General features: G+C 35.5%; 1 protein-coding gene and 4 long non-coding RNA genes across 6 annotated transcripts; all 5 read right to left on the bottom strand.

Moving 5' to 3' along the window:
* Nucleotides 1-8,264: 8,264 nt before the first annotated feature.
* On the bottom strand, nucleotides 8,265-10,933 carry LOC125655535 (uncharacterized). Its single transcript, XR_007362776.2, has 2 exons — nucleotides 10,815-10,933; nucleotides 8,265-8,614 (listed from the first exon to the last, which is right to left on the bottom strand). It is a non-coding gene; the product is annotated as an uncharacterized LOC125655535 (long non-coding RNA).
* A 10,971-nt stretch (nucleotides 10,934-21,904) lies between these two features.
* On the bottom strand, nucleotides 21,905-29,193 carry LOC125655517 (cryptic protein-like). Of its 2 annotated transcripts, XM_048885857.2 has the most exons (5): nucleotides 28,907-29,193; nucleotides 28,054-28,100; nucleotides 26,603-26,696; nucleotides 25,939-26,087; nucleotides 21,905-22,380 (listed from the first exon to the last, which is right to left on the bottom strand). In XM_048885857.2, exons 1-5 carry the CDS (start codon nucleotides 28,927-28,929, stop codon nucleotides 22,142-22,144), a joined length of 552 nt encoding a protein of 183 aa, XP_048741814.2. In that variant the 5' UTR covers nucleotides 28,930-29,193; the 3' UTR covers nucleotides 21,905-22,141. The 2 variants fall into 2 exon arrangements, with proteins under 2 accessions (XP_048741814.2, XP_048741812.2); XM_048885855.2 differs by lacking the exon at nucleotides 28,907-29,193 and having other exon boundaries at nucleotides 28,054-28,319.
* An 8,348-nt stretch (nucleotides 29,194-37,541) lies between these two features.
* LOC125655529 (uncharacterized) lies at nucleotides 37,542-39,962 on the bottom strand. The gene is made up of 2 exons (XR_007362770.2): nucleotides 39,435-39,962; nucleotides 37,542-37,819 (listed from the first exon to the last, which is right to left on the bottom strand). It is a non-coding gene; the product is annotated as an uncharacterized LOC125655529 (long non-coding RNA).
* Nucleotides 39,963-44,569: 4,607 nt separating this feature from the next.
* On the bottom strand, nucleotides 44,570-46,082 carry LOC130047906 (uncharacterized). Its single transcript, XR_008796724.1, has 2 exons — nucleotides 46,006-46,082; nucleotides 44,570-44,848 (listed from the first exon to the last, which is right to left on the bottom strand). It is a non-coding gene; the product is annotated as an uncharacterized LOC130047906 (long non-coding RNA).
* Nucleotides 46,083-62,458: 16,376 nt separating this feature from the next.
* Nucleotides 62,459-64,151, bottom strand: LOC125655533 (uncharacterized). The gene is made up of 2 exons (XR_007362774.2): nucleotides 64,073-64,151; nucleotides 62,459-62,731 (listed from the first exon to the last, which is right to left on the bottom strand). It is a non-coding gene; the product is annotated as an uncharacterized LOC125655533 (long non-coding RNA).
* Nucleotides 64,152-72,089: the final 7,938 nt, after the last annotated feature.

The raw sequence follows: 72,089 nt of genomic DNA, 5'->3' as shown, positions 1-72,089 counted from the left end.
AATTATTCGACGTACGACTTATCTTTCTATCTATGATCAGGGGCAAGTAACTCGTGGGTCACCTGCTTTTGAGGGATACCATCTAGTCATAACCTTCTAAAACGCGGAACGAAAAAGTTAACAGAACGGAATTTAAGAAGTAACGCTAACACCAAATATCATGCTGGAGAATATACTTTTTTCAATTTTTTTAGGGGGGGGGGGGTGTTTACAAGCGGTAATAATTTTATCTGAATTAAAATTCTGCATTATGAATTGGTTAAACTAAATTAATGTTTGTATAAACGTTTACAAAGCGATTTACAAGAATCTTTGGTATCTAGGTGCTAGCAAGCAGCGACACCTATATGTAGAAAATGGTAAGAACACACAGGGTTTATATTGTTCCCCCCTCCTGATAAGTCGTCCTTAAACATTTATTTATATATTAGTGTATGTGTGTACTTATAACAAGGAGTGCGCTTTGTATAAACAAGGATAATTCATGATCTTACTACGTCAGCAACTTAAGCATTTTGTGTTGGGTTTATCCTTGTTTAACTAACAGAGACTAATTTAACCGCAGCACTTCAATCCTAAATAGGCGAGAACGTTTGACAGTTTATTTCTAATCTTAATACTGGTATCTTATCTATATTAATAATGAGATGAATATTTAATTCCATTCAAACATGAATTCTATGTTAGCCTTTTCGTTATTCCATATGTTATGAAATAAATCTGCTAATTCCTTTCACTAGGGTCATAAACTTCACCCTAGGTTTCATTGGTTCTGTCTAAATGATTTTTTTTTTTGCTGTATCTCTTCGGTTTCAACACTGATCAGCAGGATCGCGGTACACATGCTTACTTTCACAAACGTTTTGTACACACTAGACTCATCTGACTTAGAATTTCATGTGATTCATAAAATGTATATATTATACTAGGCGTAGAACTAAATTCAAATTCAACTTCAATTCGATTTTTAAAAGGCTTTGTTTTATGGGGGGGGGGTGTTGTTGAAAAAAAAAAATCTTATCTTCATCAATGTTGTTTTCTTGGGTGGGATGGGGGATGAAAAACTTTTATTCATTGGATATAGGCTCATAAAATCTTTTCTTAACATGACAGTCAGAATAAAGTAATAAAATGAAAGGTATTGAATTATTTATCAAATCTTTTTCAGTATAATTATTTTCTTTTTTTATTTGTGAAACATCAAACTGTCACAATCGGGGGAGGGGGGAGGGGGGGGGGCAGAAAATGACAAAGTCGGGAAAGATAGGGGATGATACTCACGGGCGCTTTCTTAATATTATAATGGTTTTCAAATACAAATGCATTAGCTTGAAGTATATGAAACTCTGGATTCTGAGGATGACTTCCCGCTCTCTCTGTAATTTCCTTCTCTTGTTTATAAAAAGCCTTTTGATTTTACAAACTGCTGACCTTCTCATAACATTATTGCATACAATTTTTCCGTTCGTCGTTTTTGCAACGCCCCCGTGCCACGGTATAGGCTTTGGTACGAAAAAGAACTGTCCATAACTCTCATATCAACGGCCGTAAGCCGGCGACATATCTACACCAGTGGAAAAAATTGGAAGGGGGGGGGGACAACAGATAAACAAATATATTGCAGTCTGTTTGAAATATTTGTAAAGAGACGTAAACTTTTAAACGATCAATATTAGATTTATTTTTTACCCTACTTTTTTACATATTTAGGTCACATACGTCATATAGTTTTGAGGTTTAAATGACTCACTATTGTTATCACAACAATGGCAAACAAAACCATCTCCACATCCACCACAATGTCCACAATGCCAATCTCCACAATGACCGCAATCTCCACAATGACCGCAATCACCGCAGTCTCCACAATTTCCGCAGTCTCCACAATCACCGCAATCTCCACAATCACCGCAATCTCCACAGTCACAGCTACCACAATCGATATCAGCCATGGTTACTTGATCAATCGCGGGTCACAGCTGAAAGCAGTCAGTTACTTTTCATTATTTTCTCATATCTAAAAGTATATGCACCGGTATTCCACACGTATTGTATGAGGAATTTTGCGATTAGATTATATTGTTAATTTTGCTTAAAGAAAGTACTAGTATATGTAGTACTATTCCTAACACCTTGGTGCTTTATAACATACTGGGGGTATTAGATACTGGCTCCACTCCGCCTTTCGTGGGTGATCAGTGATGTGTTTTTGTCAGTTTAGTACAAAATATTGTAGATACATAATTCATAAATTACAGGAAAACGTTATCAATTTCTATTAAAATCGTCTCTTTTTTTGTGAATGATGGAGTCTACATACACTGTACATGTGTACTCGTGTACAATGTATGAAGGAATGCAGGAAGGATATTTCATATTTAATTGAAAACTGCAAAATGTATCTTGGAGTGTTCAGGAATTATCTCCCTTACTTTACTCTGAGCACATAATTATACATATGTATATGTAATTGTTTTATTATGAATGTTTGGAAACTCATGGTATATTTTATGCTCAATATTCCCTACCGATAATATAAAAAAAAAACGGTTGTTGTTGGAGAAATAATGAAAAGGTGAAGATAGCAAATAGCAATCTCATAACTCCTATAAGATATACAAAATCAAGAGTTGGACAAACACAGACCTCTGGATATACCAGAGGTGGGATCAGGTGCCTAGGAGGAGTAAGCATCCCCTGTCGACCAGTCACACCGTCCGTAAGCCCTGCATCTTGATCAGGTAATTTAATAAGTTATTGGTAGTCAAAATCAGTGTGTATAGAACGGGCTAACATTTGGTATGAAACACGTCAGACAGCATTCGACCAATTTAATTTGAAGTAAAATCAAGAATTTTCGATGAAACAAACTTCAAAACCTGCACTACACGTGATGTTTCTGACAAATACCAGGGGTGGATCCAGGAATTGTGATTAATAGGGCGCAACTTTATCTGGCAGGGAGTCTGGGGTTAGGGTTAGCTCCTGAATTTTACATATTTTATAGGGCTTCAAATATGCCTCCTATGTAATAATTTGTACTATTTTCTGTCATTTTTGATAGAGGGAAATCAACAAAATGACGCAAATTTTAAGGTGTTCTTTTTTTTTTTTTTAATGTAAGTTCTCCCAATAAAAGTATTTCGACAAATCAAAATATTTTGTCATTTATTGCCCTGAGAGAGGAAGATATTATTGCTTATTTTATCGTTTACATTTTTCTAATCAAGAGACCATGATTTACCATAAATTTGAAAAGTTTAGGGTGGGGGGGGGGGGGCAAATCCGCTACTGAATACATAGTTTATAAATTGTATACTCGCAAAATGTCAGTTAAAGAATACATACCGCATAGATTCATGTACATTTAGCTTGGTGTTCCTTTGGTCGTCATATTACAGCTGTGTAGATATGTCAAGCACTAGACCTAATGATCTTGTTTACGTTGAATATAAGTAGATATTTCCTGGGGAGCGTATTTCTAAATGCCTATCAAAAGATACGGCAATACGATGACAACAGTACCACAGGGTTTTGACAAAATACATATTGTTATGTATAGTATACTATATATACATATTGTGTCACAACCCCGTGATCAGTATTAGCCCGTTCACCGATAGACAAATCCCAGCCGGATACAACATGTACTTTCTGTTTGTGTTTTCAAGTATGAAGTTTTTCAACATTAAATGAATAAAAACGTGATATCCAGTTAAAGCCAGAACAAGTATGCATGTCAATGAAATCTGAACTTATTCTGTTGAATTTTTTTTTTTTTTTTTTTTTTTTTATATCTTTCCACGATATGCGCATTGTTTACATTACGAGTTAATACGAGTTATCTTTTCATAAGAGGCAATGAAAGTTGGTCATAGGGAAAACCCATCTGATTATTTGAGATCTTTGATCCGCTCAGGAAATATTATATCGCTACACTGAAGCGGATCAAATATACGATTTTTAATCAGATGGGAAAAAACGTACTGTTCTAAGGGTTATGTAAGACATTGTTGACATGCATAACAACAACAAATAATTAAATCAATCCATGTAGGTTATTCGGAGGGGTGGGGTCGTTATAATAACCAGAGGTAATTATTTTGAGTTATTTTGGACTTAAGGGGTATGTAAGACATTGTTGATATGCATTAGGGAGATTTTCGACAACAACAAAAAAAATACTTAAATCAACCCATGTAGGTTATTCGGAGGGGGTGGGGTCGTTATATAATAAGCAGTGGTGGTATTTTTATTAGCTGTTTTGGACTTTAGGGGCATGCGAGACATTGTTGACATGCATTCGAGAGATTTTCACCAACGAATAATTAAATCAATTCATGTAGGTTATTCGGCGGGGAGATGTGTCCTGAACCCAGCTAGGGACCCGTGAATTGCACGCCCTATCACCACCCTTTATAATACACTTTATCTCACCCTATATCATATCCAGAGCCGTAAATTACATGGAGGCGGAGGAGGCAGCTGCCTCCTCCAACTTTTGAGCCAAAAAAAATTAAAATTTAAAGTTCATTAGAATTTATGTTGTTTCCAATAACTAAGAACATGATACCTCCCTTAAAAAGCATTCCAAATCTTTCTTTTAGAATGAGTTAGTCAAGTAACATCTTGGAAGGCCCTAGAATCAAGGATTTTGCACGAAACGTGTTCAGTGTGCACAAAATGTGCTCAGCGTCTGGGGGCCGCCCAGGCCCCCAGACCCCCGCCTAATTTCCTGCCTCCTCCAAATTGAAGGTTAATTTACGGCCCTGATCATATCTCTGTAGTATTCCTTCGTAGTACATCGACTTTTTTTTCTTTTGGATACAATGATGAGAAACAGAGATTCAATGAAAAAGGTTTAGGTAACGAGCAGTGGTCTATTTCAAAATCCTATAAAGAATACATGTAAATGAGAGTAGTGATTACACAGGCCTCTTAACACACCGGAAGTGGAGTCAAGTCACTAGAGGTGGCAAATAGTGCCTTGGAGGGGAACTCGATGGCCTTGGAGAAACTGATTTCAAAACCATCCCGTTTGTCATTTATTTTTAAAAGGTACATGTACATTAAAATATATATATATAAAAAAAAAGATATTTTATAGATATCCATGTAATTGAATTGCGAAAATTATTTCAAATATATAATAAAAACAACAATACATGTCAAAGTCTATACCACATCCCATACTAGTATCAACCAGATACTTTGATATTTGTCATTCTTGCATGTCCAGTTCTACGAGCCTCGGGTTGATGCGGTAGTTTTGGGTTGATATTAATGGTGTCTGAGGCTAACTTTGATAAGTGACACTGCTACAAGGAGAGAACACGCCATGCCGCCATCAATAACGTGCGTGTTAGGTATGAACCTCTACATCTGCTAAATAATTTGTAATCAGTCTCTGTTAGGACCATTTCAAAAGTATGATTTAAATATAGGGCTCACGGTGAGTGAAACCGGTCATCAGAGGATGTTTACTCCCCTTAGACCTCTGATACCACCTACGGTGTTTTTAAGGGTCCACATTTGTCCTACTTTAATTTTTTTCAAATTCTTTATAGGATTAATTCGTTATCTTCATTTTTCATTATACATTGTAATGAGTCTCTACTGCTGTAGAAACATGTGCCCTGTAACGAATATTTCAAACCTTCGTTCCATTATTCACAGGGGCATCTTATCCGCTCTGTTCTCTATCACACATATATGTGTGATAGAGAACAGAACGGATAAGATGCCCCTGTGCATTATTGAAGCATCCGTTTATCAGAAGAATGCATAACCTTATCATAAGCAACCTATCTGTCAAGTATGAAACTTCTAATGCCTCCCCATTACATATTATGAACCTCGGGGCGGATCCAGAAATGACTTTTAGGGGGGGGGGGGCGCAACTTTATGAGGCAAGAGCTCTGGGAGCCGCTTTGAGGCCTGCAGTGGATCGAGGGTGAAGTCATGGTGGGGGGGGGGAGCTCCTCGATTTTACAGACTTTATGGGGCTTGAAATATGTCTTTTAATATATTCCGTCATTTTTGATAAGGTGAAATTAATTAAATGACGCAAATTTAAAGGGTTTTTGGGAAAAAAAAATCTTAAGTTCTTCTAATAAAAGTAATTTAATAAATCAAAAGATTTTGTCATTTATTTCTGTGAGAGTGGAAAAAAATTTTATTGCTTATTTTATCGTTTACATTTCTCTAAACAAGAGACCACGATTTACTCTAAATTTGAAAATTTTAGGGAATGGGGGGTGGCGGCTGCGCCCCCTTAAAAATCCGCTACTGGAATTGGACAGTCACTTCTTGACTCATTTTACAGGTGACCTTGGCCTTTAACATTTGAAGTTTTTCCAAAGTTTTGGAATTCAATCATTATACCCAGGCCACAGCTATAGTCGTGGATATTTTCCCGAGGAACTTTGACAACTTAATGTGGTATTATCAAAGTTCGAGGGAAGTGCATTCATCCGAATTTTTTAAATTTTGTTCTTCTGGCTCTACCCATGAATATATTTCTCACCAATTTCGGTCCTAAATAGTCAATTAGGTGCTGAGAAGTTGAAAAGCATCAATTCAGAGTGAAAAAGGAAATACCTTATATTTAGGAGAGAACATTTTCCCAGAAAAGGTCATATTGTTATATCTATTTACATTGGGTTAGTTCTTTGCCATAATATGTTTGAATGTTTGAAATTTACAGCTTAAACCTAAAAGTTATCATGTACAATGCTAACTTTAACCTTCATAATTGACATAAACAACGACTTCCCTAGTTAGCACCGATTTTGGCATGGCTTTTGGCATTAAAGTCCTACAGGGCAAGACCGTCCCTAGATAAAAGTATGACCATTTGATAGGTTGCTAGCTTAAGGGCATTGTTGGGAACACCTCCAAATTTTTTTTATTTTTTTTCAAAAAGTAAGGGAACTGTTTTTCCTGAAAATACAGTGTAGAGCTACTTCGAGATCCCCTTTTGTCATGGCTCTAATCCTTTCTCGCGCCACGCTTTTACTCAGTTTGCCTTTTCACTTTTTATATTTTGTAAAAAAAAAAAAAAGTGTATATTTTCCATCAATAATCTAGTTAAAATGCATGTTCATTCTTCATTTAAAAGACATTTTACTGAAAGCAAATTGTAAATTCCCTGAACACAAATGCAATTAATCAAGTGGAACTATATCTCGAGGTGACAGACGAGGACACGTATTCCATTCATCACGGCGGGTATGACTGGTCGACAGGGGATGCTTACTCCTCCAAGGCACCCGACCCCCACCTCTGGTATATCCAGGGGTCCATGTCTGCGCAACTCTCTATTTTGTATTTCTTATGGGAGTTATGAGATCGATCACTGCTCGTTATCTTCACCTTTCATTAAGTACAAGTGATACGTATAAAAGTATGTCAAGAAAAAAATGCTGTCTTTGCCAATCAAGAACTTCTTTGGAAAATAGTTCTGTTGTCGGAGAAACACTGAAGAACCGGTGTATTTCATTTCTGGAGATAAATATGTGTACTGACGATGTTCTCTGCCAAAACTGCAGTAATGAAGTTTACAAAAATATGAAACATGATTTAGAAATAACGAAATTAAAATGCATAAAAAATACATTAAAAAAATACATATATCGTGTTACATCGTAGTAAGTGAGATATTAATAGTTTCTTATTATATCCTTCTACTAAAGCAATTGCGATGTGTGGAAAACAACTTATATATATATATATATATATGATTTTTTTAAAAACACAATTTGGATATATATATATATATATATATATATATATATATCCAAATTGTGTTTTTAAAAAAATCACAGTGTCCGGTATAAAATATTAAAAGAAATGAATAAACAGTACACAAAGTTAAAAATTTAACGCAAGCGCTTTCATTTTATAATCCTCAGGCGTTACATTTTAAAATAGTTTTATATATATATACTTCATTCATTTGGCCTAAAATCATAAACTAAAGCGAATAATGATTAACCTTTTTGAAAAGACTAAACCCATATCAGGCCCAAAAGTTTTGTTGTTGTTGTTCATTTCATATACCCTGAATTGATTCTTTTCAAACGTAAATGCCGCATGCCGACTGTATTATAGTTACAGAGTTCCAGTAGTGAGCCTATTGGCAAAACATTTGATCTCGTCAATCATGGTATCCCTATTAATTTTACAATTATTTCCTATAGTAGTTAAATGATATCAGTCTTATTTACATGTTCTATATTCCGGAATAGCACATAATTACAACAGACAAGCAGAACTTTTATTTTCGATTCTTGAACTGAACACAATACAACCAAGTAACAATTTGAATCAGCTACAGTGTATTTCTATCTCCCATACATTTCCCAGTCTTATTGTGGTAGGTACATGTATGTCAGCCTCGGACTTTCCAAAAACACTTGCACCTGAATCGTCTTTTTCGCGGACAATATCTTGACCGGGCGCATGCTCCATTTAGGTATCCCTTCCTCCAACATTTTCTGTTACACTTTCTGTGACTGCAGTCATAGCGTTTAACACACTGTCCATATACGGCGAAATCAGCTATCATCAACGAGAAGAGGCACAGCAGAACAAGTAAGGTCCTCGTGTTCATCTAAAACAAAACATTATTCATGTGAATTTTGCATTGTACACACTCATACACGCACGCACACACACATATACACACACGCACGTGCACAGACAAAACCCTTAGGAAATTATCGGCTATGGGTTTATTATATTATTTGTGTGTCCAGGGGTCCGTGTTTGTCCCACTCTATAATTCTGCAGTCTTTGTGAAAATTATGAGATTGATCAATGTTCGTTTTCTCCACCTTTTCATGATGCCATTATGTCTTTGTCGAATTTTCAATAAATAGAATATGTACATCAAGTTGAAAATAAGAATATTTTTTTCTCTCGGTCTAAATGGTTTTGCTTAACAAAGACATCCATGTAAACGAATAAATTACATGTAATTCGCCTTAGTGTATTTTTACACGTACTTACACATAGTGCTACAGTATTTCTAAAGCTTGTAACATTACTTCATTTTTAAACGTCTTATAAATAAACTTTAGCGTAAGAAGTTTTTTTTCATGGAGGTAAGCGTGCATCATTCTATAGTAGCACCAGAACTGTTAATGACTACATTTAATGTCATGGGCATTTCAGAGAAATGTTTATAAATAATATGTGAAATATTTGAATACGGCACACATTTCCTGTAAATAAACAGAGATTTCTGTAAGATATCTATAAAGAAATTTATGTTAAATTTTGAAATTCGTGTTATCGAATGATGGACTAAAACAGATACCAATCAGGGGGTGGGGGGGTGGGGGGGGGGGGTGAGAGGGGAGGGGGGGGGGGTTCTAGCATACCAGTTCCCAATAGCACGCGACTGTGCATGGACAGTTATTCTCATTGCCGTTGCTAAGCGGACTGTAAATACATCGCCATTTGTATTTGAGACGTGCAACTCGCAGATGTTTCGTGTAATAAAATTGATTATAGAAAGCCCAACGGCGTTTGAGTGTAATTAAGTGGTGGCGAGTCTATTATATAGATTTTAGAATATGAAGCAATGATATTGGGGGCTACCCCATTTCAAGCTGATCATGTGAGTCTATAATATAGATTTTTGAAAAAAAATGAAGCAAGGGAGAATTACGGAGAATATTCAGGAGAATTACGTAAGATAAAGCACACGTGGTAATTTCCAAAAGAACGCATTCATCTATTTTGGAACAATAACTGTGGTTTTGCATTCTGTTTTTATTTCGAATTTTGTTTAAAAACTAGTTTTTTAAATTCATTGTAAAAAAGGAATTCAATTTTAGGCTTGATTTTGCGACATGTTGCCGGTTTTAAAGATATATACTAAACCACATTCGACAGCACTTAATTTAGCGGCATATTTAGGTGACCAGTATACTAGAAGTGTTCCCAATTCAGGAACAAGGGATGCTCTATCCCAGGGCTTTCTTTTCACTCTGGGAGATAGTATATCACCCTGTTCATCGGGATATATATATATATATATATATATATATATATATATATATATAATGTACTAAAGCGCCTTTTCCCCAAGGGAAAAATTTAACCTGGCTCCGTTTTTCTGGGGGGAAATTCTATAAGATGTTCTATGCTGCAATACCGGAATCAAGAATAGCAGAGATGTTCTAAGTTTGCTTACTATACCTGCTCTGTATCAAATTTAAGACATTAAATATAAAGTTGTCAATGTTTATTCGCCAATCGCCCGATATCAATTAGAAATAAGGTCTTTCGGATAAAACTAAAACTGGAAGTCCCTTGTCTCCACGTACAACTGCTACTCTCTAAAGTGTAAAACTTATACGGTACCAATTTTGATGCACCAGATGCGCAATTCGACAAATAATGTCTCTTCAGTGATGCTCAACCGAAATGTTTGAAATCCGAAAAAACAATGACGTTTTAGAGCTATTATAGCCAAAAACAGCGTGCCAAAAAAGTGGAATCAAATTCGTCTGAGGATAAGAGCTATGCATGAGGGAGATAATCCTTAATTTTGAAATGAATTTCTAAATTTTATAACAGTATCATACATACCTACAGGTAAAAAAATGTGGTACTTCATCTAAAGGCTGGTGGCATTTTACAGATAAAAAATTATGACATTTCTATAGATATAAATAAGTCACAAAAGAACAAATTAATCGATGCATTGTATTAAAAACTTCTGAATATACCCTGATCGTGATATGGTATGCTGGAGAAAAATGAAATTAAAGATAAAAACACGAGACAATTAAAAAAGTTACCTTTTAAGTCACAATTTTCACTTGCACGATGGCAACGAAAGGCACCACAAAACTACTTTAAGTAATTTGAAGCGTTGATGGGCTTTATATATTTTCAAAACAAATCGATCATTGGATATGAGAACAGGATATTTCATCATGCATCAATATAAATGTGCTTTAGTTTGCCCAGTAGCAATTTCATTTCGTACTGAAAGGTGAAGATAACGAACAGTGATCAATCTCATAACTCCTATAAGCAAAACAAAATGGAGAGCTGGGCAAACAGGGACCCCTGCTATACCAGAGGAGGGGTCAGGTGCCTAGGAGGAGCAAACATCCCCTGACGATCGGTAACATCTTCATCTTGCAATAACCCCATTACTCATTATTTGAGATGAATGATTATGGTGTATTTGATTAATGCAGGTCAGTGACATAACACAGTAAAACAAAGACCACATATATAATTGTAGCAATGACTCTTTTCACAAAATATCTTACAGCTAAGATGAACATATTTCTGCCTTTTCGTCAAATACACACCTTATAGGTAGGTCATAATTAGATATTGGAGATTTATCACGAAGAGATACATTTCATTTACCAATTCCGAAAATAAGCGAGATATAGAGAAATTACAGAGTTACTAAATCATGTTTTGTTTTGTTTTTTGTTTTTTAATTTTTGGTGAAAATACTCGTATCTCTAATAATCCGTGTTGTATAGAAGGATATCTCACGGGCCTTAATTGGCTTCTTAAAACATGGAAATCCTTCAGCATTTTAAGTATTTTAAACTTCCTTCAGTTTTATAACATGATATTTTTAATTCCCGTAATCTGACGTGAGAAAAGACAGGCACACTCTATCGTCTCTTTATGAAAACATGTTTGATGTTATTAAAATGCCTTTGTGAATAAGACTATAGTATCTCTACCAATGACGTATTGAGAGAAATATGGCGTGTGTTGTAGTAGTATCGTTATTCACGAGGGTGCTTATTTACTGAAAGAAATGTATAACAACAAAGTGCTTTTTTTTTCATGAAACTTTTCAAAATCTTGGAAAATTCGAACGTTCATGTACTCGTGTCTTAGAATGCCACCATCTGGTCGACAAAATATGACATACATCAGATAATCGTATGTATAATTTTCATCCAAATAAATTAAACTTAGCTTCAAATATACATGTGCTTGTAGCTTCAATATTTTTGCCGAAGATTTACAAAAATTGTTTACCGCGGTATGAGAATGAATTCAGTTCTACGCATTTCCATATGTTCCTCATTAGCATTAATCCCCTCTGGTAACCCCTAATGATCCATGATATTCAATAACAATAATAGAACTGATGAATGTGTTTAATTCTATGCTTTGACAATGAATGCAACACGTTTTTGTACTAGAAAATACATTTTACGAACATACTGAAGTATGATTACCCGGGGAAATAGATGAAGTGAGCTATTCGAGCTCTTCTGACCAATCTGTCCATCACCTGTTAGCATATACTCTCCCATCCCTTCATAAGTGGAGGAATGCAACCTCTTCAAATGGGAGATAATAAGGAACGGAAAAAAGTTAAAGTCCTTTAACATGTCTAAAATAAGTTCATTAAGAACGTCCGGTTCAAAACGTACGAACGGTATGCTATGTATCATAGTTGGGGTTTCCCTACAATACTCATAGTGCTTTATAGAATGTACCTCAGACTATATAATTATAACGACACAATGTAGCCATCAATCACAGTATTTTGTTTGTTTTAGTATTTAGCGTTTTAAGCTAAAGGTACGAAATCCCCGCCATAAATCTGCTTTGAAGGGAAGTCAATATCTCTGATTTCAAAGAATTTTGGTCACTTTATGCATTCTATGATTCTACTCTTTTATTTCACATCACGGTAACAATCTAGTCCCTGCCAGTGGGGTTGTGATCCCAGAACCCGGTCAACATTTTATTAATCATCCAATGGATCATGAACTTAATTACCTTTGCATACAACAAAACTTAATCTATAAAAACGTAAATGAATCAAGCGATTTTATATTTTGATGTACGAGTCGATCTCGTGTAAATGGCGTTCATCTTTTTAAACAGTTCATATAGTTATTGATATGTATGAAAAATCTCGTTCGGATTAAGGTGGTTCACTACACCCTGAAATAGTTTCTCAAGTCAGTACGAATTGATTAAATCATAAAAGATATGATGATATATAATAAGTATATGTACCAAAAAAGGATTTCTACAATCCAACATAAAATGTTTTATTATTACACAGAATATATTGTATTCTTGTACTCAGTTGAACAACTATGAATCTATCTGTCAACAATGGCCGATATGAATTTTAGTGATAATCATATCATCTTGTCGATTGAAAATCAGATTATTTTTTGTTTTATTTGTTGAACACAGTCTGTCAAATATAGATACTTTTTAATTTAAAGAATAAAGTTCTTGTTTTATTGGATGTTGCAGGATGATCTCCAAAGTCGAACAATGCTGTTTTGAAATATAAAAGTCAAGGTGTTAGCCCAGTCTTTCATCTAATGGTTTTATCATTATCTTTCTTTTTTTTAATCATAGTTCGCTATTTCATCGTTTTCTGAAAACCCTCCATAGTCCATACATGATAGAGAATCAATACACGTAATTTTAAGAAATATTGAATAACGGGGGGGGGGGGGGGGGGGGGGGGGGGGGGGGGGGGGGGGGCATTATATCAGCATATTATGAATCTTTCATTATGCGTACTACATTTCCCGTATTTCGTGTATACGATATATTTTCTATTACTTTTTATTTGGGCTTAATGTAAAATGTAGAGTTCTAATTGGATCTACATGTGTATGACATGTCAATTTTTATGTGAATTTAGATCCATGACCTGTCAATCTTTATGTGATCCCCCAGTATTTCAACCTCTCAAGAACTAAAGTTGGAAAATAGTATCAAGCCTTATGTTTACACAAACCATAGCTGCAATTTAATTGATCCACGATAAGTTTATGTTGACAACAAGTCGTGTAGTAATTCATCTCTCATTTATTGCTAGTCCGTGTGGACCCAGGTTAGAATAACTCCTCTGTACCCCTTGCTTGTCGTAAGAACCAGGATTCCATTATCACCTGCATATGATGTTTATATCTCTCAGCTGATTCGATACGCAAGAGCTTGTTCTGCGTATGATCAGTTTTTTTTAAATCGAGGCAGGCTACTGACAAACAAGATGATGTTACAGGGGTTTCAACAGTCTCGTTTAAAGTCAGCATTTCACAAATTCTATGGTCGTTGTATGTGTAAATATGGGCATTTTGTATGTGATGTGTGACGATTGATGCAATACCGTGAAACAAAAGGTTTTGGCACTGATCACATTCATTGATTGGTTCAGTACATGATAGTATAGAGACACACCGCGTGTAAATTGATTGTATATGTAACGGAAGTATTACTTTCAGAGTTTCATTCAATAAATTAGTATACTTACGGTACACCTAAAAAAACAAATATAAATTCTGGTACAATCGGTATACTTAAATATTGAATAACATTCCGCACTTATATAAGTGAAAGAAATCCGGTAGCAAACACCATGTGTACATTTATTTCTCGTCGATATCTTTGAATACAATTGGTTTTATTCACTGACAGTGTTAGTCCGAAATATCTGACGTTTTCGTGACTTTTTTTATGATTTTAATTTTTACCGTGCCAGGAAAATGTCAGAACCGGTGTCGTTACGTAAACTGGAAATTCGCCGCCTCCAGCTGGAGGCGGCATTCTCGGGCCGATTTTAAATACTTTGGAGTCGAATTCAATGTTAAACTCATAATTAATCAATAAAACGATATCGTCTCTCGGACATTTTGAATGTATTCCACCGTTGTAGATGGAACAAATGAAAAAAATGTTTAGTGTACAACATCTATTTATAGCTAATGGCTTAAAATAGAGAAATGCGTAATATAAAACAATGTTGTAACACCCACATATCTATATCTACACACACACACACACGCACGCACGCACGTACGCACCCCCCTCCCCCATATATATATATATATATATATATATATATATATATATATATATATATAATATCATGTCATGCATTTCCCCCCAGTCTTATAATCTTGGTTGAGGGTAAAGTCTAATGATTTTATCATTTAATCATAAGCGGTGTTCGGTATTTCATCGTTTTCTGAAAATCCTCCATACATGATAAAAAAAATTTAAGAAATATTGAATAAGGGGGGGGGGTAATTTTTTTTAGGGTGAGGGGGGGGGGGGTGCATCATATCATCATATTATGAATCTTTTATTATACGTACTACAATTCCCGTATTTTGTTAATATATATATATCTTGTTAGTTTTTATTTGGGCGTAATGTAAAATGTAGAGTTCTATTGGATATACATGTGTATGACATGCCAATCTTCATGTGACCCCCGACCCCCCCCCCCCCCCCCCCCCCCCCCCCCACCCACCTCAGTAGTTTAACTTCTCAGGAACTAAAGTTGGGAAACATTATCAAGCCCAATGTCTGTACAAATCATAGCTGCAATTTACATGTAATTGATCCATGTTAGGTTTATGTTAACAACAAAGTCGTGTAGTGAGTCATCTCCTATTTATTGCTTGTCTATGGTGTCCGGATAGGGCCATTTGCAAAAGTTCGTGTGGATCCATATTAGAGTAGTACCTCTTGCTTATCGCAAGAGGCGACTAAATGGGGCGGTCCTTCAGATGAGACCGTAAAAACAGAGGTCCGTGTTACAGCAGGTGTGGCACGATAAAGATCCCTCCCTGCTCAAAGGCCGTAGGCGCCGAGTTTGCAGCCCTTCACCGGCAATGGTGACGTCTCCATATAAGTAAAAAATTCTCGAGCGAACTGTCAACCAACTTATTGCTAGATTAGATCACTCATACTATGGGATTGAGTTGCAAACAAATACTCAATTCCTATATAGCAAATAAGTTATCCGTGATCCACTGACACGGTAAAATATGCATAAGTAATTAAGGTCAGATAGTTAGAAAAAAAGAAAGAAAAGAAGAGAAGAGGAATCTGGTCACGTGATGATGCTATACTTCATTCGTTGTAGATAGTCCCTGAGCGTTGTTCTGGCTTATTATGGAAAAGGAGAATACACTGCCTCTGAATCGAATCCGCAGGTCTGCATCTCTTCATCATTTTGTTAACAATTATGTTGTTTTAAAAAAAAATTCTGTTGTACAGTTCACGACCCGGGTTTCACCATGTCTTGAATATTTTGGATTTGTACTAATGAACACACATGAATTTAATTACAGGATTATCAGACCATGGATACATAAAACAGGCCCCAGACTTCATGAAGTCTTATAAATATCATTTAGAATATTTAATGGAATCGTATGATATATCTCATCACCTTCCTGACATGCCACGTGGAATTTTATATCATATTGGCCAACGTCATCATGCATAGTCATCTTACATTGATTTCTCAGATCCCCGACACATTTCATAGAATTTCATGTCAGCTTATCTATAGTAGTTGAATTCTGTACTGTCTGACATCAGATCGCTGACATATTGCACTGAATGTCATGTCAGCTTCTAGGAGTAGGATATTTTACTATTTGACAATTATACGTTTTGTATGATACCCATCTCAGCAGTGTTGAAGAAAGTGTGAGTGGCGACATCTGGCATGTCGGTAGTGGTGTTTTGTGTACGCGGTGTTAACAAAAAGGTGAGTGGGTGGTGGTATGTATGTGATGAATATGGTGGTGGTTCACGTAAAAATGACGATAGGCGGTTGTCAATCTCTAAAATACCTCCCTATGAGGAAATAAATTTCATATAGAAACAAATGCAAAACTACTGATTATCAGCTCTGTATATGTATTGGCGCTACTGTGGGTAGTGCTAATATCTACTCGAGTGGTGGCCACGTCCAGTGTAACATTGGCATGTAGTGTGTAGGTGGTGTTAACAAAAGTGTGGGTGGTGGTATGTAGAAGGTGTTATTGAAATGTGGACGGTGGTGGTATGTAGAAGGTGTTATTAAAATCTGGACGGTGGTGGTATGTAAAAGGTGTTATTGAAATGTGGACAGTGGTGGTATGTAGGAGTTATTGAAATGTGGACGGTGGTGGCATGAAGAAGGTGTTATTAAAATCTGGACGGTGGTGGTATGTAAAAGGTGTTATTGAAATGTGGACGGTGGTGGTATGTAGAAGGTGCTATTAAAATCTGGACGGTGGTGGTATGTAGAAGGTGTTATTGAAATGTGGATGGTGGCGATATGTAGAAGGTGTTATTGAAATGTGGACGGTGGTAGTATGTAGAAGGTGTTATTGAAATGTGGACCGTGGTGGTATGTAGAAGGTGTTATTGAAATGTGGACAGTGATGGTATGTAGAAGGTGTTATTGAAATGTGGACCGTGGTGGTATGTAGAAGGTGTTATTGAAATGTGGACCGTGGTGGTATGTAGAAGGTGTTATTGAAATGTGGACGGTGGTGGTATGTAGAAAGTGTTATTGAAATGTGGACAGTGATGGTATGTAGGTGTTATTGAAATGTGGACGGTGGTGGCATGAAGAAGGTGTTATTAACATCTGGACGGTGGTGGTATGTAAAAGGTGTTATTGAAATGTGGACGGTGGTGGTATGTAGAAGGTGCTATTAAAATCTGGACGGTGGTGGTATGTAGAAGGTGTTATTGAAATGTGGATGGTGGCGATATGTAGAAGGTGTTATTGAAATGTGGACGGTGGTAGTATGTAGAAGGTGTTATTGAAATGTGGACCGTGGTGGTATGTAGAAGGTGTTATTGAAATGTGGACAGTGATGGTATGTAGAAGGTGTTATTGAAATGTGGACCGTGGTGGTATGTAGAAGGTGTTATTGAAATGTGGACAGTGATGGTATGTAGAAGGTGTTATTGAAATGTGGACGGTGGTGGCATGTAAAAGGTGCTGTTGGAATGTGGACAGTGGTGGTATGTAGGAGTTATTGAAATGTGGACGGTGGTGGCATGAAGAAGGTGTTATTAACATCTGGACGGTGGTGGTATGTAAAAGGTGTTATTGAAATGTGGACGGTGGTGGTATGTAGAAGGTGCTATTAAAATCTGGACGGTGGTAGTATGTAGAAGGTGTTATTGAAATGTGGATGGTGGCGATATGTAGAAGGTGTTATTGAAATGTGGACGGTGGTAGTATGTAGAAGGTGTTATTGAAATGTGGACCGTGGTGGTATGTAGAAGGTGTTATTGAAATGTGGACAGTGATGGTATGTAGAAGGTGTTATTGAAATGTGGACCGTGATGGTATGTAGAAGGTGTTATTGAAATGTGGACAGTGATGGTATGTAGAAGGTGTTATTGAAATGTGGACCGTGGTGGTATGTAGAAGGTGTTATTGAAATGTGGACAGTGATGGTATGTAGAAGGTGTTATTGAAATGTGGACCGTGGTGGTATGTAGAAGGTGTTATTGAAATGTGGACCGTGGTGGTATGTAGAAGGTGTTATTGAAATGTGGACGGTGGTGGTATGTAGAAAGTGTTATTGAAATGTGGACAGTGATGGTATGTAGGTGTTATTGAAATGTGGACGGTGGTGGCATGAAGAAGGTGTTATTAACATCTGGACGGTGGTGCTATGTAAAAGGTGTTATTGAAATGTGGACGGTGGTGGTATGTAGAAGGTGCTATTAAAATCTGGACGGTGGTGGTATGTAGAAGGTGTTATTGAAATGTGGATGGTGGCGATATGTAGAAGGTGTTATTGAAATGTGGACGGTGGTAGTATGTAGAAGGTGTTATTGAAATGTGGACCGTGGTGGTATGTAGAAGGTGTTATTGAAATGTGGACGGTGGTGGTATGTAGAAAGTGTTATTGAAATGTGGACAGTGATGGTATGTAGGTGTTATTGAAATGTGGACGGTGGTGGCATGAAGAAGGTGTTATTAACATCTGGACGGTGGTGGTATGTAAAAGGTGTTATTGAAATATGGACGGTGGTGGTATGTAGAAGGTGCTATTAAAATCTGGACGGTGGTGGTATGTAGAAGGTGTTATTGAAATGTGGATGGTGGCGATATGTAGAAGGTGTTATTGAAATGTGGACGGTGGTAGTATGTAGAAGGTGTTATTGAAATGTGGACGGTGGTGGTACACGTAAAGCGTTGCCGATAAATGATTGTCAATCTTTAAGAAAAAACCTTCCTTTGAGGAAGTAAAATTGATATAAAAACAAATCCATTTATCTGAATTATCAGCCCCGAATATTGTAGTGGTGTTCGTCTAAGTAATGATAATGTAAACGTGAGTTGCGGCATCTGGTGTGTAGGTATGGGGGACAATAGGGGAACAAAGTTCACATGGAACTTTACTGGGAAACATCTTCTTTGGATATTCTTCTTCAGATCAGCAGGGTCATGGTTAGTCATTATTAATATGCAGTCATTCTCAAATAGTAGCAGATTTCAGTTTATTCACATCATGCCCCACCCACCCCCGGGGGTAGGGGGTCCACAATAGGGGATCAATTTTACTAGTATACATTGTCATATATTTTGAAATTCTAAATAACAATCCTCTCAAGACCAGCAATGTCATGCTTTGTCATCATTATTTTACAAGTATTCTCACGAACTGTAGTTTCAATTTCCTACAAATCATGGCTTGGGATAGGATGCAGTCTCAATAGGGGATTAAAGTTTTACATTGGAATATATGCAATCTTTGAAAATTATCAAGGACCACTGATTAGGTATTTTAATATGCAAGCATTCCAATATAATGCAGATTTATATTTGCCTAAAATTTGAAAATGACTATATATCTACTTACTAAGACCTACCGTAGCGTCATGATGTGTCATCACCAATTAGCAAGCATCCTCAGTTACTGCAGATTCAATTCCATACAAATACATGTATAACGATCTAGTTTGCCAATACAACCTATCATTGGATCAAATGCTGTCTGACGTGTCTCATACCGATTGTTAGACCGTTCTTGGCATACTGATTTTGACTACAGATAACTCCATTTACCTGATCCGGATAAGGGCTCACGGAGGGTGTGACCGGTCGACAGGGGATGCTTACTCCTCCTAAGCACCTGATTCCACATCTGGTGTGTCCAGGGGTCCATGTTTGCCCAAGTATATATTTTGTATTGCTTATAGGAGTTATGAGATTGATCACTGTTGGTTATCTTCACCTTTTCTATGCAAATGTTCTAAATTCAGTTTTTTTTTAACAGATCCCGGTGTTGTAAGATATTGCGATAATGCATGAATATACGAGGGGTGTCATTAAAACAATCTTCTCCGGAAAAGAGAGCCCATATTAGTCGTATTGATTTTGAAGCATCCTCATGTCGTATGAATTCAAGTTCAGTAAAGTCCCAAACTCATGTGGCTGGGTTGGTGTCACATTTCTCATGGGATTAAAGAGGAAAAAAGATCTTTTAAAAAATCTTCCTCTGAAGAACAGAAGGACCAAGGTGACTCAGGTGAGCGGTGTGACCCAGGGCCTCTTGTTTACTCTATCTTGGGGGCCAAACGTCAGAAAGGACACGGTTTATTTACTATCGTTCTAATATCAGCGTGTCACTTTGCAAGATCAAGCACGCAGATACCAGGAAAGGTGCTTTACATAAAAGATCTGCGTCTCAATGGTTTTAAAGGTCAAATTTACTAACAATACCTCGCCGCCTTTACTTCCCATTGCAGAGCTTTCGAACGTCTGTTCGATGGGGGAATCTTATTCCAGTACCAAATTCTTAAAATATCACATTACTAAGACCGAATAGTGCGCAATATTTCCATAGACCACAAAATCGTATAAGCAAGGAAGTAAATTTTATTTCCCAATGTTGCATTGCGTCAAAAAAAGTCGTTATTTGAAAAGAAATACATCGACACTAAACTTCAAAAATAATTTTATTGTGCTAGTCAATGGGGTATCACTTTAAACACAAAAACGTACACACACAACAATCCGTCTTTTAATTTCAGTCTTGGTACCCTCTAATGTTTTATTTTACAAGAATAAATATCTGCCAAGAGTAATGTTGACATTACCAACTTAAAAGTCAACTGTCATATATTCAATTCACTACAAAATTTCATGAAACAGACTGTCCTGAAACGCAAATTTGAGAACATTGAGGTAACAGATGCCAGAGTCCAATTTTAAAGTTGGTGATGCCAAGATAAAAAAACTATCCACCAAATCACCTTTAAAGCTTTGAAGTTGGCGATATTAAAGTTGGCCTAACAAACCTAAAGTTGGCAAAGCCAAGATGAAAGTCGCAAAGTTTACTTTAACGTTGGCAATTCCAAGATCAGAGTAAGCTAGCTTTAACGTTGGTCAAGGTTAAATGTTGACAAATCCAAGATTATAGTCGATAAAGTCAACTTAAAGCTTGTCAATGTTAATTGTAAAGTTGACAAAGCTGCAATTTTAAAGTCAATTAAAATGAAAACTTACTTAGGGCCTGAATACAATTCCGTAATTTACGATTACGAGCAACATCGATTATCTTACCAATTGTAGAATACATGCTGTATGTACAAAATTTTGTTTCCCACCTCGACACCTTATGTATTATATGCATCCCTAACGTGTTCGAATTGTATTCTTTGTCGATGTTTAGTATGCGATAATATCGGAAATCACCGAATCAAAACCCCGGAGCACCTCATTTAAAGTGGTAGATTTTTGATATACGATAATATCGGAGATTTCCGAATGAAATATTTCTCGTTTTATCCAAACATACCAGCTTCACCATGTTGCTGGTTTATTTTTAATTTTTAGAGGAATTGGATTTATTCTACTTTTAGTATACAATATCACCATGTGTGATAGCATAATCCAAGTCACCTAAAACAATATTCAAAGGACAAACATGATCATGACTATCGTCGGAAAGAATCTGTTCCTGTGTTATAGTACTTGTTTTACCGCGATCATTTAATGGGGTTGTTGTTACCTCTGTTTCACAATGGACAACTGAGTTCATGACTATAGATATACACACAACTATTCACATAATCATTACAACCACAACAGGAGAGAGAAAAAAAACAAAGTAATATAATTTCATTAAATAAATTCGGTATTTACATTCACAATGTCTTAGCATTTCATGTTGAGTAGACAATTTGAAAGCGCTCAGATCGTTTTCAAAGACTATAACACAGTATGTTGACACATACATATGAACAATCGCACCCACACTTACACGTACATTCATACTATTGCTATGTTTGAAGCACCAATAATAAGCCCGCGTGCACTGTACGTCATTGATTACTGCATACGTCATAAAAATCTGATGGACAAGAAACAAATGATGAGAATCAGCGAGACTTGAGGACAACTGGCACTTCCCGCATTCGTGTCGCTGTAATAATAGTCATCGTAATAGAATTCATTTCCACTGCTGGCTGCTGGCGGGGTAGGGATCTGAGGAACATCCGGGTCTGTTGCATATGTGGTAATGATCTTGCCGCTGAATGGATCGACAGGTTTAGTTGGGTCAAGTGGCTCGTCGTCGTCCTCTGTAACGACAATGAATAACTTAGCTAACACATCCGACAACAAACGCATAACATTTTCCACAAATTACGCAAATCACACTGTCCGCCTCCATGCTAGCTTTGTGGGCAGGAGTCGCAGGGTTCGAACTCTAGGGCGCGAGAACTGAAAGTATGGAGGGTCATCGTGTTCAAAAATCCAAGCATGTAAACTTGTTAATCCAAACTTGCAACCGTGTTTATTTTTCAGCTTCAGCTATATATATGTGTAACTCAGGGGGTGTACTTTATGTTTCTCAGAAATGTATACCTCGGTGTTGTACTCTTCTTTGTGTAATCGTTTGATTTCTTATTTTACATTTCTCTTTATAAAAATGCATCATTGTTTCCTAAGTTATACGCGGTCATCCCTACAGTATTGCCGTTTGTAGACTTAGTATTTACATAATTGTACCTTACAACATCGCATCTTACACTTTACAGGTCAACAAATGTCAAGTTTAAATGTTTGTCGAATTTCGATATGACCATATATGAAAAGACAACGGAAATCCACGATTATTACCGAGAACCGAAAGAATTCCCCATCTTTAGGATTGGACTATTGCTCACGCGCCAAAATTGACAACGCATGTGCATCTCGAATTGTTTTTGTATAAAAAGACTGTTCGGCGTGTGTCACAGTATCAACAGTACGCATTACACACAGAAAATGATCTGATTTACACATGTGTTATAACGTATAACACTCATAAGGTTACGAAGAATGAATTTACACCAACGCCTAATGATAAGCACATAATTTCTTGCTGTGCATGTGCACAGACATGTAGGCCTAACGTTTGATATGTATGGATCTAAAATCCTAGTACAAATATTTTGCACTGGTTAAGGTAGCTCATTACACTAAAATTTTATTTAATGGCTCACTAAAACACCTCTTATGAAGTATGATTTCACCATCGAAAGAATGAAACAAGCTCTCAATTATTTTATATCAATTTTTGTGATTTTTTCCGGAATGATAAAAAAAATGTTTTGCTTGCAAATAAAGGATTCTAGAGTCTAAATTTCGCTGTGATTTGGTGCATGATATGAATATCTAATAAAACATGCCTAAATGATTCAGATATAAATATAAACGTTATTTGTTAATATACAATTATGGACTGTTTAGCAGGGAGACATACGAAATTATCAGGTCTTAGTAGGGTTATCACCCGAGGGCGCCTATGCGTATATGTTGTAATAGTAACAGTGCAGAAGTCATGTGATACTGCACTTCACAGGGCCAGTTAAAAGAAAGAATGCTGTGGTAGAAACTGTTAAGGTGTTCCTCTTTATAAATTTTGTGGGAGATGAAGTCTCAAAGAAGTTGTTTGACTGCATGGATAATCACATTTGATATCCTTGATTTCATAGACTCAGGTAAGTAAAACCAGAAAGGGGATATTTCTAATTTTTATAAAATTGATTTCCCGTGATTTTTACGTGCAAAGTTATTTTCATATTCAAACTAAGGTATATTGGATGACATCCCCCCACTACATGTGCATTGTAGTAAATACTAAGCCCCCTCCCCCTCCCTTAGGTTGTTATTTTAGAATAGACAACTTATTTTATGGGGGGCTCTCCCTTTTTTGCTAGATTGTGAAGAATTTTAGACGACTTATCTGCCCCCCCCCCTTTTTTTTAAAAAAAAGAAAAGACACGCTATGTGCAACAAAAATTAAGTTCAGTTAAATTTCTGACAACTTCCTAACATATTGTTAAATATTATAATGAAAAGATATAAACTTAGTTTGATTTATTTTTTAAAATTAGCCCTAGATATCATTGAAGAATAAAATACCTACCAAACTAATGTGTAATTTCAGTCCAGTTGTACCTCATGAAATGTGTGATGTTATTAGATATGTATTTTTTTTTTTTATCTAATAGAGATTAATTTTTCGAGTTTTTAAAATAGAAATATATTGCTTATTGGTGACGTTTCAACCAAGTACGTACAATCTCGCGAGAATACCGCTTGTGTTTTGCCCATGTAACACATTGATTTTCTTTCGGTTCTCGGTAGTATTCGTGAATTTCCGTTGTCTTTCCATATATATATATATATATATATATATATATATATATATATATATATCGAAATTCGACAAACAGTTGTTGACGTGTAAGATGCGATGTTGTAAGGTACAACTATGTCAATACTAAGTCTACAAACGGAAATACTGTAGGGATAACCGCGTATAACTTAGGAAACAATGATGCATTTTTAAAAAGAGAAATGTAAGATAAAAGATCAAACGATTACACAATTGAAGAGTACAGCACTGAGGTATACATTTCTGAGAAACATAACGTACATCTCTTGAGTTACACATATACATAGCTGAAGCTGAAAAATGAACACGGTTGCAAGTTTGGATAACAAGTTTACATGTTTGGATTTTTGAACACGATTACCCTCCATATGAAAGTGGCGGGTCCACCGCTGATGACTTTTCAGTATTTGACATGACTAATAAATGTTACGAGCTTGGAGAAATTGTATTTATTTTTTACACAGATATTGTTTCTTCATGTCGAATAGCAAGTCAGAGAGAGAGAGAGAGAGAGAGAGAGAGAGAGAGAGAGAGAGAGAGAGAGAGAGAGAGAAAGAGATAGAGAGAGAGAGAGCATTCCATACATTCTGGAACTTTTCTATAAAGAAGGTGTAGGCAAACATGCAAGAATTTCTTGTAATCTTGAAACGACTTTTAGATGCTGAATAGTATTTTCTGGCCAAATCAAAAAGAATATTGACATATTGAATATGAAATTAAATTTGTCTTCAGTATGTTTTGCTATCCGAAGTTTACTTTTTTCTGTATTCAGTAGTTTATTTCCAATTCAAAGGATCCTAGTACTTGGTTATTCTATATAAAGTGTGTCAAAAGAAAATAGTCACCCTATTATTTTTGTTTTCCTTCAAATCCATTAGATTCAAAGATGTTACAAACATCAGATCCCCTTTATATCATTTTCCCTAAGGTGTCCTGTTAAAACATGACTTGAGAAACAAAATATAATTATTCTCTTATCACCAACATTGGATGACGAACTTAACTTAAAATTCGAACTTACATAGTTCCTCTTGTGTTCATTTGGAGCCCTCTGGCGTCTTAATTTGTCAACAAGATTTTATTCGGGTAACTAATTCTAACTTCTCATTTCTAATTCTTACCTTCTTATCCCCACTTTCGTATTCATACTTTCGAATTCTAACCTGGATATTCTAAAATTCTAATTATAAGGAAGTTTCTAATTTTAGAATTAAAATCAAGGAATAAAAGGAAATATATTGAAATAAAATTGGGAAAATTAGAAGTAAGAATAATAATAATAAACAAAGAAAGAATGAATATACTAAAATAAAAATGCAAAAACAAGAAGTTAGAACTAAAAATAAGAAATAAAAATAGAAATATTTAAATAGAATTATGGCACTAATATATATATATATATATATATATATATATATATATATATATATATCATTGTTTAGATATGTATTAGCAATATGAAATGATACCTTACCACAACCAAAGTAATATTTAGGGATGCAGGCGACCCTGCCGTCGAAACAACGGCATAGGTTACAATCGGAGCGGATCCAATACCCATGGGGGACGTAGTTACAACTCCTGTATTTTGTTTTATGCGGGCATAACCATCCGTCGAAAAACCTGCAATGAAATCAAAAGTACTAGTGAGCAGTTGATATAAAAAAAATCTATTAGATATTTGAATATTTCTATCTGAAAACTGTCCTTACGCAATAATAAAAATGCGGGAAAAAACAATGCAGTATCAGTCTTAACATACAGTTAAGAAGTTAATGAGTTACAGTAAACATCGTCTGATTGGTTAATGAGCTACAGTAAACATCGTCTGATTGGTTGATGAGTTACAGTAAACATCGTCCGATTGGTTAATGAGTTACAGTAAACATTGTCTAATTGGTAAATAATTATAGAGGTGTGTCTGTTGCAGGTACTCTCCTAGGAAAGAGGGCATTACAAAGTGCACCGAACTTGCGTCTAATCGCAATAGTTTAATCAAATACGTTCAAAACAATACTTTGTATTAGCATGCTGCAATAAAAAACGTGGAAATTTGAAACTCAGATTTAAGTATGTTACAAATTTACAAACCCAAATTCACAATTTTAAACTTTATTTAATGTGATGGTCTGACTTACTTGGGACATATACAAAAACTGCCCAGGATACAGATTCCACCATTTTCACAGCACGACGATTCATTTTTTGAATCTGTTAAAAGGTCTGTGTCATCTGAAATCAAACGATAGTTCAAGTTAGTGAAATAAAACCACCGATTTTGTTCTATGATCTTTCAAAATATATAAACATGAAAGATGCAAAATTGATGTCACAAGAATCGTGATTAAGAATATTTCATTTTCATGTACTTATTTGATAAAACCCTGAGATATCCAATATTTTGGAAGTTTATTGACAAGGGGGGGGGGTATATTTAGTGGGGGAGGGATATAAACAAACTAACACGTAAGGAAAAACCTGAGGGAAAGAGAACCTATCACATAATATATAGTTATTGTTACTAACATTGTTTTCCTTTACATAAAGAATTTTGGTACTGCTTTGTCCATGCAGTAGGACGTATCTTAGATAGAACATCCAGCAAAGCGAACAAATAAAATGCAAAAGGGAAATTTTCGAAATGTCATTTCGATGCGGAATATAATCATTTCAAGACTGAAACAATAAGAATCGTGATTTTGATATTTTTAACTTTTTATTTTTGCGTAATTCCGATGTAATCACGTGTATGCTGAAAGATAAGCTTGTCAGTTCATTTGAAAGTAACACCCCTTTCCTTCCCCATTCATAAATGGACTAGGAAAAAAATATATAGAATGAATGGTATGGTACGAGTGACAGATCATAGCATGAGAAAAAAATGGCGCTTGAGATAAGAAGGCGGGCAGACACGCGAATTGCTTCATTTGCGAAAACTTTTATCATTTGTTTGCAGTTTTCTTTGTTAGCGACGATAGTGTCTATTTGTTTGTCAGTTTTTATCGCTCTCCTCGGGCTGGACGGAGGAAAATTTTTGCCATAACTGACCAAGGTTATTTCCTGTCTTCTCAGTGAGCTTACCATCACCCTGTTTCACCTTATTGTTAATAGAACGATAGATTATCACCTCGAATAAATGGTAGCATAGATTATGATAGAAACCTAGGTATGCTAAAAGTGATAGTGAGGGGCGATAAAGGATTTGTGAATCACTCGATAAAGCCCTTAATGGTGTTCCAGGGATCAATTTGACAAAGAGTTTTAATTGTTTGAATTACCAGGGTCTTTATGTTGAGCTATATCGAAATCCACGGGTAAGCAAAAGCATGGCTCCTGTAGATTTAAGGGTTCTTAAGAAACTGTGAAAAGCATTACTTGGAGATAATCGGCGTTAATTGCTTAAGACCGTTTGGACACCTGCATACATATACCTTGTTGTGTTAAAAACAAGAAAGAATATTTCAAATTATGACGGGCTTCAGAGAGAGAGAGAGAGAGAGAGAGAGAGAGAGAGAGAGAGAGAGAGAGAGAGAGAAACTTATTAATACTTATACTAACAGCACCGAGAGATATGGAGAGAGAAACTTACTAGTACTTGTACTAACAGCGCTGCAAATACTGGTTACGCTGATAATCCTGAATAGAAAAGAAAAAAAAAATGGTTCGTTAATCTTGATGTGCATGTAATGCATAATATTTCATGTATAAATTGTTTGAAGTATTTCAAAAATGACCAGTAACATTTTCATAAAAGCACAATAAAAAACACCGCATTGCCCATCAAAGTATGAAATACATTTAATATCCAACCCTTTTATTGCTAGAAGTGTTGATGTACATGTAGGATGATGATAGGAATACAACCCCCTTCCCCAAACCCAAAGAAATTATTGGACAAAACTACATCATAAACATTACATGATATTGTCAATTCACTGTTCGTTAAATTTCAAAGACTTTTTATGTAAAATACATTGATAGGTTGTTTTTTTTACATTAATATTCAACAAAATGGAGAGAGAGAGAGAGAGAGAGAGAGAGAGAGAGAGAGAGAGAGAGAGAGTACATGGGAAACATTTTTGATTAAACTGCCATTGAAAATAAAAACTCTAACGGTACGTTAAATTTCGAAGACTTTTTATGTAAAATACATTGATAGTTTTTTTTTTTTTTTTTTTTTACATTAATATTCAACAAAATGGAGAGAGAGAGAGAGAGAGAGAGAGAGAGAGAGAGAGAGAGAGAGAGAGAGTACATGGAAAACATTTTTGATTAAACTGCCATTGAAAATAAAAACTCTAACAGTACGTTAAATTTCGAAGACTTTTTACATAAATTTCCTGTTTTATTGCATTCAATATTCAACAAAATGAAGAAGAAAAATAAAATACATGAAAAACATTTTTGATTAAACTGTCATTGAAAATAAGACCTCTACTTACACTATCCAATATAAGAAGTCCATCTTGTGCTGTGTTCAGTGTTGGAGTGAGAAGTTGTGTGATCCGATGTTTGTTTTATCACAAGTCCATCCCCTTTAAACTTGTTTTTACAAAGTGTTGACACTTATGGCTGGGTTATGAACTACTCCAAATTACAATCTTTTCAGTAGATAATTACTAATCAATTAGTCGATGTATTCGTGGTATCACTCTATATTTGGTAAATTGGTGTTATAAATCTGGCGTAGGTATCGTTGATAACAGTTTATTTAACCACGGAGAAAGCTCGACATATTAGTCCTATACTTTCTTACTGGATGCAGTGATTTATGGGAAAATGTGACATGTGACTGTTTATCCATCCTTTTTAAAAGGTGAACCTTATGAATGGCATCCAATATTTGGGAGATCTTGTTCTTGATCAATAGAAGGGGGTGGGGGGGTGGGGGGTGTCAGCGATTTTAAAGAAGGTTTGTAATTTGTCTTTAGGCGTGGGCTCTTCAAAAAACCTGGACATGTACTCAAAATAGGGTTCCTGTGGGGTAACTTATGAACATATTTATCATATAAACATTTGAATAGGTATAATTCATTATATATATTGTTTACTTAGTAAATAGATACCTATAATTTTCATGCAATTTTATGAATACGTTATTGTGCATATATGTACAATATATCGCCTATAGATAGTAGTATACATATATACATGTAAGTACAATATATCGCCTATAAATAGCAGTATACATTTAAGTACAATATATCGCCTATAAATAGTAGTATACATATAAGTACAATATATCGCCTATAGATAGTAGTATACATATATATGTAGAATATATCGCCTATAAATAGTAGTATACACATATATGTACAATATATCGCCTTTAGATAGTAGTATACATATTTCGAGCATTAGACATTCTTTGATATTTACATTTCCAGTGTTTTTGCCTTCAATATTTTTTACCAATTGAAATGATAGTCATTTCCTCATGAATGTGAGCAGTGTACGTATGAATCCTGATGAATATAGTACGGATATTTTAACTATTCCGACAGAAATGAAAGTAAAATAAATTTAAAAAAAAATCATTTTTATAAATAGAACAGCGACGTTTCAGGCTAATGTGAAGCTCTGCACTTCATGCCCTCGTGTATTTTTTCCAAAAATAAGATTTATTTCTTAAATGGTCATGATATGAAATTTACATAAACAATATCAAAATAAGATACGGCGCTAAACCCTGGTAGTCTTAGGGGTAATGCACCACCGACTTAGAGTCCATAACATGCGACTAGCGTCGGACATATGAATAATATACAGGTAGGAGAGAGAGAGAGAGAGAGAGAGAGAGAGAGAGCAGATAAAGTAAAGGTAATATCAATCTTTATTAAAAGCATAGTTTACCATAAATCTATTGTCAGCGTTTTCAAACTCCCATATATATACCTGCAGTTTTTTAACAATAAAAGTTTTTTTAGTTGCTATTCCACCAAGGATAATATTTTTATGCCTCTATACTTAATGTAGTCATATTTGAGAATCCACCAGTATACGCCTATTGCTGTTTTATAATAAACGTTTTAGAAAATCTCTATCTTGCGTATATTTTCCAGAATGTTTTTTCGTTTATCAAAGCCAGTATGTCAATCTCTCTCTCTCTCTCTCTCTCTCTCTCTCTCTCTCTCTCTCTCTCTCTCTCTCTTATGAATTCATACCAGATCTTAACATGAGGGCATTCCATAAAAAGGTTTCGAAGTTCCTCTTGCAAAAAGTGCAGTTTGGGAAAGCAATAATTCCCACTCTAATGAGATAACAATTACATGTACATGGAAATAGTCTTTATTATATACCCATCAATGTATCGTTTTTTGATACTGTGGATTTCACAGCGTGTGATCCAGTTTTCCGGATCACCACACTGTGGTTTTCTAATTCCGTATCAGTATCCTCTGAAACTGATGCCGTCACAATGACGTCACAATGCATCAACGCAACGTTATTTGTGGAAGATGTTGACCGCGTCACAAACGAACCTGCTTATACAAAACATAATTTCATGGTATGTCTGTGTTTTTGATCATTTGGATTACATTTATTATCTTATAAATGTGGATTTAAAATGCACAAGGGGGTATATAATAGATTTATCATTACTACAGTAACTTGATCCGAAGAGTTGGACCACGTCTCGTTGACAGGCGCGGATCATCAGATCAAACTCGACGCTTCGCGTCTCGTGTGATCTGATGATCCGCGCCTGTCAACTCGACGTGTTCCGACTCTTCGGATCAAATTACTGTAGTAATAATATATATTTATCGAAAACTGTATTCAAAGCGATTTAAATTCCCGAGTTGTTATAAGGGGAAGCTCAAAATATTTTTCCACTCTAACACTGAAAATTCTCCTTCTATTTCCTCTCACGTTAATACAGATTTAATTTTGATTATTTTACGACTTTTTAATCGCCATGCAACTTTTTGTTTGTCTTTTAAATATATTGATATAGTAGAAGGAGTAATATATGGCAAGCCCTTTTACTATTTATTCGTAAAATAAGATATCTCTTTAAATAAGAGAGATATCTCTATTGGTTAAAGAGATATCTCTGTAAGTTAGAGAGATATCTTTTTACGCTAGGGAGATATCTCTCTAGCGTAAAGAGGTATCTCTCTATCGATGTAAAACGATATATCTTTAAGTTAGAGAGATATCTCTTTAAATTTTCAAAAAGAGATATCTCTTTAACCTAAAGAGATATCTCTTTAGACCCCCCCCCCCCGGTAATCATAATGACTTCTCCCTGTTGCATTGTCATTGAAATGATGTAACCCTATTTTTTAACCAAGCAAAATAGTTCTAGTGTACAAATGGCGGGAAAGGTTGAAGAGGTGGTTGGGGTAATATTGTCAAGTTGTCAAGAGGCGAAATCTAGTCTAGCTTGCATATTTCATCAATTTATTGTCTTTGTTTTTTGTTACCTGTATACATTTCACATGCGGTAAAAGCAAAATCTTCCCACGGGATTGCAGCCTTCAGGGTGTTGCTAAAACGCGGAACGGAAAACGGAACGGAATTTAAGAATTAGAATGATTAAATAATGTAGATAAGATAACTGTAAAAATCGGGGAGGGGGGATTCATTTTGATTAAAATCAACAATTTGGGTATTGTTTACAAGCGATACGACAACTTTACCTTAAACTTATGCATCATAAATTGAGTAAGCGAATTTGTTTAAAACGTTAATATAAGAATTTACAAGGCATTTTACAAGAATTTTGAAATTTCGGCATTGACAGAGGTGTTAGCGAGCAGTGACACCTATGGGTATAGAATGAAGAGAACACACGTGGTTTATACCCCTCCTCCTCCCCCGTGGCAAAACGTCATTAACGCACATGTACATGTATTTACACATAATACCGTGTATGTGTGTACTTACAACAGGGAGTGTGATATGTATAAAACAATAAATGATAATTCATGATCTTATTTAATCAACAAGTTAAACATCTTGTTTTTGATTTATTATTTTTTTAACTTACAGGAGACTTAGTAACCGCAGCACTCCAATCCTAAATAGGGAACTTCTGGCAGTTAATTTTTAAACTAAATACTTGTATAGCTTAACATTTGGATTAATAATGAAATTCAATTCAAGCATAAATTCTGTGTTAGCTTTTTAGCTATTTCATATATTATGAAAGAAATCTGTTAATTTTTCTTACTATTGGTTGTAAACGTCACCCTAGTTAACATTGGTTTTGTTTCAATCTTTCTTGCCCTGGGTAGGGGTCTTCGATTATTCCGAACCCGATGTTTATTCACCTAGTGTAATTCATTATCCATAAAAATTGGAGGGGCGGATCTCCGTAACTAGGGATAGTAACATCACCATTTCTTCACAATGGTGGGAGAGAACCACTAATACCCTACCCCCAAAATTTCAGTACCCGGGGTAGGGATCTTCGATGATTCCGAACCTGATGTTTATTCACTTGTGTAATGCATTACATTGTATGCATAAACATTGGAGGTGCGGATCTCTGTAACTAGAGCGAGTAACATCACCATTTCTTCATAGTGGTGGGGGAGTACCACTAATACCCTTCCCTCAAAATTTCAGTCCCATGGGTAGGGGTCTTCGATGATTCCGAACCCAATCTTTATTCACTAAGTGTAATGCGTTATTTAATGAAGTTGGAGGAGCGGATCTCTATAATTAGAGTGAGTACCATCACCATTTCTTCACAGTGGTGGGGGAGGACCACTAATACCCTACCCCCAAATATCTAGTCTCCTGAGTAGGGGTCTTTAATGATACCGAACCCGATGTTTATTCACTAAGTGTAATCTGTTATGTTTAAAAATTAGGAGCCGATCTCCGTAACTAGTGGGAGTACCATCACCATTTCTTCACAGTGGTGGGAGAGGACTACTAATACCTTACCCCCAAAATTTCAGTCCTCGGGGTAGGGGTCTTCGATGATTCTGAACCCGATGTTTATTGACTAAGTGTAATGCGTTATTTAAAAACGTTGTTGGAGCGGATCTCCGTAATTAGTGAGAGTACCATCATCATTTCTTCACAGTGGTGAGAGAGGACCACTAATAACCTACCCCCAAAATTTTATCTCCCGGGGTAGGGGGTCTTCGATGATTCCGAACCCGATGTTTATTCACTAAGTGTAATGCATTATGCATAAAAATTGGAGGGGCGGATCCCCGTAACTAGAGAAATTACCATCACTATTTCTTTACAGTGTTTGCGGTTGGTAACTGGCAACCCATCCTTATAATTCCAGTGTGGTGTTGTTTTATGCATACAGAAATTTGAATTGCGAACTGCGTTCTAGAATGCAGTTCACTATTGAATTGCGAATAGTGAACTGTGAACTGCGTTCCAAAATCTAACTGCCCTTAGAAAAGTAGAGCCGATCGTGTATCCACACAGCTATGAAATAGGGCACTTCATGGAGACATGACAGTTTCCGAAACAGACTTCGCCTAAATATTTCTGCTGATAAAAAAGATGAGATGGTGGAGTATATTAGACGTATTTTGAAAAAAAGATATTTCAAATATTTAATTGGATGTTGATAGACTATATAAACTACTTTGAATACACAGTCTAAGAAAACTACACATACGTGGAAGGGGATTAACATATCTGTGTATCGCCATGTTTGTTTACATGTGTATCGATTTCAGAATACACATGCTTTTTTTAAATATTGAATGGCAAATATTATTCAGTCATTTTGTTTTACAACATCAATTGATTAATCTTCATGATTAGGAAATTAGATTACCAGTTATTGTCATATCGACACACCGCGAAGTCCAAGAGAGATGTGTATCAATTTTCTCATAATCAATTATTACATATGAATCGCAAAGTGAAAACTGCAGTGTTCCTTTGATCTTTGCAATAAGCGTGGTGGAATGTAGGTTTAAGGTTCATGTATAGAATGTTAAATTCACCAGTTATGCTTTTGCAGCATTTTCTCTTTTGTGTTGTCATGAATAGCAGGTGCTTGATTTCCTTTATTTTCTATAATATCGTAATATTGTTGAAAGGTATCTAAAACAGATGGCTAATGTAAGTTCATATTTTGCAAGCTTAGTAAACAGGAAAGAGAATCCGACCAAGTGGTGATTACAGACATTTTAAAATTTCTGAAATAGAATTATAGAAATTTAATATTTTGTATTACTTATGGGATTTATGAGATTGAAAAGTTGAAAGCATTTGAAATTACATTGATGAGACACTTTAGAGATGACGAGGACATACAAGAAACATTGAACCACAAGTAATCACGGTGGCTCAGTGGTTAACAAGTTTGTGACAATCTTTTCAAAATCATAACCACGGGATTAGTAGTTCTGGTCCCAGGACAGGTCTCTGTGGTGTATCAACTGAAAACACCTACTTTGTTGTTTTTGACCGTATAGTATGCCGAGAAACTAGATTAAGATCATTTAATCAAACTAACTATTTCATAGAATAATTACCATTACCATGAAAACTTCGACCAAATTATGTGAAATCTGGTTTTTTATTTCGCATTATGCGAAGCGGCTGAATGAAGACTAATATCAAATATTTTGACTATATTTATATACACAGTTTTGAAAAGGGTTTTTTCGGTAGACTGACTATTTCAACGGTTGAGATGAACTTTTCTGAAATCCAAATCGTATCTATAAACTTGGACAACTTTTAAGGACTTTTTGAATATTGAGTCATCTGAAGCGAAACTATCGGATTTCGATGAATTTGGATTTGCTACTGCAGGTGGTACATGCGTGTCCCTGCCTTCTCTGTTAGAGTGTTTATAATTCTCTCAGTTTTGTATTCGTTTTAAGACTTATGAGATTGGTCACTATTTTATTGTCTTCAATGGGCGTTTTCATCGATAAATTGGTATTGTATTTGTTATAACGATCTAGTTTGTCAATATAACCTATCATTGGTTCAAATACTGTCTGACATGTTTCATACCGATTGTTAAACCGTTCTTGGCACCCTGATTTTGACTACGAATAAATCTACCTGATTAAGATATAGGGCTCACGTTGGGTGTGACCGGTCGACAGGGGATGTTTAATCCTCCTAGGCACCTGATCCCACCTCTGGTGTACTCAGGGGACCGTATTTGCCCAATTCTCTATTTGGTATTGCTTATAGGAGTTATGAAATTGATCTCTGTTCATTATCTTCACTTTTTACAGGAGTTATGAGATTGATCATTGTTTGTTATCTTCACCTTTCATTTGGGACTTTGATCTACGTTCTGACATGATTGCACAGATGCCACCTCTACATTTAAAGTGTTCAATGCTATGAGTGATTTTCATGCTCATGTGCTCTAGCAACTGCTTCTTCTTTACGGATATTTTCCATATTATTAAAGATTTTATAACTATTAAACTTCTATTGTAGCATGCAGATATTACTACGCCAATTGTGAAAATAAGGTAATAAATCTTTGACTTCCAAATAATTCATTACAAATTGAAATGTCCTTGGCATGTTTACAAACATGTACTAAGGAAATATTCAGTATCACAAATGCTTGCGCATGCACTTAAAAAGATTTATGTGTTTGTGTCACAATTCAGTGATGGAGATTATCAGTTAAAACTTCGCACAATGGTTGGTGTCGTCCAGAAATTTCAGAATCGAACATCTCTTTTTACCACAAGAACATCCAGTAAGGAAGCACGCATTCATCATAAAAGTCATCAGTTATGTTCAACGTTATGAATACATCCTGCTTACCCTTTAGGTACCGGAATATATCATACCGATAGGAAAATACGTTTTGAAAATATTTAAACTTCATGACTAGTTTTGGATATGCAAACATAAATGGTACATCGAAACAAGGGAAATTATGTGAAGGGAATGAACTTGATACATGAAATACTCATAATTCTATTGTGTTTAATTATAATTCTTGATTTGAACATGCAGAGGATCTAGGATAAGTGGCTGGGAAAATATACAAGCTTCATTGCATTTACAAAAATTACGACACGCAATATCTCGATATCGTTCACATGAAAAGTGAAGGTAATGAACAGTGATTAACTCAACTACTTTAAAGAATACACATATGATATTATAGCAAATTCAAACCCCATGAAGTATCAGATATGCAAACAAGTGCCTCGTAGGAGTAATCATCCCTGCTGAATGAATACAGCCGCCACAAGATCTATATTTGATCAGGTAATCTCTACCCAAAATTTGCATGAATTGAACATTTCTCGTGAAACACGTTAGGCAGCATTCGAGCAAATGACAGGTTGGTTTACCAAATGTAATATTTGTAAAAACCGTAATTTGTGAAATACTGTTTTTAAACGTTAATTCCTACAAAATCAACTTATTTGTCATTAACCCGTGTCGGATTTAAAACTGATCATACACAGACCATCGCTTCAGTTAAGATAATTAAATATCGTATACATGGGTGCAGATAGAGGCTTGGTGGAGAATCAACTTCATCCAGCAATATATCATTCTTTGTGGGATTTTTTTTTCCAGTTTTGGAATCCAGTATAAGTACGACAACTGTTTTATTCACCTCATTAACTGGGATACTAATTGTGTTTAAATCTCAAACGCGGCTTCTTTAAAAGAATTATAAGGATGTACTCTACATCGTCGTAATGACTGACCTCCTTTTAAAACATGAATGGAAATATAGATATCAGCAATATTTGACAATTGATTTCAAATGTTATTGCCTAGCTGAGTAGCTCAGTAGGTTTGCACATCTACATCTTAACAGTAGATCGCGGGTTCGAGACCAACATGGATTTTATTTTTTTTTTTTCAAATTAATATCTACTAAAACTGCATTTTTGACTAAATAAAGTAAATTTGAAAGGTTTCAATTTCAAAATATTGTTTGTACATATCTTTCACTTTTCATCCATAGCAAATTTCTCTGGTGTAGCATTCTTCTTAAGTATAAGTTGGGTTACCAAAAGTGGAATTAAGGTCAACTGAAATGCGTGCAATAATGAACCGTTCAAAGGAATACAATGTTGTTACGACCTTTACCAGCTCAAACAAGGCAGTGATGTATAAAATAACTATAAAGAGATACACATTTTAAACAGTTTATTTCACCCCTTTTACTACTTTTTAATGTTCTAGGTTGTTTTACTTCAACCGAATCTCGAGCACTTGCATCTGTACTTCCTTCTAAATGGGCAAAAAAACGAATATCTGCAATACCCAGTCCTGAATCCCCTGACCCTGCATCGTATTCCGCATCCTGAGCACCCAATACGTGTCTTACAACGACCTAGGCCTTGAACAGAGTAGTCCGCAATCATCAGCGAGAACAGACACACCAGGACAAGCAAAGCTCTGGTGTTCATCTACAGAAGAATGTATATGAATAAAAAAAAACTTCACTGCTCTAGCCATAAGCATCGTGCATAGGTCAAAATTCGTGGCTTGAAGCTGGTGACATCTCAATATGATTGGAAAAAAATCAAACAACATAGAAAATCAGAAAAGACAAAAATAGTAGAGTTAACATTCTGACTCCGATGCTGTAAAAGACAAAACATGCTTGTTAAAGCCATATTAAGTACCATTTCTATTTAAGTAGAAAATGCAAGGTTGGATTAGGGGGAGAAGAAGGGTTTCTGTTACGCGGATCCATATTTCAAATTCTGCATTTTCGTTTTCAAAACCGAAAAAGAAAACACGCTTCGATATTAGATTGTTCTAGCATTTTAGCGAATGTAACATAAATTCCAGCAGATTGTCAGTATTCAATAGAAAATAAACATAGCATTTAAAAAATGCGAATCCAAGTTTTGAAAAGATGCATCAAACTATTTTTACAACTTTGTGAGTTACAAATACCTTATATACAAAAGTGATGCGATTTTCAAATGATCAGGTGCCTATTTTCTCAAGCACTTGTATGCGCGAACAGTAATCAATCTCATTACTCCTATAAGCAATACAAAATAAGGAGTTGTGCAAACACGGACTTCTGGATATACCAGAGGTGGGATCAGATGCTAGGATGAGTAAGCATCCCCTGTCGACCTGTGACACCCGGCATGAGCCCTATATCTTGATCACGTAAACGGAGCCATCCGTAGTCAAAATCAGTGTGGCAAGAACAGCCTAACCATCAGCATGGAACACGTCAGGCAGCATTTGATCCAATGATGGGTTGTATTGGTAAACTAGATCGTCAAAACGACCATAGAATTTGCGAAATGCTGATTTCAAACAAGAATGTTGGAACCCCTGCACAATCAGCTTGTATGTATGAGGCTATTTTAATGCAGTTCACAATCATTTTCATCGTTACCGATATCACAAAATATGAGTTTTTATTTCAAAATCATCGAATTGTCAGTCTAAATACAATTCGTGTAAACATTCTTTTGATAAAAGGTGAAAATAACAAACAGTAACCAATCTCATAAATCTCATAAGTAATACAAAATAGATAGCCGGGCAAACAATTACCTTGGACACACAAGAGGCGGGATCAGGTGCTTAAGAGGAGTACACAGCCCTTGTTGACCGGTCAATGTAATGTACATGTAATCTTATGATACTATAAATATTCATTTTTGTAAGCTTGATCATTTCTAACAATATTTGCATTCTTTCTACGAAGTGACTATTAGATGGTTAGATTCGAATTATACCGAGGAAAAGATTATTTCAGGTGTAGTACTTGCAGAGCATAAGTGTTTCGCCTCGAATACCATCATTCACTGTGGTATATATTAATATGTATATAAAAATTACCATCAAACAAGGAATTAAAATGCTAGTAGTCAAAGTTTTGTGCAATCTCATGAAGCATGGAATTGATACGCACGGACGAACAGACCAACACAACAGGAAAAATGCTGTTTTTCTTAATATGTGAAGACTACAATTCAGATAAATTGCCATATTATACAATGTATTTTAGGCGAACTGAGAATAAAATTGGCAAATAATCGAAATTCTTACCTCTACAATCGGATTTGCAATAGTAGTTGTGGGAATGGAAGATGTTACGAACGTTTATCTGCCAAATATGGCAATGAATTACGAAATATTTATATTGTACGTACAGGTCTCCCATTGGCTATCAAGATAACCATACATTGCTCATTTACAAATGCTTTCTTCAGGCGATCTAAATTCAAGATGAATTAATGCTATTATCATCAATAACTTCAGAACGTTAATTTGTGAACCATTGCTTTTTTGCGTATTTTTTTTTTCAAATCACATTTTTCATTTTATTAAAACATTAACCTTTTACGTATATGCTGTCGATACTTTATCTTATTCGCTTAGAAACTTTGATTGGGTCAAAAGCTGTTTGACTTTGTTTCATACTGATTCTTAGGGCGTTCTTGGCGCACTGATTTGGACTGCGGATATCTCCGTTTACCTGATCAAGATACAGGGCTCACGGTGGGTGTGACCGGTCGACAGGGGAGGCTTACTCCTCCTAGGCACCTTAATCCAAATCTGGTGTATTCAGGGGTCCGTGTTTTCCCAACTTTAATTTTGTGTTGCTTATACAGCCCAGTAGCTAAAACTTTCGTTACTAGCTTGAAAATACGGATGTATATATAATTGCTATGATAAAATTTAGAACTTCATTTCAAAATTAAGGATGATCTCCCTCATGCATAGCTCTTATCCTTAGACGAATTTGACTCCACTTTTTGGCACTCTGTTTTTCCCTAAACTAGCTCTTACAAGTTTATTGTTATTACGGATTTCAAAGATTTCGGTTGAGCATTACTGAAGAGATATTATTTGTCGAAATGCACAGCTGGTGCATCGAAATTGGTACCGTATAAGTTTTATACCATAGGAGTTATGAGTTTGATCATTGTTCGCTATCTTCACCTTTCATATTCTAATTAACACTCAGAAACAAAAATGAATTCCTATAAACTGCTAAACGGACAACCGTATGATAGCACACCCAAAGGAGCTTCAAATATTAGCTGTGGAAAAGAAAACTTTTGAAAAATAGAAAACAGTTTCTCAGACTTTTTTTTACTGTACAACCTGTGATATCATGTTTCACTAAACTAAGTGTACTTAGTATAATATCTTTGATGTCTGTTTTAATACATTGACACCTGAAACCTTTATACATGTGTCCTATATGATATCATTATTTATATGTTTTACAAGTAATATATGTCGGTCAAACGTTTCTGTAAAGGATATAAGACAAAAACTGTTCTTTCTCTCACAGAATCCTACCTAAAACACTACATATTTTGTTATAAGAATGGGCAGGCTCAGGTAAATCCATTGACAATGATAGTTATGAATAAAGCTATTTTGAATAGTCTGACAATATAACCTGTCTTGCGTAAAAGTCTGTTTCTTTTGTCTACTTATTGAACAATGTCAGGTAAGTAATATTGTACTGCAGGATTGATATTCATACACTATGTAGTAATGAGCCATATCAACATATTGTCCTCTGATGGGGTGAGCATTTTCATTGCACACTCAGAATTTTGGGATTTTAATGAAAGTACTGCGAATGTTATCTTAATGAGTGTTATATTCTGGATGTGGAAGGTAAGAAAGTTATAAAGCCAGTTTTGATCCGAAAAGCTCTGTTTTCGAATACGCATCCCCTGTCGATGTGTTGTCCTGTAGACAACCTGTAGACGTATAATAAGTTATTGGGTTTTCCTGGCACTGTCCAATCAGTCGACAATTACTATTCATCATTTTTAAGAACGGACAGTATCTGTTCTTTCTTTAAAATAATGGACAGCAATTGTTGGACACCTACGGGTAACCTTTCCACTATAAGTGGATTTTCTTCTGTATGAAAGCCGTAAAGAACAAAGGATTACGTAACAAAAATGTTTTAATACCCTTCGAACAATACTGCTGACTAAAAGTAAAACTTTATCTATCTATAGTTTAATTGCACCTGTAACACGTGGTGTGATTGGCTGAGCACACTGTAAAATTTTAGTTCATATTGTACCATGTCAGTTGGTATGGGGACACTCCTCCTTGATATATTATTTTACACCATAGCAGCGTTAAGTTGTAGGCATTCTACAAAATCAACGGACCAAAATGTGCACAATGAAATATACCCTTGTTTGACTTTTTTCTTAATGTCAAACATATCTGTATACTTGTAAGCACACAAACTTTAACGGTCAAAACTCGTTACCAACTCTGATACAACTATATTATTTGTAAAATAATGGTATATCAAGTACTTGCAACTCTGTTGTTTCATAATAAAATATGTTTTCACTTTGGGGAATGCTTGATCCACCTATCAATGCATATAATGCGTCATATATTACAAAATATACCAGATGGCATAACGCCAGATTGATTGACAGTCAGATGTGGATCTCATTCTGTGAATTATTTACATTCAATTGTGTCGGATTTAATTGACACAATGTTGCATATGCAATAGTAAATTATAATTTCGTTCAAAACTGTTATAAAGTCAAAAAGCCACAAGTCATGTAGCATTTTCTGATGCATGACGTAGTTTGTGTGATGTCGATTCAATATATCCCAGGATTAGTTTCCTGTAGGTCTGCTTTCTGTCGGAGCGACTCAATAGTCAATGTTGCACTGTGCAGTACACATTAGGCCTACATATGTAGCTTACATATATATTCTGTTATCAAGAGTCGTTGTAAACACCACCTTGCGTTTTCAAATTTGATTAAAAGTACGTGTTCCAATTATGCGAAGAATGAAGATGGCGGTTTTAACAGTTAACGTTTCGTCATTTTTTTTGCTAGGTGAATCATTGTGCGGTGCAAGTGATTTCTATTTCTCAGTGACTGTTTACTTTTTTGTATAAATGAAGACTTGTTCAGTGTAGTTTTGTCTCCTTACATCAACTTACAAGGAATGAAGTTAATTTTGACCTGTGTTATACGATATAATGTAACTTAGTGTATTTTACGCTTCTTATCATCCGCTTCGAAGATTTTGAAGCGTAAACTACACCAATTTACAATATATCGTATAACACAGGTCAACATTAACTGTATTCCTTAAATCTAATGTGCAACAGTTGACACACAGTTCAATATTTCATGCTAACATTTATACATGCCTACATAAAACGTGATCACCATTAAATATGTAGTATGACGTTATCTCAAATATCTAGTTGTCCAAACGCTCTAACAATACTATGCTATATTTTACAGGTTTTAATCAAGAAAGGCTTCTGGCAGACAGGTTGATGTTACATGGGTTTTCGGTGGCTTCGTTTGGGGTTGACGTTTCGCGAAATCTGTGGTTGTTTTGGTGGTCTAGTTTGCTTGTGCAGCCTATCGTTTGGTCGGGTGCTGTTTGACGTGATTTGTGCCGGTTGTTGAGCCGTTCTTGGTATATTTATTTTGACTACGGGTTACTCCGTTAATCTGATCAGGACACAGGGCTCACGGCAGGTGTGACCGATCGACAGAGCATGCTTACTCCTTCTAGCCACCTGATCCCACCTCTGGTATATCGAAGGGTCCGTGTTTGCCAGATTGTCTACTTTGGATTGCTTAAAGGAGTTATGAGATTGATCACTGTTCGTTTTCTTCATCTTTCTCATAACAAATGATAGGATTTCTAATGAAAATGAATATATATAACCAAAATATAAAATGAATAGAAAGGATAACGAAAAACAAATAATTACTGAAGGAATAAGAAAATATAAAGTTATGACATTAACATGCTTCATTACACAATGTAGAATATATAGTATTATAACACTAGCGGGCTTTTATACACCTCTAAGTAGTTATAAAACACTCGGATAGCTATCTATAACTACTAACTATGACAAATATTAAAGCAAAGGAGATATAATTCTATCCCGAAGTAAGTAAATTAACTATACAACTCCGTGGTACTGTTTCCTAACACTACCTTATTTATACCTAATGCATGTTGAAAGCCATTCTCTTTGTAGAAGAAAAGAAGCGAACATTAATTTTTATCTTCTTATGAAGCAGAATTTATTCAAAACATTCTGCGTGCGAAGAAAAAATCATTTGCTGTGGCACTTAAATAAAATCAACGACGTTTTATCTACTACTAATAATTTTCATCCATATGTCGATTCGATATCTGCCTGTGAACTCGAAGTAGACACCACAGAGTCGTCCACTTCTGCTTCATACTTAACTTTTATAATGAAAATAGATATGAATGTCACATTAACAACTCAACTTTATGGCATTTGGGATGAATTTAGCTTCTCCATATTTATGTAGCAATTTTCCATTATCACCTGCATATGGCATGTATATATCTCACCTGATTCGATACACAAGAGCTTGTTCTGCGTAGGGTAAGTTTTTAAATTGAGGCAGGCTACTTACAAACAAGCTGATGGTATAGGGGCCTCAACAGTCTCGTTTAAAGTCAATATTTCGTAAATCATATGATCGTTATAACCATCCAGTTTGCCAATAAAACCTATCATTGGGTCAAATGCTCGCTTAATTGTTTCATACCGATTTTTAGGCAATTTTTAGCAATATGATTTTGACTAGGGATAGCTCCATTTACCTGATCAAGATGTATGACTCACGGTGGATGTAACCGGTCGACAGGCAGGGGTGATTACTCTTCCTAGGCACCTGACCTCACCTATGTTATATCCAGGGTCCCTGTTTATCCAACTTTCTATTTTGGATTGCTTATAAGAGTTATGGGATTGATCACTTTTCGTTATCGTCACCTTTCAAAAACATGCAAACCCTGGCTGAAAGTTTGAAACATATGGTGAGGAACTGTTGTACTAAGTTATTGCTCCAGTGAATGATAGTTGGGCAAAGAGGGACAACTGAACACATCAGAGGTGGGATCAGGTGCTTAGGAGGAGTAGCATGTAATGGATGATATACTCAAAAGGTATGGAGTATTTATCAATTATTTTCTGCGTTCTGTTGATTGCACATTCATATACCGTTACAGAATTATGCATAATCCGTCATGTCAGATTGAGATGTCGTTGAAGAATTTTACATATCTCGTTACCTCAAATTGAAGTATCGCAAAAGAATTTTACATGGGTTGTTACGACATATCGCATTTATATGTCAGTAATATAGTATAATTTGCTATTTTGATATTTGCATTACTTTCAATTTATTTTATGAATTGATACAGGTTTTCTGTTTACATCAGCCAAGTCTCTTCATACATCTGCACTTATATCTCCTTCTTTTTGGGCACGTCCGTGAGCGTCTGCAGGATCCTATCCGGTATCCCATCATCTGGCATCCTGCTCTGCATCCTTTGCACCCAAGAAGTGACCTACAAGCACCTCGTCCTTGGACAGAGTAGTCTGCAATCATCAGAGAGAAGAGACACAGCAGGATAAGGAAGGTTTTCGAGTTCATCTGAAGAAAACCATTGGAAATAAGTTATATGTTTTTGATAATCAATTCAGTTGACCTGAATATGTTTTAAGCATCTTTTTCTTTCACCTGTTTCTATATCCCATCCACACTGCTTTTGTTCTTTTTTGTGACAAATTAGTAATGAAAATGGAATATTGCTACATAGATATGGGAAGATGACGATTAAGAATTTGAAGTCATCGCGTTTATCATGAAATTAAGTTGTTAATTTGCCGTTATTGTTCAGTGGAAAATCCAAATATGAAGCAGATGTAGAAAAAATTGCAGTGTTTTGTACTTCGACTTCACTGGGATATATCCAATCGACTTAAGAAAAGAAACGTAAAATTCTCTTTTGCTTTGGATGCATGTAAGAAACAAAAAAAAAGGACGGAAAACTTCATGAATGTGCGTGGGCGTCGTTCGATATAAAAAAAATTAACTCTTTTAATTCTTATTTCCATTAGCTGAATGTGTAATAAAATAAAAACAAATTTAATAATTATTAAATGATCATTATATGATTCAAAGTTTGAAATGTGAATAAATTATCGTAGAAATGTTAACCTTTTACATATGAAACTTTACCAAAAGAATATATTTTTATTTGCATAAAAATCTAAATTTTCTTATAAACTTTAACTTTGTGTCCTGTGACATTTTGTCCTACTTTCTTAACCTTTTTGGTTGTGGGTTTTTGTCAATGGTCATATTGTCTTTGGCTTTTTGTCCTGTGGCTTTCTGTCCTACATTCTCTACAGAAACTATTGCCACATAAACTTAGCAGACAACCCTGTGACATTGCCTGTGTATATCAAAACAATATACAACAGTGTGATCTATTAACCAGGTAAATAACAATGAGATGCCCCATCAACATCCAGTGATCCGTGAAGAAACAGTACAGTAATTTTGGGGGTCTTTAAGTAAAAAGAAAGGTGAATATAACGAACAATGATCAATCTGATAACTCCTATAAGAAATACAAAATAGAGGGGACCCCTGGGTATACTAGAGATGTGGTCAGGTGCCTAGGAAGAGTAAGCTTCTCCTGTTGATCGATCACACCTGCCGTGAACCCTATATCTTGATCAGGTAAATGGAGTCATCCATGGTCAAAATCAGTGTGCCACGAACGGCCAAAATTATTGTCTTACCTTTAGAAATCAGAATTGCAGGAACAGTACAAGAACGTAACGTTTCTCTGCTTCATGTTTGCAGTAAACTACAGCATATTTATAGTGAATATACAATTCTCTAATTGGCTATTAAGATAATAGATCATAGTTCATTTGTCAATAGGCTGCTGCTGGCGATCCAAATTAATGATATTATCGCCAACTATTTCAGAGAAGCTGACATATAATTTGATGTTTTGTGTTGACTTTTGTTCATGGTCACCACGAATTGATGAAAATGATCAATCTAATAGATCATAAAGAAAGAATACAAGATAGAAAGTAGGGAAAAAACTGATACTTAAATATACCAGAATTGGAATCAGGTGCAGGCTACACAGCTCAATTAAGGCTATCCGAAAAATATCAGTGCTGTTATAAATGTACCTTTGTGCACTTCGCACCATATGACGTCACAACGAAATGGTACGTCACAACGTAGAGGTTCTTATAGTTGTATAGTGGGGAATGTGTCATATTATTTTGTAGTTATTTACCACCGTTATCAAGTGATAAGTTGTATGTACGTGAAAACCTTTCTTGTCAAATGATTATAATGATTATATATCATTCCTTTATGATATCAAATCACTCTCCATTTTTGATATATAGTATGCACAAGTACTCTGAAGTTGAAATAAAAAATATGCTAGAGTTCCTCATTGACAATATCTTCGTGGTCTTTGGTGATAAGGTCTTCCAACAGTCTGTTGGAATTCACATCGGCACAAATTGTGCTCCTTTGTTAGCTGACCTGTTTTTATATTCATATGAAGCAGAATTTATTCAAAAACTTCTACGTGAGAAGAAAAAATCTCTCACTGTGACCTTCAATTCGACTTTTAGATATATCGATGACGTTTTGTCTATTAACAATGATATCTTTCATTCATATGTCGATTTGATATATCCCTGTGAGCTGGAAATAAAGGACACCACAGAGTCGTCCACTTCTGCTTCATACTTAGATATTTTATTGAAAGTAGACATTAACGGCAAACTAACAACTCAACTGTATGACAAACGGGATGATTTCAGCTTCTCCATCGTCAACTTCCCACATTTATGTAGCAATATTCCATTATCACCTGCATATGGTGTTTATATATCTCAACTGATTCGATATGCAAGAGCTTGTTCTGGGTATAATCAGTTTTTAAATCGAGGTAAGCTACTGACAAACAAGTTGATGGTACAGGGATTTCAACAGTCTCGATTGAAGTCAGCATCTCACAAATTCTATGGTCGTTATAACTATTTAGTTCGTCAATACAACCTCGCATTTGGTAAAATGCTGTCTGACGTGTTTCATACCGATTGTTAAGCCGTTTTTGGCACACTGATTTTGACTGCGGATAACTCCGTTTACCTGATCAGGATATGGGGCTCACGGCGGGTGTGACCGGTCAACAGGGTCTGCTTCCTCCTCCTAGGCACCTGATCCCACCTCTGGTGTGTCCAGGGGTCCGTGCTTGCCCAACTATCTATTTTGTATTGCTTGTAGGAGCTATGAGATTGATCACTGTTCGTTATCTTCACCTAGTATTTAACCATCGAGTTTGTATCTCTGCTGGTGGACAGTCTGTCCCCGAGGATACTTGTCGCTCGATATATGTTCCTTCATGAAGATACACGATAACGTAACAATACTGGCTGACACATCGCCCAGTATAAAAAGGTGTCACTCTGTGGAGTCTATAAGGGACACAGGCTCCTACAGATCGGTTGGTGTCCCTCGGATTATCCTTCGAGATATCAAAGATTTGTCGTATGTACAATCGTCAGATTGTCAGCTTTGGTACAGAAACCAAAATTCTTATACCCAAATTAAAGACTGTTATGTTCCTTTAAGAGATATATTTGATAATTCCTTTTCAGACCTCATGTGTTCAACCTCAAAATGTTCTGCAAAAAATTGCAAAACTTGTGATATACTGATCACTAAAAATTCATTTAGTAGTATTTTAACTGGACGTAGTTTCTGTACCAAAACGTTTGATAATCTCACTCGTAAATCTTCTAACGTTGTCTACGCCATTGAGTGTAACCTGTGTGGCTTAATTTATGTGGGAGAAACCAAGGGTTCACTTAATAAAAGAATATCGGGGCACATATTTCAAATCAATAATGGTGGTAACCAACTTCTTTACAAGCATTTTAATGCACGGGACCACTCCATCTTGTCCATGAGGGTAAGGATTTTAGAAAAAAATTACCATCACACAAACAATCCTACATTAAGCACCCCTTTTCGTAGACAACGAGAAGATCACGAGATCAGGACCCTAGGCACTGCATTTCCATATGGATGCAATGATAATGTATATGATGTGGGAAATCTGACTAGTCCACAAGGAAATAACGTTAATGCGATGGGACTCTTTCCCAATACCCAAAGAGGAAAACGCAGTCACGGACATCGTTCATATAAAAGACCAAGTATAAATGATGTCACGTTTGATTCACTTTTGCCTCACGTCAACAGACAATTGGGTCCACATCATATTCGTACAAAACTTTACTCTATCCCATTGAGGGTTTTACATACGTTATTTGAAGAAGCTATGGGTAGTCTATACTTGGATTTTTCAACACCTGAATATAGACTTAACTCTATGATTATGAATGTTGCCTACCACAGGCTCTATAAACCAGCACGGACCATGGATGATATTCCTTCCAAATCATGCCGTCAGTTCCTTAAGCTCAAATTTACAAACAAAGGAATATATGCCGTCAACATAAGCAACATTCTTCGTCATAAAAGGGTTCAGTCGTGTATTCCAACTTATTTCAAGTTCAAGTCTACACCATGTATTTCCTACAGCTATACTTCTACTATTGCATCCAAACTTTTTAATTATAAAGAAACTTTGCAGTGCTTAGATATAGACCATCTTTTACGTAATCCACCAACATGTTCTTGTTGTTCATCTTCTTTCAACTACAGTCCAGCTGGACATGTCATTACTGGTGATGTTAATATAGTTGAAAATGAGGACCTCAAATCACTTATTCTTAAAGGTCCTAAATACAGAGAACCTCGGTCTTTTAATTGGCGACAGAACTTCATCTCTATTATGAGTTCTGTCGAAGATTATGCCAGACGATGGGCTAAATATGAAAAACAAGAACTTGATACATTGTCAGAATGGGTTAAAAGCATAAGAGGGATATTAAAATCCCGCATTAGACACATGAAAACAAAAGTACGTACCATCTATCCTTCTGTGTTTAGTAAACCAGAAGTGATAAAAGAATTAGATACGTTAGATGAGGAACATGTTTTGGTTCCAGCTGAAAAAGCTAGTAACAACATTGTCTTTGTTTGTAAGGCTCATTATTACCACTGTGTTTTAAACGAACTTGGCATTAATTCCACTTTTGGTAATCATACTTATACTCCAACTGCCCTTTCAAAAGACGAAATTCTTCAAAACCATGGTTCAGTTTTAGACACATTTAATATTCCAGTCAATGGGTCGAATGAATATGAGTTGCCGTACTTATACTGAATTCCTAGACTACATAAAACCCCTTACAAACAAAGATACATTGCTGGATCCAGTAAGTGCTCTACCAAGCCCCTATCTTTGCTCCTCACGAAAATATTAACAGCTGTGAAGGAGAAACTTCAAACTTACTGTGCGACTACATATGCCAGAAGTAGTGTTAATCAAATGTGGATTCTAAACAATTCTAAAGAACTTTTAGTAAACTTGAAATCACAGAATTTTCCCCAAATCAATAACATTAAAACCTATGACTTTTCAACACTATACACGACCATTCCTCACGATAAATTAAAGACTAGACTTTTTGACATCATAGACAGTTGCTTCTTCAACAAAAACGGAAAACAGAAATATTTATATCTAGTGATCAGTCATTCAAAAACTTAATTTGTTAAACACCAGTCTGATTCCACGCACAAGTACTCTGAAGTTGAAATAAAAAATATGCTAGAGTTCCTCATTGACAATATCTTCGTGGTCTTTGGTGATAAGGTCTTCCAACAGTCTGTTGGAATTCCCATGGGCACGAATTGTGCTCCTTTGTTAGCTGACCTGTTTTTATATTCACATGAAGCAGAATTTATTCAAAAACTTCTACGTGAGAAGAAAAAATCTCTCACTGTGACCTTCAATTCGACTTTTAGATATATCAATGATGTTTTGTCTACTAACAATGATATCTTTCATTCATATGTCGATTTGATATATCCCTGTGAGCTGGAAATAAAGGACACCACAGAGTCGTCCACTTCTGCTTCATACTTAGATATTTTATTGAAAGTAGACATTGACGGCAAACTAACAACTCAACTGTATGACACACGGGATGATTTCAGCTTCTCCATCGTCAACTTCCCACATTTATGTAGCAATATTCCATTATCATCTGCATATGGTGTTTATATATCTCAACTGATTCGATATGCAAGAGCTTGTTCTGGGTAAAATCAGTTTTTAAATCGAGGTAAGCTACTGACAAACAAGTTTTTTTTAAATTTTTTATTTTTTTTTATTTTTTGAAGTTTCAAGATTTTTATTTATGAAACAAGACAAAACATATACATATATACAAAACAAATGAAATACATGTATAAGATACAATGTGTATAAGATATGTTTATTATTTTACCATGTAATCAAAATAGATATAGTATATGTCAAACAATTGTAGTTATTAATTTACATCAACATAATTTCAAGTGACGGAATAATACTGCGTAAGAAACATATTTGACAGTGTGTCTATGATAAAGATAAGTTTTTGGTTGTTGTTTTTCAAAAACATCACGCTGCCACAATGAGTCCACACATATCACGACAGTTCATATCCGACTCATTGGGCAGCTCTATTAGAGGACTGACCCTCTGAATAGTGACTTCAGATATAACACAAGTATAAATAATACACAGATATACACATGTATACATACATGTGCGTGCATAGATATAATAGCATTAGTAAGGTTTTTATATAAAACAAAAGAACGGAATTTTTTTCAAAATTTTGTATCCAATCTATAGAAATTCTTTATATCAAAATTTTTAACATATAAAATTTAAACATTTTTACTGACAAACAAGTTGATGGTACAGGGATTTCAACAGTCTCGATTGAAGTCAGCATTTCGCAAATCTTATGGTCGTTATAACGATCTAGTTCGTCAATACAACCTCGCATTGGGTCAAATGCTGTCTGACGTGTTTCATACCGTTTGTTAAGCCGTTCTTGGCACACTGATTTTGACTGCGGATAACTCCGTTTACCTGATCAGGATATGGGGCTCACGGCGGGTGTGACCGGTCAACAGGGGATGCTTCCTCCTCCTAGGCACCTGATCCCACCTCTGGTGTGTCCAGGGGTCCGTGTTTGCCCAACTATCTATTTTGTATTGCTTGTAGGTGTTATGAGATTGATCACTGTTCGTTATCTTCACCTTGCGCGAAGGTGATATTCATATCATATTGTGACCTTGAAATCGCCCATAATCTGAATGTCTGATGCGTTTAAAATTCCCTTATGTACATAAATAATCTCATCCTACAAAAACAGTAGCAAAGTTCAGGTTCATCTGCTATAGAAAGCTACATGTACAATGTATATGAATTTTTCTGAAATATATTTTCTGAGTATGAAAGGCGAAGATAACGAACAGTGATCAATCTCATACCTCCTATAACCAATACAAAATAGATAGTTGGGCAAAAGTAGACCCCTTGGCACACCAGAAAGAAAACTTAAGCTGGTTACCCGTATGAACCTGAACTTTTGTTTACAAGTAGGGCTCTTGTTGTTTAAAAAAAAATAGAGTGTTACGTGATATTCAACTGACGTAACGGGAAATTACCATGCGGGGAATTTACGGTAGCTAAGTCCCAGTCAACACACGGGTAGTATCGTTTCGGTGTTTAACCGTAACAAGTGTAATAATACCTGGGCATTTGAGCTGTAATGACACTCATAATTATAGTGTATTTTACTATGGAAGCCCTTACCATAGTTGTGTAGGAAAAAGAGCACCTATGTTGATCGGTCACATTCGCCGTGAGACCTATACCTTGATCAGGTAAATGGAGTAATCCGTAATCAATGTGTGTCAAGAATTACCTAGAAAATGGTATGAAAAATGTCAGAGAGAATGTAGTTTTAATTTAGATCACAATAACGTCCGTTGCATTTGCGAAATATTGATTTTTAACGAGATTGTTAAAACCTCTGTAAGATCAGTTTATTGTTCAATATTTTGCATCAATTTAAAATTAATCATACTCAGAACATGTTCCAGTGTTTGAAATCATTTGAGAAATATAAACATCGCATCCAGGTGATAATGGAATACTTCTACTTAAGTGTGGGAATTTGACGATTGGAAATCTGAAGTCATCTTGTTTGTCATGAAGTTTGAATAATATTTTGTTGTGGACATCTAAGTACAACGAATATGAAATATGAAGTATATATCAAAGAGTCTTTGGTTTATTTCTGTTTCTGTTGAGTCGAGATATGTAGGATGCCATTATCTGAGAAACATTGAACAGAAATAAATGATGAACCAACAGTTGATCAATATTAAATGGAAATCATTAAATGGACATCCCGTAAACCTATACATATAAGTATGTACATTTGACGTGCAGGATCTGTGTACTAGATGTTTTCAATGGACACATGTAACTTTAAGAAGCTGAAAAAACCTCCAACTTTAGAACAGTGTTTGGAATAGTTCAATAGAACGATGAGGTGGTAACCTGTTAGTTAGTACTGAATAGTTTTTAGAATTTTAAAGAACTGACGAGAACATTTATTCCCTGACTTTTGTGGACAGAATAGCATTTAATACAACATTACTGGAGGCTAGACCTCACGGCCGACCTCAATAGCACTATAACCACGCCTACTCTTCTGTGTGAATTCGGCTCAGCAGTAAATAAACAAAGGTCACTGATTACTCTTCTGTGTGAATTCAGCTCACCAGTAAATAAACAAAGGTTACTGATTACTCTTCCGTGTGAATTCAGCTCAGCAGTAAATAAACAAAGGTTACTGATTACTCTTCTGTGTGAATTCAGCTCAGCAGTAAATAAACAAAGGCCACTGATTACTCTTCTGTGTGAATTCAGCTCAGCAGTAAATAAACAAAGGTCACTGATTACTCTTCTGTGTGAATTCAGCTCAACAGTAAATAAACAAAGGTCACTGATTACTTTTCTGTGTGAATTCAGCTCAGCAGTAAATAAACAAAGGTCACTGATTACTCTTCTGTGTGAATTCAGTTCAACAGTAAATAAACAAAGGTCACTGATTACTCTTCTGTGTGAATTCAGCTCAGCAGTAAATAAACAAAGGTCACTGATTACTCTTCTGTGTGAATTCAGCTCACCAGTAAATAAACAAAGGTCACTGATTACTCTTCTGTGTGAATTCAACTCAACAGTAAATAAACAACGGTCACTGATTACTCTTCTGTGTGAATTCAGCTCAGCGGTAAATAAACAAAGGTCACTGATTACTCTTCTGTGTGAATTCAGCTCAGCGGTAAATAAACAAAGGTCACTGATTACTCTTCTGTGAGAATTCAGCTCAGCGGTAAATAAACAAAGGTCACTGATTACTCTTCTGTGAGAATTCAGCTCAGCAGTAAATAAACAAAGGTCACTGATTACTCTTCTGTGAAAATTCAGCTCATCAGTAAATAAACAAAGGTCACTGATTACTCTTCTGTGTGAATTCAGCTCAGCAGTAAATAAACAAAGGTCACTGATTACTCTTCTGTGTGAATTCAGCTCCGCGGTAAATAAACAAAGGTCACTGATTACTCTTCTGTGTGAATTCAGCTCAGCAGTAAATAAACAAAGGTCACTGATTACTCTTCTGTGTGAATTCAGCTCAGCAGTAAATAAACAAAGGTCACTGATTACTCTTCTGTGAGAGTTCAGCTCAGCGGTAAATAAACAACGGTCACTGATTACTCTTCTGTGTGAATTCAGCTCCGCGGTAAATAAACAAAGGTCACTGATTACTCTTCTGTGAGAATTCAGCTCAGCAGTAAATAAACAAAGGTCAGTGATTTGTGAACTTTGATTACTGTGTAACAGCGCCAACATCTGTACATGTGGGTAAATAACTAGTACATAACTGATGTTCACTGTTCGAATTTAAAGAAACAAGATTATTAATTATTAGTATTATTAGATAGATCTTTATGATGTGTCATTATAAAGCCCGGTCCTCAATTGTACATTTATATGAATTAGTGAATGGAAAGGCGCATTTATGCAGTATTTTCAGAGGTCTATGTGGGACTTAACATCGTTAAAAAGCAAGATGGAATTGAGTTTCCTGTTACTAACTCAGCAGGGGGTATTTTAAGATCATATATTCCTGTGTGTGAGCTTGTGTGTGTGTGTATGTGTGTTTATGTGTGTGTGTGTGTGTGTGTGTGTGTGTGTGTGTGTGTGTGAGGATGTTCTATCCTTCCCTTTTGTAATCTCTCATAGACTTGATTGGGGTGACTCTTGATAGATTTCAAATCATTCCCCTGAACTGCTAGTTTTGTGTGAAAATACGTCATGTCTTTACATATCACCATATGAAAGGTGAAGATAACGAACAGCGATCAATTTCATAACTCCTATGAGCAATAGAAAGTAGATAGTTGGGCAAACACGGACACAATAAGAGATACATCAGAAACTTTTATGCATGATTTTCATTCACGAATTAAACGTAGCTTCAAACAAAGCTTTAATTTATTTACAAAAACGATTACCGGTATGTGAATAGTTTCGGTTTAACATTATTCCATTTGATTTTCATTAGCATTTATCTCCTCTGGTAATCACTAATGATCCATGGGATACAATAACAATAATATATATGATGAATGTATTTAATTACTTGCTTTGACAATGAGTCATTTGAAATGTAACACGTTTGTTTCAAAATACTGGAAAATACATTCTACGACTCTGGTCTATGGTTACGTGCGGGAATAGATGAAGCTTTCCTGATCAATCTGTTCATCATCAGTTAACGTCAAATATTCCAGTATTCCATCCTTTACTATGTGGAAGAATACAACCTTTTTAAAAGAGAGATAATATGGAGAGGAAAATAGTTAAATTCCTCTAAAAATATCCCTTTGAAAAGGGTGTAACAAACTTGAATTCCTTGCACCCAAGTATGCTTTGTGCAACGATTGGATGACATTGGACCAGTAGTTATTGAAAAAAATGTAATACCCAACTTTTCACAATTCTCAATTATCTCCCTTTTAAAGAGGGTGTATACCCCTTCATTAGAACAAACTAGAGTCCCCTTTACCTAAAGATTTTGCCAAATTTAGATGAAATATTTTGGTCCAACAATTTCTGAAAAGTTAATTACGTGAAAAGTTTACAGCCAGAACACAACAAATGACGGACAAATCTTGGATCAGAGAATCTCACTTTGTGAACTAAAAATGGATGTGGATGGTTATTCCTATGGGCCTGTAGTTAAATTAATAAATTGGAAACTACGAGAAACCAAGGATCAAGTGATACTAGCACGATAACACGTATCAATTATATTTTCAACGCCCTCCATACAGATACAGTTGAAGAACCATTCATGCAAAAAGAAAATATTAAACACAGTATGGTAACTATTTTTCTACTACAATGCACAAAGCTCCAGTCATATTGCACATTTCATAAAAAAACGTTCATTTTTTTTTAAAAATCAATTCTCTTTCACGAATTAAAATTCATAATAGAATTAAATCTTATAATTTGTGTTCTTAGATTGAGTTGCACCTAGTAGATATGGTGCTTCAAACAGTAGCTTCTCAAAGTATAAAACAAAATAGTAAAAATGAATGGTTTCTTACTCTATGCTACATGTACCTCTACTCATATAATGTAAATAGCCCGGTGGACCATGGACATAATTACGTTTGACTACAGCAAATTTTATATATAAAGGCGTAAATGTATCAACCTATCATATATCTTAACATACAAGTCGATCTTGTGTAAATATGAAAGTTGTGGGTGTTCATTTATTCAAACAGTTCATTTATTTCTTGATATTATGAAAACAATATCGTTCGCATTAGTGGAGAATTACTATAATCCAGCATAGCATGTTAAATTATCACTGGGCAGTCACAGAATACAATATATTGCATTCAAGTTCTCAGTTGAACAACTACGAATCTTTCAGTCTAGAATGGCCGATATGAATTTTTATGATAACCATATCATCTTGTCGATTCAGAATTAGTGTATCTGGTTTGTTTTATTTGTTTCACAAAGATCCCAATTAATCTGCCAAATATATATACTTTCTTTTAATTTAAAGGAAAGGTGAAGATAACGAACAGTGAATTAAAGTTCTCATTTTCTTGGATATTGCAGGATAACCTCCAAGGTCGAACAATGTAGTTTCGAAATATAAAAGTCGAAGTTTTAGCCGAGTGATTTATATTTCAAACAACATTTCGAGACCGAGCAGATTGTACTGCATCATATTCGCAAACTTCTATTCTCCAAGGGCTTAGAAATGTAGAGCCGAGTGTTTACACATACAGCTACGAATTAGGTCATTTCATGGCGTCATGTCAGTTTCCGCAACGGACTTGGCCTAACTAGTTTGCTGTCGAAAAAAGGTGAGATGGTGGAGTATACTAGATGTGTTTTGAGAAAAGAATGTTTCAAGTATGCAATTGGATGTTGATAGACTAAAATAACTACATTGAAAACCCAGTCGAAGAACATTGCACATACATGGACGATTGATTGATTTTATATTGCTCATCGTCCCTCTCGAAAATATTTCACTCATATAGAGACGTCACCATTTACCGAGAAAGGGCTTCAAAATTTAGGCCTATGCTCATCACTTACGGCCTTTAAGCAGGGACGGATATTTATCGTGCCGCACCTGCTGTGATATGGGACCTCTCAGTTTTTCCGGTCTCATCCAAAGGACCGCCCAATTTAGTCGCTTCTTACGACAAGCAAGGGAGTACTGAGAACCTATTCTAACCCGGATCCCCACGGCGCCATACATTAACTTGTTTACACATTGCCATGCTTCCTTACATTTGTATCGATCTAAGAATGCACACCATTGATTTATATTGATATTGAATGATATATTATTGACCATTATATTGATATTATTTAGAAATCTTGTTTTGCAACATAAATTGATTAATTTTCATGATGATGAATTTAAATTACCAGTTATTGTTGTATCAGCAAACCGCGAAGTGCAAGAGATTTGTGTATGAATTTTCTCATAATCAGTTTTTACGTATAAAGGTATATCGCAGATTGATGGTCGCAATAATTCTTTGATTTTTGCAATAACCGTGATATAATGTAGGTCTAAGGTCCATTTGTGGAATCATAAAGTAAACAGCTGTGCTTTTACAGCATTTCCTGTGTTGGTGTTGTCATGAATACCAGTTGCTTGATTTCCTTTATTTTGTATAATATAACAATATTGTTTTAAGATGTCTCAAATATTTGGCTGATGTAAGTTCATATTTTGCAAGCTTGGTAAACAGGAAAGAGAAGCGAACAGAGAATTGATTACAGACATTCATAAATTCTTGAAATGAGATTGATCACTGTACGTTATCCTCACCTTTCATACAATTAAAGAAATTAATGTAGCTTTTATTTGCATGTTTTTATCTCTGCTACAACTACAAGAAAGGTCAAGATAACGAACAGTGATCAATCTCACAACAACTCTTACAAGAAATACAAAATAGATGGTTAGGCAAACATGGACCCCTGGGAACACCAAAGGTGGAATCAGGTGCCTAGGAGGAGTAAGCATCCCCTGTTGACCGGTTACACCCACCGTGAGCCCTATATCCTGATCAGGTAAAAGAAGTTATCCGTAGTCAAAATCAATTTGTCAAGAACGGCCTAGCAATTAGTATGAAACACGTCGGACAGCATTTGACCCAATGATAAGTTGTATTGAGAAACTAGATCATTATAATGACAAAAGAATTTGCGAAATGCTGACTTTAATCGAAACCATTTGAAAAAGTTTTTGAATTTTGGAAGACTGATATGATATATGAAGAACCGCTCAGTTATCAGATAAATATATTAGTTACAAGTTAAATTGCATATGGTCAGTTTTTAAATCGAGGCAAGCTACTGACAAACAAGTTCAGGCTACAAGGTTTTCAACAATCTCATTTAATGTCAGTATTGAGCAGATTCCATGGTCGTTATAACAATCCAATTCGCCAATACAACCCATCATTGAATCAAACACGGTCTGACATATTTCATACTGATTGTTAGGCCGTTCTTCTGACGCTGACTTAGACTACGAATGACTCTGTTTACATGATCAAAGTATATCACCTTATCTCACCTATGGTATATCCAGTGATCCGTGTTTGTCCAACTCTTTATTGGCATTGCTTATAGGAGTTATGAGATCGATCACTGTTTATTATTTTCACCTTTCATGTTATGGAAAGGTTGCTAAGATTTGTGTTAAAACTGTCCATACTTTTACACTGACAAATTTCAACTTTTGTTATTTGATTTGACATTTTATAGCAGAAGCAATGCTATAAAAAGGGAAAAAAATTCAAGAACTAGCACTACGAATTATTCACCAAAAGAATGGTTGTGACGATGGTGAATTATTACGTATTACAAACATACCAAGTTAGCAGATATGGAAGGAGAAGATAACGAACATTGATCAATCTCATAACTCCTATAAGCAATACAAAATAGAGTTGGGCAAACATAGACCCATGTACCTTTGTAATATGAGTTAATGCAAATAATCTATATGTATCAACTAGTACATGCGTGTTGTCTAGTTTTGTCAGACTTTCATTTACTGTATAACCTGTGGCATCATGTTTCTCCAACCTGAATGTACTTAGTGATGTTTGTTTTAATACAGTGACACCTGAAACTATTATACACGTGTCCTGTATGGGATATGGCCTTTAACTCGACATTTAGATATATCGACGACGTTTTATTTGCAAGGTGAAGATAACGAACAGCGATCAATCTCATAACAATTCTTAACAATACTCATTCTCATTCATATGTCGATTCGATATATCTCAGAGAATTCGAAGTAAAATAACCCACCAGAACATATTTCATATCTGCTTCTTATTTGGATGTTTTGCTGAACGTAGATGTTAATGGAAAACTAACGATACAACTTTATGACAAACAGGGTATCTTAAGCTTCATCGTCAACATCCAATATTCATGTAACAACATTCCATTATCACCTGTATATTGCGTTGATGTTTTTCAACTGATTCAATAAGCGAGAGCATATTATACGTATGATAACATTTGAATCGAGACAGACTACTGACAGATATATGTTACAAGGATTTCAACAGTCTAATTTAAGGACATGCGGGACGATATGGCCAAAAATAACTCGTCAATGAATATTTTTTTCTTTTTCTCATGAAGCACCATCAGGATGTCCTTTACAATGTGTATAAATTTCATGGCCACTTTCTAGGTATACAAGGGAGATAATAAGCTTTGAATTATCACCCTTTTCGAAATTTGTGAATTTTTCAAGATCATTCCGATTTTCATTTCAAAAAAATAATTTGATGGAATTTTTATATATATTTTTTACGATAATCTTTAAAATATATGCAAAATATAAAATAAGTAATAATAACATGCTTAAACATAACCGTATAATAAGAAATTGGGAAAAATTAAGGATTTGGGGTGGAAATTAGTACTTAAAAACAGTGTAGTCCAGATACTAAATGAAGTACTGCTCAAAAACCTGTCAATGAATTTTTTCGCAAACACTGCAATTAAAAATTATTCATATACCTAACTTCCTGTAGAAATATTAAGGGATGAAGCTAATCTTGATTTTGAGGTAGGCGTCCTTGAAGTTATTCACTGATATGTTCAATTGGGGTTAGGGTTGGCGGAATATGTTTTTGATAATAACTTTCAAGCTTATACTCTTTTCATCTAGAACTACTGTTAAAAGTAATGGGGGAGGGGACAGTCTCAATTTATTTGCACTACAATTAAAAAAAAGCTCACTGTCAGGGTTAGGGAGGGGGGCAGCCCAATTCTTTGTGCTTGCTTTGGAATACATTGTTAGAAACTACATTTGTTTTGAATCTATTGAAATATTTAGAATTTTCATGATCATGGAACAAAATTGAGTTAATGAAACAAATTAAAATTTTAATCTTTTTTAAATATACATGTATATATCATACATGACTTTGGACAAAACCTCCAGCTCTACAATTCGTCTTCCTTCAAACCACGGGGTTAGATCTAGTTAACGTCAATATATAAGCTACTACTTCGTTTACAAGATCAACAGTACTTCCGCGGCCAGGGTAGCTAGTGTCGCTTGACCTCGATCGTCTCCATCCTATTTTTCAAGGAATTTATGTGTCACACACGTTGTAACTTTGCACTTTTTTCTTTTTCACACGTCTGCTTCTCGCATACTTTCCGACGCACACGTATCATATTTATTACATTAGTTACCATTTTCGCAGCAGTGTTTCGTAAAGTTAGTAAAAATAATTTGTAATATAAAATAGTTTGAGAGATAAAGCGTATTTAGATTGATATCAAAATGCTTGGGAAAATTGAACATTCCTAGCATGGACGTCAATATTTGACCAAAAGTATCGATCTTCGGCATATGGGGTGGGGGTGGAGTATTTTTCGCAAACAATGATCGATTATAAAAGCACCAGAATAGTTTGTACATTTTCCAAGCAAGATTCGGTGAAATGTGTATCCAGTTCTATTTTCACACTACTATAGTAAATAACAACAAACGATCATCATCTTACACTTGCACCGATTCATTGTTTACGTTCGATTGACTTTCCTTTTGTAAATGCCTAAATTCAAATTGCATGTACATGTAGGAGCGATTTCAGTGACTTAAATAGGTTATACTATCAAAATTATTGTGGCGCATACTGTATATATAATATATACAATGTGTATGAAAAGGGAGACTTATAATCAATATGAAGTAGAAATAAAAATTATCATTTGACAAGAATTATATCAACAGATTTACACATGACACTTGACATCGGTAGCAAATTACAACAAAATATGACGACATTTTCCCCGCGGTATAACGTCGTGACGTACTTTTTTATTGTGACGTCATATAGCGTGTCGGTAGAGCATTTTTAAAATCAATTCTATGTTTGATATAATGCGGAAGAAGGACTAATAAAGAACAGTGATCAATATCATCAATCTAACAAAATATACAAAATTAAGAGAAGGTTAACACGAACCCCTGCAAATACCAGAGGTGGTATAAAGTGCCTATAAGCAGTAGGCATACCTTATTGATACCTCACATTTATATTGAGAGCCGTATATCTCGATCAGGTAAACGGAGTAATCTGTAGTCAATTCAAAATTGGCACCGTATAAGTTTTACATTATGACCCTTGGGTTGAGGCCTCTGCTGGTGGACTGGTAGTCCCCGAGGGTCTCTACAGCCCAGTAGCTAAGTACTTCGTTACTAGCTTGAAAATACGGATGTATATTTAATTGCTGTTATAAAATTTAGAAATTCATTTCAAAATTAAGGATTATCTCCCTCATGCATAACTCTTATCCTTGGACGAATTTGGCTCCACTTTTTTGGCACGCTGGTTTTGGCTATATTTAGCTCTAAAGATTCATAGTTATTTCGGATTTCAAACATTTCGGTTGAGCATCACTGAAGAGACATTATTTGTCGAAATGCGCATCTGGTGCATCAAAATTGGTACCGTATAAGTTTTACATTATGACCCCCTGGGTCGAGGTCTCTGCTGGTGGACTGTTAGTCCCCGAGGGTCTCTACAGCCCAGTAGCTAAGTACTTCGTTACTAGCTTGAAAATACGGATGTATATTTAATTGCTGCTATAAAATTTAGAAATTCATTTCAAAATTAAGGATTATCTCCCTCATGCATAGCTCTTATGCTTGGACGAATTTGGCTCCCCTATTTTGGCACGTTGGTTTTGGCTATATTTAGCTCTAAAACTTCATAGTTATCTCGGATTTCAAACATTTCGGTTGAGCATCACTGAAGAGACATTATTTGTCGAAATGCGCATCTGGTGCATCAAAATTGGTACCGTATAAGTTTTACATGTAAAGAACGAACTTATAATTGCGTATAAAGCATGAAAGGTGAAGCTAACGAAGTGATAAATCTCATAACTCCTATAAGCATGTCAGACAGCATTCCAATTGGTGATATTTTGGATTTGCAAATTAAATTATTACAACAACAAAGAATTTGCAAAATGCTCACTTTAAACGGGGATGTTGAATGTTATTGAGTAGAACATTTACATGTCGTTCAGTCATTAAGTATAAGTAGCTATTTTGATATCTGCATTATTTTCGGTTTATTGCATGGATTGATACATTTTTTTTTACATCAACCACCACGTTTCCCGAAACATCTACACTTATATCTCATTCTTCTTGGGCAAGAACGTGTGTATTTGCAGGATCCAGTCCGATATTTCCTGATCATGCATCGTATTCTGCATGATCTGCACCCAATACGAGTTCTGCAACGATTTATGCCTTGGACAGAATATTCTGCAATCATCAGCGAGAACAGACACAGCAGGATAAGCAAGGCTTTCGAGTTCATCTGAAGAAAACTATCGAAAATAAATCATATGCGCATCTGGTGCATCAAAATTGGTACCGTATAAGTTTTACGTGTTAACTTTTCAAGCAAATGTTTCCTTTCAACGTTGCATATATCTCATTTGCACTGTTTATTCCATATATAAAGAAAATTAGTATATCATAGGAATCAAAATAATTGATTTGGCCTCTTTTATCATTTTGATGCAGACCTGACAATGGTAAGAATTCATATCAAGAAAATGATTGAAAACAAATCATACAATTCATTTTGAAAATCAATTCACTTCACCTGGTGAATTTTGAAGCATTCTTTCCTAACAACGTTTTTAATATCTCATCCGTACTGCTTTCAGTACACGAAGAGTACACCAGTATGAGAGGTGAATATAACGAACAGTGATCAATCTCATAACTTCTATAAGCAATACAAAATAGAGAGTTGGACAAAGGGGGACCCCTGAACACACCAGATGCGGGATCAGGTGCCTAGGAGGAGTAAGCTTACGTTATAGAAGTTGAAATAGTTGATTCTACTTCTTTTGCCATTTTTATGTCGAACTAATAATGATAATGAGATATCCCTACATAAATATGGGAATTTGATGATGAGAAAATATGAAGTCATCCAATCTACCATGCAATTAAGAGTTAAAATCAGCAAGCATCATACATTTTGTGAAAAAAGTGGAAAGTGACATAAAAATAGATATTGATGGAATTCATATAAAATGTTCATGATACGTAGTATAATGAATCAATTCAATGAAATCTCCATATTTCACATTGTTGTGAAAATCTCGCGCCTTTCACACAGCGTTTGATGATTCACAGTGTAAAGGATATCTCTTTATGTAAATACACAATTTTTACTTGTTATCATGACACTAATGTATTGTAATCAACAGTAATACATAAAATTCATCTCACCCTTGATAATTTTACTGGTTTTTCTGAGGCTAATTATGCCTTTGAAAAGTAATAAATTTGATAGACTTTAATAGAAAGTGCACTAACATGTTCCGGATATAATATTGCATTTGTTCTACAATTATCAAGAAAAAAGGCAGGAAAAGGCATTGGCACGCTATATGTTTATACCCCAAAGACAGTTTATTACTGTGATATGTTGTTACTTTTACTGTAAAATTACCTCTTCTGATTAAAAAGTTGTTAATTTGCCTTTAACGTTTATGTTCAGTTAAAAATCCATATATGTTGCGGATGTGAAAGATTCTGTGGTGATTTTATTTCCAGTTCACTGTGTTATATACAATCAACATTTGAATAAATCCGTTAAGTACTTGCTAGAATAAAACTGGAAAATAATTGAAAGCTTTACCTTTAGAAATCAGAAATCCGGTAACAGTACAGGGAACGAAACGTTTCTCTTGTTAACATTTGGCAGTAAAGTATGGTATATTTATATTGTACATACAAGTTTCTAATTGGCTATTAAGATGATGGATCATAGTTCATGTGTTAATAATCTGCTTTTGGCAATCATAAGCTTTTTGTTTAAGTTTATGAGGTTTAGGTATAATATTAAGTGACGGTAGTTTAATGTCAGAAGGTGACTTGCGCTTGTAAAAGGATTTAATGTCTTTGTTACTGACGTGGGCGGGAGGTTTACAAATGTATTTATGGTAAATACGATGTAAGTCCTTAATGGAGTTATGTAGAATAAGATTGATATCACTGTATGGAAATTCTTGATATGTATTAGTATCAGAAAGGTGTCTTGTGTATTCATCAATGTACCAGGAAGTATCATTGATACATAAACCTAAATTCTTATCTGCTATGTTTAAAACAGTGTGGTTAGATTTAGCAATTTTATGAATTTTATTAAGACAATTAGTGGATATGTTAGGTTTATGTTGTAAATATCTGATATAGTCATGATATAAAGATTTGTGTAAAAAATCTAAAGTATTGAGAATGTAGTTTCTACTACTGTTGGTGATTTGTGGTAGTTGGCATAATTCTAATTATAACGATCTAGTTCGTCAATACAACCTCGCATTGGGTCAAATGCTGTCTGACGTGTTTCATACCGTTTGTTAAGCCGTTCTTGGCACACTGATTTTGACTGCGGATAACTCCGTTTACCTGATCAGGATATGGGGCTCACGGCGGGTGTGACCGGTCAACAGGGGATGCTTCCTCCTCCTAGGCACCTGATCCCACCTCTGGTGTGTCCAGGGGTCCGTGTTTGCCCAACTATCTATTTTGTATTGTTTGTAGGTGTTATGAGATTGATCACTGTTCGTTATCTTCACCTTGCGCGAAGGTGATATTCATATCATATTGTGACCTTGAAATCGCCCATAATCTGAATGTCTGATGCGTTTAAAATTCCCTTATGTACATAAATAATCTCATCCTACAAAAACAGTAGCAAAGTTCAGGTTCATCTGCTATAGAAAGCTACATGTACAATGTATATGAATTTTTCTGAAATATATTTTCTGAGTATGAAAGGCGAAGATAAGGAACAGTGATCAATCTCATACCTCCTATAACCAATACAAAATAGATAGTTGGGCAAAAGTAGAACCCTTGGCACACCAGAAAGAAAACTTAAGCTGGTTACCCGTATGAACCTGAACTTTTGTTCACAAGTAGGGCTCTTGTTGTTTAAAAAAAATAGAGTGTTACGTGATATTCAACTGACGTAACGGGAAATTACCATGCGGGGAATTTACGGTATCTAAGTCCCAGTTAAGATACGGGTAGTATCGTTTCGGTGTTTAACCGTAACAAGTGTAATGATACCTGGGCATTTGAGCTGTAATGCCACTCATAATTATAGTGTATTTTACTATGGAAGCCCTTAACATAGTTGTGTAGGAAAAAGAGCACCTATGTTGATCGGTCACACCCGCCGTGATACCCATATCTTGATCAGGTAAACGGAGTAATCCGTAATCAATGTGTGTCAAGAATTGCCTAGAAAATGGTATGAAAAATGTCAGAGAGAATGTAGTTTTAATTTAGTTAAGAAATAAGGTATCATTTAAAAATATTTATCGGGATATAAATACGGGTTGGTCACGTGATCAAATTCCATAAAGCCCGAAGGGCTTTATGGAAAATTTGATCATGTACCAACCCGTATTTATATCCCGATAAATATTTTTAAATGATACCTTATTACTTATATTTACATTTTTGGTCGGTAACATTGCTGAATTGTGTTAACAACACGTTTCCATACATTTCAAATTGTTGACGTCCACAACGAAGCGTCATAGATGTTCAAAATGACGACATCACAAAACAAAGTTCTATAAAATGAAGAACTGTTTTAATTATTAAGACGCTAGAAAGCAAGTATATCAACATATACTTATACATTAACTCGGAAGTATATAATGGAAAACTCTTCCATATGTCTAATTTTAGGGGGTGGGGGAATTATGATTTAAACGGGGATGCGCAGTGTTACACTTAGAGTTGTGATGCGCTTTGACTTTTGAAAAGTGAAGACGTTGAAGACCGACTTTGAAAGATATTCTGTGGATATTACGGAGTTAACAGAGGACTGAGATGGAGGAACATGAAGAACAGGACGGCAGTCGTCAGGTGTAGGCAAATTATTTATAGACAGGACAGAGGACGGAACTCAGATGAATCTCCGGAAAGAACTGAACATCGCAGAGAATGTGGAACTGCACGAAGGTAAGGGACGGTTTGGATTTGGATATGTAATTGTTGATAAACATGAGCTCACTGAACGCTTCTTTTGACTCGATAATTTTTTGTAATAGGTTGTTAACGACGCCTCGCTTCGATGTCCCGACATAAACTTGGAAACCGACATCAAACACTATGGCTGCTGTGGCACGGAAGCAGTGTGGTGTGTAGGTCTTAATGCACTTTGACGACTTATCGGCCATACATCCTGTGAACGACCTTTTTGCTAAAGCCTAATGTCATCGTCTAGCAGTAGGTACAATTCCGCATCACCGATGACCAAGGTGAAGTTGTAGTAGACGAAATTTTAGACATACATTAGGCCTAGTAGGCTAGTAACTAAAGACATTGTTTACAGTTATGCTTTTATCAATTATTGATGAAAGTCCACTGCTTGGAATACAAATAAAACCGTAAATACATTTTGTGGTGTTGATTTCATCTATTGAAAGATTTCTGTAGTAAGTGAGAGCGATTGCTAGATGTGTATTGCCTTAGTAAAAATAGTACCTGTTACCTACTTTTAACAAATGTTCATACACACAGCCGTGACCTCTGTTGACCCCGTAGTAGATTTATCCAGAAATAAATACGTATTGCTCGTAATAGTGTTATGTAGGAGAAAACAGTTGCAAATGTAAATATATCACAATAACGTCCGTTGCATTGTTAAAATCTCTGTAAGATCAGTTTATTGTTCAATATTTTGCATCAATTTAAAATTAATCATACTCAGAACATGTTCCAGTGTTTGAAATCATTTGAGAAATATAAACATCGCATCCAGGTGATAATGGAATACTTCTACTTAAGTGTGGAAATTTGACGATTGGAAATCTGAAGTCATCTTATTTGTCATGAAGTTTGAATAATATTTTGTCGTGGACATCTAAGTACAACGAATATGAAATATGAAGTATATATCAAAGAGTCTTTGGTTTATTTCTGTTTCTGTTGAGTCGAGATATGTAGGATGCCATTATCTGAGAAACATTGAACAGAAATAAATGATGAACCAACAGTTGATCATCATTAAATGGAAATCATTAAATGGACATCCCGTAAACCTATACATATAAGTATGTACATTTGACGTGCAGGATCTGTGTACTAGATGTTTTCAATGGACACATGTAACTTTAAGAAGCTGAAAAAACCTCCAACTTTAGAACATTGTTTGGAATAGTTCAATAGAACGATGAGGTGGTAACCTGTTAGTTAGTACTGAATAGTTTTTAGAATTTTAAAGAACTGACGAGAACATTTATTCCCCGAATTTTGTGGACAGAATAGCATTTAATACAACATTACTGGAGACTAGACCTCACGGCCGATCTCTATAGCACTATAACCACGCCTACTCTTATGTGTGAATTCGGCTCAGCAGTAAATAAACAAAGGTCACTGATTACTCTTCTGTGTGAATTCAGCTCACCAGTAAATAAACAAAGGCCACTGATTACTCTTCTGTGTGAATTCAGCTCAGCGGTAAATAAACAAAGGTCACTGATTACTCTTCTGTGAGAATTCAGCTCAACAGTAAATAAACAAAGGTCACTGATTACTCTTCTGTGAGAATTCAGCTCAGCAGTAAATAAACAAAGGTCACTGATTACTCTTCTGTGTGAATTCAGCTCAGCAATAAATAAACAGAGGTCACTGATTACTCTTCTGTGTGAATTCAGCTCAGCAGTAAATAAACAAAGGTCACTGATTACTCTTCTGTGTGAATTCAGCTCAGCAGTAAATAAACAAAGGTCACTGATTACTCTTCTGTGAGAATTCAGCTCACCAGTAAATAAACAAAGGTCACTGATTACTCTTCTGTGTGAATTCAGCTCAACAGTAAATAAACAACGGTCACTGATTACTCTTCTGTGTGAATTCAGCTCACCAGTAAATAAACAAAGGTCACTGATCACTCGTCTCTGTGAATTCAGATCAGTGGTAAATAAACAAAGGTCACTGACTACACTTCTGTGAGAATTCAGCTCAGCAGTAAATAAACAAAGGTCACTGATTACTCTTCTGTGTGACTTCAGCTCAGCAGTAAATAAACAAAGGTCATTGATTACTCTTCTGTTAGAATTCAGCTCAGCAGTAAATAAACAACGGTCACTGATTACTCTTCTGTGTGAATTCAGCTCAGCAGTAAATAAACAAAGGTCACTGATTACTCTTCTGTGAGAATTCAGCTCACCAGTAAATGAGCAAAGGTCACTGATTACTCGTCTGTGTGAATTCAGGTCAGCAGTAAATAAACAAAGGTCACTGATTACTCTTCTGTTAGAATTCAGCTCAGCAGTAAATAAACAACGGTCACTGATTACTATTCTGTGAGAATTCAGCCCAGCAGTAAATAAACAACGGTCACTGATTACTCTTCTGTGTGAATTCAGCTCAGCAGTAAATAAACAAAGGTCACTGATTACTTTTCTATGAGAATTCAGCTCAGTAGTAAATAAACAAATGTGACTGATTACTCTTCTGTGTGAATTCAGCTTAGCAGTAAATAAACAAAGGTCACTGATTACTCTTCTGTGAGAATTCAGCTCAGCAGTAAATAAACAAAGGTCACTGATTACTCTTCTGTGTGAATTCAGCTCAGCGGTGAATAAACAAAGGTCACTGATTACTCTTCTGTGAGAATTCAGCTCAGCAGTAAATAAACAAAGGTCACTGATTACTCTTCTGTGAGAATTCAGCTCAACAGTAAATAAACAAAGGTCACTGATTACTCTTCTGTGTGAATTCAGCTCAGCAGTAAATAAACAAAGGTCACTGATTACTCTTCTGTGTGAATTCAGCTCAACAGTAAATAAACAACGGTCACTAATTACTCTTCTGTGTGAATTCAGCTCACCAGTAAATAAACAAAGGTCACTGATTACTCGTCTGTGTGAATTCAGATCAGTGGTAAATAAACAAAGGTCACTGACTACTCTTCTGTGAGAATTCAGCTCAGCAGTAAATAAACAAAGGTCACTGATTACTCTTCTGTGTGACTTCAGCTCAGCAGTAAATAAACAAAGGTCATTGATTACTCTTCTGTTAGAATTCAGCTCAGCAGTAAATAAACAACGGTCACTGATTACTCTTCTGTGTGAATTCAGCTCAGCAGTAAATAAACAAAGGTCACTGATTACTCTTCTGTGAGAATTCAGCTCACCAGTAAATGAGCAAAGGTCACTGATTACTCGTCTGTGTGAATTCAGGTCAGCAGTAAATAAACAAAGGTCACTGATTACTCTTCTGTTAGAATTCAGCTCAGCAGTAAATAAACAAAGGTCACTGATTACTCTTCTGTGAGAATTCAGCCCAGCAGTAAATAAACAACGGTCACTGATTACTCTTCTGTGTGAATTCAGCTCACCAGTAAATAAACAAAGGTCACTGATTACTTTTCTATTAGAATTCAGCTCAGCAGTAAATAAACAAATGTGACTGATTACTCTTCTGTGTGAATTCAGCTTAGCAGTAAATAAACAAAGGTCACTGATTACTCTTCTGTGAGAATTCAGCTCAGCAGTAAATAAACAAAGGTCACTGATTACTCTTCTGTGTGAATTCAGCTCAGCGGTGAATAAACAAAGGTCACTGATTACTCTTCTGTGAGAATTCAGCTCAGCAGTAAATAAACAAAGGTCACTGATTACTCTTCTGTGAGAATTCAGCTCAACAGTAAATAAACAAAGGTCACTGATTACTCTTCTGTGTGAATTCAGCTCAGCAGTAAATAAACAAAGGTCACTGATTACTCTTCTGTGAGAATTCAGCTTACCAGTAAATGAGCAAAGGTCACTGATTACTCGTCTGTGTGAATTCAGGTCAGCAGTAAATAAACAAAGGTCACTGATTACTCTTCTGTTAGAATTCAGCTCAGCAGTAAATAAACAAAGGTCACTGATTACTCTTCTGTGAGAATTCAGCCCAGCAGTAAATAAACAACGGTCACTGATTACTCTTCTGTGTGAATTCAGCTCACCAGTAAATAAACAAAGGTCACTGATTACTTTTCTATTAGAATTCAGCTCAGCAGTAAATAAACAAATGTGACTGATTACTCTTCTGTGTGAATTCAGCTTAGCAGTAAATAAACAAAGGTCACTGATTACTCTTCTGTGAGAATTCAGCTCAGCAGTAAATAAACAAAGGTCACTGATTACTCTTCTGTGTGAATTCAGCTCAGCGGTGAATAAACAAAGGTCACTGATTACTCTTCTGTGAGAATTCAGCTCAGCAGTAAATAAACAAAGGTCACTGATTACTCTTCTGTGAGAATTCAGCTCAACAGTAAATAAACAAAGGTCACTGATTACTCTTCTGTGTGAATTCAGCTCAGCAGTAAATAAACAAAGGTCACTGATTACTCTTCTGTGAGAATTCAGCTCAGCAGTAAATAAACAAAGGTCACTGATTACTCTTCTGTGAGAATTCAGCTCAGCAGTAAATAAACAAAGGTCACTGATTACTCTTCTGTGTGAATTCAGGTCAGCAGTAAATAAACAAAGGTCACTGATTACTCTTCTGTGTGAGTTCAGCTCAGCAGTAAATAAACAACGGTCACTGATTACTCGTCTGTGTGAATTCAGCTCCGCGGTAAATAAACAAACGTCACTGATTACTCTTCCTTGAGAATTCAGCTCAGCAGTAAATAAACAAAGGTCAGTGATTTGTGAACTTTGATTACTGTGTAACAGCGCCAACATCTGTACATGTGGGTAAATAACTAGTACATAACTGATGTTCACTGTTCGAATTTAAAGAAACAAGATTATTAATTATTAGTATTATTAGATAGATCTTTATGATGTGTCATTATAAAGCCCGGTCCTCAATTGTACATTTATATGAATTAGTGAATGGAAAGGCGCATTTTATGCAGTATTTTCAGAGGTCTATGTGGGACTTAACATCGTTAAAAAGCAAGATGGAATTGAGTTTCCTGTTACCAACTCAGCAGGGGGTATTTTAAGATCATATACTCCTGTGTGTGAGCTTGTGTGTGTGTGTGTGTGTGTGTGTTTTGTGTGTGTGTGTGTGTGTGTGTGTATGTATGTGTGTGTGTGTGTGTGTGTGTGTGTGTGTGTGTGTGTGTGTGTGTGTGAGGATGTTCTATCTTCCCCTTTTGTAATCTCTCATAGACTTGATTGGGGTGACTCTTGGTAGATTTCAAATCATTCCCCTGAACTGCTAGTTTTGTGTGAAAATACGTCATGTCTTTACATATCACCATATGAAAGGTGAAGATAACGAACAGCGATCAATCTCATAACTCCTATGAGCAATAGAAAGTAGATAGTTGGGCAAACACGGACACAATAAGAGATACATCAGAAACTTTTATGGATGATTTTCATTCACGAATTAAACGTAGCTTCAAACAAAGCTTTAATATATTTACAAAAACGATTACGGTATGTGAATAGTTTCGGTTTAACATTATTCCATTTGATTTTCATTAGCATTTATCTCCTCTGGTAATCACTAATGATCCATGGGATACAATAACAATAATATATATGATGAATGTATTTAATTACTTGCTTTGACAATGAGTCATTTGAAATGTAACACGTTGGTTTCAAAATACTGGAAAATACATTTTACGACTCTGGTCTATGGTTACGTGTGGGAATAGATGAAGCTTTCCTGATCAA

Source organism: Ostrea edulis, chromosome 7, assembly GCF_947568905.1.
Source record: "Ostrea edulis chromosome 7, xbOstEdul1.1, whole genome shotgun sequence".
Lineage (NCBI taxonomy): Eukaryota > Metazoa > Mollusca > Bivalvia > Ostreida > Ostreidae > Ostrea > Ostrea edulis.
The sequence above is the reverse complement of the archived record's forward strand: the minus strand, read 5'-3'. Positions and strand labels throughout refer to the sequence as shown.

Bases quoted from the DNA above. Each gene is read 5' to 3' on its own strand.
- LOC125655517 (XM_048885855.2), bottom strand. From the start codon at position 28,156: ATGCATTACATGCACATCAAGATTAACGAACCATTTTTTTTTTCTTTT. The intron at 26,088-26,602 runs GTAAGTCAGACC...ATTTCATTGCAG, and splicing joins AGTTTTTGTATATGTCCCAA to GTTTTTCGACGGATGGTTAT. The intron at 22,381-25,938 runs GTAAGGTATCAT...TTGTCGTTACAG, and splicing joins TAAATATTACTTTGGTTGTG to AGGACGACGACGAGCCACTT.